The sequence below is a fragment of the Cryptomeria japonica genome, chromosome 5 (genome assembly GCF_030272615.1).
Source record: "Cryptomeria japonica chromosome 5, Sugi_1.0, whole genome shotgun sequence".
Taxonomy (NCBI): domain Eukaryota; kingdom Viridiplantae; phylum Streptophyta; class Pinopsida; order Cupressales; family Cupressaceae; genus Cryptomeria; species Cryptomeria japonica.
Window position 1 is genome coordinate 608,063,702 of NC_081409.1, and position 72,089 is coordinate 608,135,790.

Consider the following 72,089-nt stretch of genomic DNA (forward strand, 5'->3'; position numbering starts at 1 on the left):
AGATACTTAGGAAAGTGTGCCCATAGGGATGATGCATGTAGGATAAATTCCACCTCTTGTGGACTACTTTATTATTTATCCTACCTACCCTTGTTTCTCATTGATCCACATGCCATGATTGTGTGCTCACATATCCATATGGCCTCGCCTTTATAAGTAGGCTCATCCTATATTGTATGTAATGATCTAGTTGATCTCATTTTGTATCTTGATTAGAATATAGTTTATTCTTATCAAATCTTTCATCTCTCTTTGTGTTATTCATTGTGCTCTATATCTTGGCTATATTTGATGAATTCTTACAATTTTAACTATAGATGTGGGGGGGAAAGATACAGAGGGTTGGTGATGATCAGCCTATGGATGCTAAGAAGGAGGTTCTTCAAGGTTCTATAGTTGGTGCTCTCTGGACTGAGAGTGAAAAAAAGGTTATCGCTGACTGTTTGGCCAAAAATATGGAAGCTACTTAAAAAATTAAGGAGATATATGACAAGAAATTCACTGATTTTGAGGAGAGGCTTATCAAGTGTGAGTCCTCTCTCCATAATATCATGGAGATAAGACATAGCATTATCAAAGCTACTATGGAGAATATGTCTACTATGGTAGCTAAATTGTAAAAGATGCATATGGAGAAGAATATTGTTGATTTGGACAAGGATAACGTTTTTGGTCTTGATGATTTGGGTCATCTTGCAAAACGCACAAAAGAATGTATGAAGAATTGCCTCAGGACATCATGGACCTTAAGGATGCTACTAAAAAGATGCATCAACTTGAGGTTGAAGCTATTAAAACCCTGAAGAGTCTAGTTAAGTTATTTAATGCGTGGTATAATATTTTGCATTAAATAAATTATGTTTCCCTCTATCACTCTTATACTCTATCTTTTGGACACTCTCTCCCTCTATCTACATATCTACCTCTCTTGCTATCCCTCCCACATAACACTTGTCAAGTACATAGATCTCTCTCTCTCTCTCTCTCTCTCTCTCTCTCTCTCTCTCTCTCTCTCTCTATTGAAATGATATTTCTATCCCCCCTCTCCATCTTCCCACTAATTATCCCTAATTATTTTTTATTCCCTCTTCTATCCTAATTACCTCTCTCTCTAACATCTCTTCCTCTTGATCCCTTTGTTGATACTTCCCAAGCTCTCCCTACTCTCCTCCTGCCCCTAATTGTTCTCTCTCTCTCTCTCATGTCTCTCTCACTATATATTATAATATATAATATACATTATATACTATGTATGAAGAAATATATTAGGATTTAACTAATATCCATTCATAATGGATATCCATTATGATCAGATATCTAATATGTTTGTTGCCTAAAAGGTGGAGGGAAAGGGAAATATTTCTATTAGTGGTCTTTTTATGAAAAGGTAACAAATATCTATTTATATATAATAGATATTAGTTACTAGGCCATAAAAAAGGATAGTGGGTCATTTTGAACATTCCAGTGGTCCCGCATTCCTTTTGTAGTTCAAAATCATGGGTTTTCTATTCAATACAAATGAAATTTTGCTTTAGTTGCACTCTTTCACACAAGTTTCACTTTATTAATCATTTGTGTGCATCCTTTTGTAGGTATAATGGGGTGCAGTAGTTCTCATAAATAAAAAGGCAAGAGAAAACACATAGTAGAGAAAATTGAATCATATAGATGATATGGTATGTTGAATATTGGTCAATGTGAGGCCTCTTCTAGACCCATAAATGTTATTTCAACTGAATACATAATTGAAATTTTGAAAATGTTGAACATGAAAATGAAATTGTAAATGAAAATGTTGAAATTGATATTGAAAATGTTGAACATCAAGTTGAATATAAAAATGTTGACATTGAAAATGAAAATGTTGATAACATTGAAAATTATGAATCAACTAGACGTTATTTATTGCTAAATTACATGAGAAATGAAGACCTTTGTGTGGAAGAAAGACAAATTCCAAATTCAAGAACTTCAAGAACCCCAAAATGGTTACTTGAATTTGATGAAAACATTATGGAAAATTTGGAAGGAAAGAGATCAACAAGAACGATTTGGTTGTGGGCTACTCAACCTTTCCATAAATATTTTAGCAATAAGGCATTAACTGATAAATGCCAACTTTTTGTTCAATTGCTAAAGATACACAAAATGAGACCTTTTCTATCAAAATTGAAGATTTGTGTGAACAAAAAGTTGGAGAACAATTCTATTATTGTCAAATATTTTTAATGCTTTCAATTTTATTAGAAAGACTAGCAAGGAAAAATATAAGAGATTTGCTCGTAGAGTGATCACAATCTCATTGGGAAGCCATAATTTGAAAAAGGCTCATTTTATGAGACAAACTTAAACTTTTATTGATTTCAACATAAGGGGTAGAACATTGGATATAACACTTGCAAGAAGAGAAACACTTGATGATCCATTTCAAAATGATACATTGGCTTTTTGTGCGAGGCTTCCACATGTTGATTTGAAGCTAATTGATACCATAAAGGAGGAAGTTGAGAAAAATTGGCACACTAAATATAGAGTATCTCCAAATGTAAAGGATGTTTTACAGTTACGAATTGGCAATTGAGATTGCAAACCGTATCCTAAACATTTCATAGAATTAAGTGAAATATTATTGTACAAAAAAGTTTGTGAAATATATCCAACTTGGTAAATCTCATAAAGGACATTTGAATCTTGTAAGCCATTTTATTGTGTACCTCTTAAAATTCGTAATACTTGTTGTAAATAGCATGTTGAATTTCCAATGTATCATGAACTAGTATGCTATATTTGTTCTACTTTATATACTAATAAAATGTTGTAGGAGTGTGGTGCAAAGCAATTTTCAAAGTCATCAAAGGACTTGTTAGATATATTTTTATGTGTTAGAGATTATGGATGCTCATTCTATAGAAATGATTGTTTCAATGAGAATTTTTCACAACGGCCTCGCAAAGTTTGTTTCATGTTCTCATGAGGAAAAAATTGTTTCATGTTTTCATGAGGACGTTGAAAATGAATTTAGAAAGAAAACTATTGAGAAAAAGAGATATATCACAATAAAATATAGTTTCAAGAGTGGAGATGAAGATTCTAGAAGCAAGTTGGTCTCTAGAGAAGTCAATGTTGTTAATTTTATTTTAGATTTTAAGGAAAATATTTTCTACAAGTATGCAAGGTATAGACTCAAGTCTCATTAGTTGGATCAGTGATTCAAAATGTGTAAGGACTCTTTCCCAATCGGTACTATTATATCAATGGTTGATTTTTCAAAAAACTACACATTGCAACCACAAAACAAGGTACAATGTCAACATTATTATTCCATTCAAATTGTTATTTTTGTCCACATCACATATAAACATGCCCCTCATATTACAGAAGATGAGAGGAACATAATCAAGGAGTGCCATTTTTATATGAGTGATTATAGATCTCACTCGTCAGAGTATGTGCAACATTGTTTTGAGATTTTTTTTGAGTTCTTGCAAGAAAAAGATATTATAATGGGTCAAAATTTCATTTGGTTAGATAACTAAATGTGTTAATTCAAGAATTCTCATATGTTTTATTGGTTGAGTAGAATACATGTAGAGAGGGGTGTACATTTGGAGATTTTTTGAAGATGGCTATGGGAAAGAGGAGCATGATGGAGCGGGCTCTTGTGTGAAGAGATCTTTGGTTTAAGAGAAATTGAGGATTTCAAGTGTTGCATTCAATGATGCATGTTTTATTGTTGATTAGTGTAGTTCAACATTGTCACAAGGATACTTGATTTAGAAGTGTGTAGGCTCTTTTGGTTGGTTGATGAGGACTTAATAAGAGATAGGTTTGATTGTCAAACAATCAAAGAATCTTTAAATGTGCATTAATTTTGAAGCTAATATGCAAGTACATGGATAGTTTGGACACAAGATTTGGCTTCTTTTAGTCAAAATTGCATTCAATGTGATTGGGATAAAAGTGAGTCAAGTGAGTGGATAGTTACCTATATTCCATAATATCTAACTCCTTTATCTCAAGAAATCTATTATTTACATGATGACAAGAAAATTTCACATGACTATGACTATCTTTTAGATCTTCTACAACCAACACATGTTTTTGTAGTTGTTACACACAAGGAAATGAAGAGAGATCAGACTACTAGTTGGAACGATGTGTACAGGGAAAGAATAATCTGGCATAATTGATGGAAGATGATGATGGGTTCATGTTTCCTATAGGTTCAATTGTTGTTGTCATAACTCGGTTGCAAACATATGTGATTAGAAAAATGGCATACCTATATTTGAAGACTACAAGAAACACAAAACTATTCTTATATTTTTGCACCTTGTTATAGAAAAAAATGTTAAGTTATTGAAGAATCATGCCAAACCAAGGAAAAAATAACTATGGATAGTTAGTAGTGTCAACTGTGAAGTAATTTTGGATACTCTTAAGCTAAGAGATGACCCTTCAGTCACACTTGACTAGCATATCTAGTTCATACCAAATGGGACAAGTATATGATCCTACCTTTTGATTTTTTATCATGGATTGCATTTCAAAGAATGATCATAAAAAAAAATTGTTCATGTTGTTTATGTTTCTTAACAATTCTTAAAAAATGTAGGTCTTTTTCATTGACAATACTATTGCTTCAACATTATGGATATATTCAATGTAATCCATAAGGAGGTATCTTCATGGTATACAATTCTACCTCTTGATTTAAAAAAATGCATTTCATATTCAAGGAATGATCATAAAACTTTTTTGTTTATGTTGTTTATGTTTCTTAACAAATATTAAAAAATGTAGGTCTTTTTTAAGGAAAATACTATTGTGTTAGCTTTTTGCTTCAACGTCATGGGTACAAGCTTGGAGTAGGACATGAGGTTATGATGGTTGTCCTATTTTGATTATAGTTATCCTAGGCTCATTAGGTTCATTAGGTTCATTATTCTTATGTAGATATTTACATTTGTTTGGTAATGAAACTTAGTTTTTGTCATGGCTTGGGAATGCAAGAGTTAGGAAAATCATGGGAAAATATGATTCCACTACCAAATCAAAGACTTGTGAAGTTGTTCTTTTGGTTGGATATTTTAATTAATGGAAGGTACAATGAATTATTAATAATAACATCCTTATGGTTAGTTAGGGTTGTCCTATTTTCATTAGGCCTATCCTAGGTTCATTAGGACTGCCCTATTTTTATTTCAAATAATGATAATAATACTATGTTGTTCATGTTGATTATGTTATTCATCATTTATATGTTGGCATTTCTCCATACAATCTTGGAGTAGGACATGAGGATATTAGAGGCACATGGAGTAGGATGTTGTATTTGTACATGAGTACATTGATGTAGTCATATTGATGATATGCAATGTATTTGTACATGAATACAATAATGTAGTTGTATTGACAATATGGAATGTATTTGTACTTGAGTACATTGATGTAGTTGTATTGACGATGTGCAATGTATTTGTACATGAGTACATTGCTGTAATTGTATTGATGGTATGTAATGTATTTGTACATGAGTACATTGATGTAGTGGTATTGACAATATACAATGTATTTGCACATGAGAACATTGATGTAGCTATATTGGTGATATATAATATATTTGTACATGAGTACATTGATGTAGTTGTATTGATGATATATAATTTTTTTGTACATGATTACATGGGCAAATCAAAAGGACATGTAGTTGTAATGGTGATTATGTGTCTAGAATGTATACAAATTATGATTATTATTATGAAAAAGATGCATAGACTAACAAATCTTATGTGTATGGCCCACTTATGTATTCTCAAGAATGTCACATGTATGTGTAATGGTAATTATGTGTCTAGAATATATGCAAATACTAATGATTATAATGAAAAATATGTTGGCAATTTGGAGGAATTGATTATGTGTTGCATTGATGTTTTGTCATTGATGGCAATGCTGGCTGTTTTGGTTGTTTACCAGTTTCCGGTAGAGTGGTTGGATTATGATATTGATCTAGTATGCTCCAATATGCTTTGGTTTGTGGAATTTATTTGGATCTATCATTCATGTTATTCAAATGTGTATCACGATCAGTTGGTTTGGGATTTGATGACTCAGATACTATCATTTGTTCTAGTAAGCATTTTATCGGCAGAGCTTTGTTGAAGATCTTTTTGATGCATGTGATACGTGGTGTTGGTGCAACTTCTAGATGGCTTTTAGGATGTTGTTGGTTATCTTGTTTGTGTTCCGATTGATCGGTGGTGTTGGATTTGGTTTATGGTGACCTATTTTGGGTCTGGTGTTATCTAGGTTATGGACCCGTTTATGTAATGTGTTGGTGAATGATCTTGATGCATTACCGATGGGATTTAATGATTGGTTTACATTGTTTTGGCCTAAGTCAACTTGGTTGATCATTGCATTGTGGGTTTATGTTGTGAATTTATTGTATTATCTTTTAGGTGACCAACCTAATTGTTTAGGTCCCGAGTTGGTATAAATATGATGTAAGATCTCTTTGTAGATCATGGGCATATGGGATTATTTATAGGATATAGGATAATATATGTGCGAATAATGTTGTAATCATATGTAGGAGTTTTGGTCGATCATAGGTGATCGAATTGGGTTTGTGGAAGAGGTTTAAGGTCTCCAGTATTGAGCTTAACCAGAAATGTACTCAGGCATAGGAGATGTTATTCTTGTAGTTCAATCTTTATTTCGGATTGTAATCCAATATTTTCTGTAGTCAGTGAGGTTCCTTTTGTGATGAGCAGTGCGCTCTAGGCTATTGGCCTTCCTGCATGTGCAGGCACCTCATTTTGTAATCACATACTTACTACAGAACTATTATCTGACTGTGGGTAGGCTTCCCACCGTGGTTTTTCCCTTTACTAGGTTTTCCACATACAAATCTTGGTGTCATGTGTTGTGGATGGATGGTAATTGTTCTGTGATTTATGTTTATGCTTAATTACTATATCAGTTATTCTGGTATTTGGTTTATTCATTATGGTATTGGGTTTATGTGTTCTGGTAATAAGGATTTGGATGCTTAAAGTTTTTTAATCTATTGACAACTGATTTACCCCCCCCCCCCTCTCTCAGTTGTCCTCTGGTCGTCTGAGTTGTCTAACAAAATGTGCATAGACTAACAAATGGAAAAAGATGATTATGATCAATAGGGTTGTCCTAGGTTCATCCTTTTTATCCATTTGACTAACAAGCCTATTGATCATAAGCATTTGACATTTTTTGCATCAACAAAAAATTGTTGTCCTAGGAAAATGGTTTTGAATCCTAAAAATATGAGACAGTTTATTGAAGAGGGTCCTCACATGACCACCTAGGTTTAGATAGATCATTTGTATGTATCCCAAATTCTGAGAAATGACCCATCAAAGTTAGATAATTTTTTGAACTTGGGGCACTTAAGAGAGAGCATAGTTACGATATGGCCTTGAGTGTTTGAGTGATTTGGGAAGTAAAATAAGAGTATTCCTAGAATAAACCTCCCTACCTAGATGCATTCACACAAACAATTTATGCCCATGATGAATAGAACAAAAATTAGGCTACCTTGCAACTTTGTATTATATGCATTTGACATTTTTTACATCAACGTAAAAATTATTGCCTTAGGAAAATGTTTGGAGTCTTGAAAAGTTGAGATAGGTTACCATAGAGGGTCCTCACATGGTGTTGTAGGTTCAAATGATCATTAGTATCGGCCCTAAATTCTAAGAAACAACCCATCAAAGTTAGACAAATTTTTGAACTTAGAGCACTTAAGAGACAACACCACTACAGTATGGCCCTAATCGTTCAACCAAGTTGGGAAGAAAAATAGGAGCATGTCAAGAATAAATATGCCTACTTGGATACATTTACGTTGACGACTCATTCACATATAATGAATAGAACAAAAAATAGGCTACCTTGCAACTTTACATTGCATGCATTTGACGTGTTTTGCATCAATAGAAAACTGGTTTTGATTTTTGAAAATCTAAGATATTTTATATTGTATAGGGTTCTCATGTGACCTAAATAGACCATTTGTATGTGCCCTAGATTTTGAGAAACAACCTATCAAAGTTAGACATTTTTTTTGAATTAGGGAACTTAAGAGACGTCGCTAAGGTATGGCCCTAAGCATTTGAGTCAGTTGGGAAGTAAAATAATATTATTTCTAGCATAAACTTGCCTACTTAGATGTGTTTGTACTGACAATTTATGTCCATAAAAAATATAACGAAAATTAGGCTACCTTACAACTTTGCATTGCATGTATCTAACATTTTTTGCATCAACAAAAAAATTGTTTCCCTAGAAAAATGGTTTTGAGTCTTAAAAATATGAGATAGGTTGTAGTCGAGGTTTTGTTCCCCAGATTTTGAGAAATAGCCCATCAAAGATAGAAAGTTTTTTGAACTTAGTGCACTTAAAATACAACATCACTACGATATGGTCCTAATCATTCAAGAAAGTTGGGAAGAATAATAGGAGCATTCCTAGCTTAAACCCACCTACCAAATCTATTTATATTGATGGTTTGTGCCCATGACAAATACAACAAAAATTAGGCTACCTTGAAACTTTGCATTTTATGCATCTAACATTTTTCGCATCAACAAAAAAATTTCTTCCCTAGGAAAATGGTTTCAATACTTTAAAATAAAATGTAGGTTATTGTAGAAGGACCTCACTAAACCTTGTAGGCTCAAACAGAATTTTTGTATGTGCCCTGAATTTTGAAAAATTGGTCGTCAAAGTTTGACAATTTTTTGAATTTAGGGCACCTAAGAAAAAACATTTTTATGGTATCGCCATGAACATTTGAGCGAGTTGGTCAATCAAATAGGAGCATGCCTATCATAAACTGGCCTACTAAGATGTGTTCACACTGACGATTTGTTCCCAAGACACTTTTGCAACTCTTTTCAACTTTTGCAACTTTTTGTAATTTTTTGCAAACGTTTTGCAACTTTTTGCAGCTTATGTAACTTTTTACATTTTTTTGCAACTTTTTATGCACTCTCTATGCATTACTATTTTGTAATTTTTTGTGCAGTCTCCATGCATATTCTTGACATGTTCTTTGGGTTTGAATTTTCTATGCATGACACAATGTCACGATGCTACAGGTTCACAATCTCCAAGTAATACAATCTAATTTGTATCTTATCATGCACATACATTATCCAAGGACTATGAGGGCATCATTTTGACCCAGCATGAGAGCATTCTTTCTACATGAAAATGTGTCAATGAGATGTAGGTTTCTTTGTAGGGTATACCTTGAAGAACTACCTCACTATCAGGCTTGAGTCAAATATAACCATGTAAATCACTTGCATCTAAGTTGTTATGCCCTATGAAATGCATCATCATCAAATGAGAAGGCAAGATCCAACTAAGCATAAATATGTAACATGCCTTTTCTTGACCTCTCGAATAAAGAATTGGATGGGATGCTTCTGGCTCCACTTGACATCTGTATCAATTTTGGGCTAAGGTTCTAAAGCTCATTTGGGAATGATTGAACCAACAAACATCGGATATTGATATAGACATCTTAAAAGAGTGCATACTCACCTTCCAATAATAGAAAGATAAGGGTCTCGCGATGAAAATGAGGGTTTACCTGAGGGCATGCCTATTATTCTATATTGGGCTTTCAAATATCAAAACCCCCTTCCTATCTACTCGAGATAGCCTCCTTAAAATAATATGTGTAGGGCCCACCATAATTTTCTCAAGGATCTACAAGGTTATGGTTTCATGGTCATAGACAAAGTAAGTAAGCTATTTAATCATAGTTATACTAATTTTTTTGATAACGTCATGAAAATTTAGAAAGAGTAAAGGAAGTAGAACATGAAATTGAATCCAATTTTCATTACTTGTTATTTAGCATTACTAATCATCCATGTTGTTATTGATAACGTTAGAAACATATTCATAAAATTTAGTGATGTTTCCCAAGACAACCAAATTTAAAACTTAGAATATATAGATGTATTACCAACCAAATTTAAAACTTAGAAAATATAGATGTATTACCAATAGTAATTCATAAGTTGTATTGAAGCGCAATATAATTAAGATTCTATAACATGTTGTTGCTCATAATTAAATCATTCTGAACTAATTATATACATTCAAAATATAAGTTTCAAAGTAGGAAGACTTGTGCACAAGGAACACATTAGATTGAATATCAACTTTTGTATATCAAAATGTATAATAATTATGTATGTACATATTCAAAAATGTCTTATAGGAAAAGTCAATAAAAGTTATACAAAATATGGCATATATCATATAGATCCAAAGTGATGCTATACATCTCTAAAAAATCCTAAATTGTTGGTGGATCATCAAAATGGAGCCTCTTTGAAGTACTTTGTGCCTTTGTAGGTGACTACACAATAAAAATAAAAACCACAATTAGGTTCATTATGTACTTGATAATTTATAATTGGACCAAATTCACATCAAAATCAATATGTATGTTGAATTATAATTTCTCTAAAATTGAATTTTGACTATCTCATTTGTCGCTCTTTTCCCCAAAAGACAATCCACATATGGTTCTCCCCTATAATGATTAGGAGTCCTCGAGTATACTATTGGCAGATGCTACAAGACAATGTCAACTTAGGTAAAAGACTATAACATGAACAAAAAAAATTGATACAAATTAGAATATAATTTGACTGACAATGAAACCTAAGCTAAACATATATCTAGATCTACTTCTATCTAAACACATCAAGAATATAAAAATAAATACATACCTCTTGCATTGTAAAGTCAACTATGTCGAGAGCATTCAACATTGATGTAAATTCAATTGGTTGTTGTATAAAAATGACAACAATGTGAGACAATCAAGCTATGCACATGTATAATCATTTAATACAATTGAAAAGTTAACATCTAAATTGCATGCTACAATAAGTTATGTAAATTATATGTAAGCTCTTGAAACTAATAATTCAACAAAAGGTGTGTTTAATTACCTTTCCTCAACTAGTAGTTGTGGTGCCACAGGCTAGGAAACATGGCACCTCACCCACACTAGGAGTTTCCTAGACAAGAGTAAAATGAGATCAACATATATTAATTAATATATAGATTATTTAATGAAAATTTAAATGAAATATGCATATACAATATGAAATTTGTAAACATGCACATGCAAAAAATATACCATGTGCAAAAACTATACCATTTATAATATAATATGTTATATATTGTATATTATCCTTAGACATCAACTATTAAATCACACATAAATATACATGTTAGAACTAATATCTTTGATAAATATTAATTTTAATATAATTTAATGTACTATGAAAATATAATATATTATATGTTACATTACAAATATTATAATATATAATATATTATAATATTATAATATATTATAATATTATAATATATTATAATATTATAATATATTATAATATTATAATATATTATGTATTATATTTTTCAATTTTTTTAAATGCTCAACAAAATGGATATCCATTTAGGCTTGGGTTCTACCATGGCAACATGTTTTCTTCCAACCCAAGTAAAAAGTCAAGGCAGATTTCCATGTTTTTGGGCAAAGGAAAAATGCATTTTTTTACATTGTCACATTTTGGCCTATCATGGTCCTACATATACCCACTATTTGTGTATGATGTGCATTCCCTTTTATTTTTTATCAAAGCCATGGTTTTGGTGATAGAAGATATTTCCTTCCTTGTAATATTCATCCTTCTTCAAGTGGAATTCTTGTAACTGATCATGTTTTCAAACAATATTTAAGGTAAGAACTTGTAGATAGAGAAGGTTTAGTATTTCCCTTTAGTCTCATGGGGTTTATATTACTTATTATGATTTTGTTGGGTCAAAATTTTGTAAACAAATGAAGGTTCACAAAATGCATGTTTCACAATAACACATGGGATGATATCTCTCAGAAGGAAAGATATAATCCCTCCTAATTATAAGGGAAGGATCCCCCTTTCTACTGCAATTACTTTCTATTTTATCTACCTACTAAATTTACACTAATCCATGGTACAATAACAACTTAGTCCTCTTCCTTCATAATCTGTTATATCTAATTTTTTTTTAAGAACAAATTTCCCTTAACTTAAACAACTTGAAAACTTGCAGTAATATCAAACTAATCTACCTAGGAAGTAAAGTGTCTGTGAAGGAACAAAGCCTTATGTTACTTCCCCTTTTCTAAAAATGACTTAGGGATAGGAATTACATACAATCAAGAACTCATTGATTCTTTTTGTGTATTACAAACTCCTATCAACCACTATAATCCAAATATATTATCAACTCAAAGACACACAAATATATTAAAAGATCTTCTACTCTAATCAGATAATCCATATAGCACAAAGACTCTACTTTTTGTCTTCTGTTTACAACTTTTAGAGATAATTTCTAAAAGCTCAAAGACTTAAATCAAATTTCTCTCAACTAATTTCCAATTCCTCAATTTCCAGAGTAACTCAAAGATTACTTGTAAAAATTAAAAAAACTCTTCAATATTCAACACCAATAACTAAAATCAGCTTTAATCATTTAATAATATATAATACCAATGAAATGAACATTTATACCACATAAAATATTATACTCAAAACAAAGTTTGAATGCCAATCTTCTCTCTTTCTTGATAAAATTGCAAATTTACAAGAAGAACACCAAGTCTCAGTTTGTTCTTCACTTTGGCAAATTTTTGTTGCATAAACAATGATGGAAAAAAGATCCTTATTACAATAATAACCCTCATATATATAGGATAGGGGTGCAACACACAAATAGGAAATTACAACTAATTCTAAGACTAAGTCAAAAGAAGAGTTTTGATTTGAATTAGGACTTGTGCACTCAACAACTACAAAATGACACTTAAAGTGTTGATGGACATAATAAAATGCCATTGGGAAAAACATGAAAATGACTAAGTGTCATTTTCCCTTAAGTTGAATCTCGCTTCTGGAATTAATCAAAATTCCATTTCAACTCCATTGGGTCCTTGAGAATTTCCAGTGATGACCTTGACCCTGGTGATGGAATCTTCTAAGTCAGTGCAACACTTCTTATGTTTCTTCAGAAGTGAATCCAGAAAATCCAAGATGAACTAAAGTTCAAGTAATTTGTCAATTGAGGACAAAGAGAAGTCATCCCTATCAATTTTGGTAGTCATGAGCAAGCTAAACTCTTTGATGATTTCATCTACATCAAGCACCTTTTCATCCTCATTGAGCAAAGAACATGGAATCTCAAAGAATTTTGCAACAATCTCTTTCTTCTTATCTACACATTCTTTTTGGGTCTTCCTCATATCCTTGACTAGGCACTCTAGGATATTCATCAAGTGTTCTAAATCCTCTCATTTCTCAATGTACATGTGTCATGAAGGGAAAACACCATTTGTATGAGATCACTTGGATCATAGTCTTTAAATTTCAACCAAAGCTTCAAAATCCTTTTCTTGTATTTCAAGTTCCTAGGAGAAGACCTCTATGGTGTTATCTACCTAGATTTCCATACAACATCAAGATTGTTGACAGTGGTGCAGGCTAAACTTATGAGTCATGTGCCTTGTCTTAGCATCCAATCCATCCACTCTCCTATAGCTCTTCTCCGAGATGTTTCTTTCTTATCTCTTTTGACAACCTGTTTGTCCAAAGATGAGGCTACTAGTTCAATAGCTTCTAAGGACTTAGTCACTTTGATAAGAATTGAGGTGAGTTTTTCAGTTCATGCCTTGAGTTCATCCTTTTTCACCTTGCCTTCATCATACCTATAAACTAAGGCTTCCAAGGAAAACTAAGAATCCTATGCCACGAAACCATGAGTTTTCTTCCCCAAATCAATCCTCTAGATAAAATAGTCTAAATCTTGGATTTGGTCAATAACTGCATCTAGAGTAGGAACAACAAGCTCGACATACTCTTTCCTATTCTTGTTAACCTTTACCCTTGAAAAAGTTTTAGATTTCTTGACAGTCTTGGGTTTGACAAGAACAAGTTGACTGAAATCAAAATCTTCAGGAGAGACAGCTTGCTTCTTTCTCTTCAGCACATTGGATAACAACCAAGGTCACAAAGTTGAATCATTATCCTCACTTGCTACCACCTCCTGCGAGGGATTGATAGATTCTTTAATAATTGTGGTGACAATAGGGGAAGTCATTGTAACAACATTGGTGAGATTTTTAAGAGATGATTTGTTAGACCTAGGTGTCGACTCATTCATGAATTTGTCAAAATCATCTAACATAGTTGCAAATACTCCAAATTGTTGGTGCCCAAAAATTGGTTTACACTGACTCAAAGCAGAGGCCAAGTTGTTTTCTTCTAAAATATCTATGGAAATCCACTTCCAACTGTTAATATTCTTCATACTTTGACCAACAATAGCAAGGAGGTGAGATCCTTCTGCACTTTAGGCTGTGTAGAACTAGGGAGGGTGATCCCCATACCAACCATACTCACATGTTATGTATGAAACAAAGTAGATAATCTCATATAAAGACTCAACAATAAAGGAGAATGCTCAGGAATGGAAAATTCCTCAATGAGCCTCAACCAGTTTGGAGCATGAGATGATTAAAACACATGACAACAATCATGTAAATGAAAATATTATGATATTCAATAGGTTATAGCAAACCAATGGTGATTTCGAGCAGTAAATCAATACCAAGGCATTCACTTAACTATGATCAGTGCCTTATTTCATTGGGTAGATGAATTCATACTGCATTAAACTATATTTCTAACAGAATTTATCTAACAACATGTAACCTAAGATAATATTTCCTTGTAATACATCATATTTGTAATCCCTACCCAGAACTACTTATCGAAATCCCTACAAATATCCCTATCACTCTACAATTTTATTCAAGCATTTAATTAGCCCCATAGACCAAAGCATGAATAAAAATGCATACACCACAATAGTGCAACAAATGATAAAATCCTTGATAATATGCATTCAAAACATGATAGAACAATACATTGGAGAGAAGTGGGTTTGAATTATATATTTATTAAAGAATTCAGTTGTCTCTGTAAGAATACAATTCATACATAACTCCTTCAAGAACCTGCAAAATTACAAACATGAGACTCTTTCTATTTTTCTCTATAAAATAACCTTTTACAACTTTTTGTTTCACCTAGACTTTGCTATTTGGAAACAGAAATTCAAAATGCTCAAGGGCCCAAAAATCCAAACCTTGTCTCATAGCCCTGAATTCCCTTTTATAAAAAACAAGGGAGCAAACAAGCTTTAGGCCAAAGGAGACACCTGTCATCTCAGAATGAATACACATAACTACATTCTATTATACAAACATGCTACTACTTATCAAATTGCCATTAGTTTCATATCCAAAGTCATACTATATTCTAGTCGGTTAGTATTACCGAATAATGCAGTCAGTACACACAGAGAAGTCGGTATGAACAGTCTAGTCGGTTACTGAAGAAAGCAGTCACAGAACACAGTATTCACCGAGTTGTTTACTAAGTAAAGGTTCATGGCTACTGAGTGGTAAAGTTAACTCACCGAGTTGATATTCACTGAGTGAAACATTTTACTAGATACATTGAACCTAGACATGCACATGAAAATGTGTTACAAGATCGACGCACATCTAACCATTTTTGCATTGGAAATTACAATATGAGATTATGTATGATTACAAGGCCAATCTAACCTATGAGATATTTTGTTTAGTTATTCATTCAAAGAATCTTTTTGTAAGATTGAAGCAATGAATTAGATCACCGCTGTAAGAGATCTATATATACAGCATGATTCTAGGGTTAGATACATGATATGATATGACATGATATGATGTGATAAGAGATGCAATGAGATAGAAGTGTGTATGCATGAAGGAAGACTGTTACAAAGACACAGAGAGGTCACCGAGAAGGTTATCAGTGAACAGTCGAAGAATAGAGTAAACAAAAGGGTTTACCGAGTTTCATTATGGGTTACCGAGGTATGCTACAAGCTAGGTAATCTTATTCAGAGCACATAGAATCTGCTTTAACATTTTAGATGTAAAGTTGTAGATATTTGTAATGAATATATTGTAATATTTTGAACTTGCAAGAGAAACCTTTAATAGGGTAAAAGACTCTAACCATGTCTATAAATTGTAAATCCTTTAACTAGGTGCTACACTTATATAGTGTTGTAAAAATCCTTTAGTCAGGTAGATCTAACTAATCTTAATACTCCTAACAGGGTAAGCTATCAAAAATAGATAAATGTAGCTCTAACTGAGCATTCTTTATTATTGCAGTAGTGAAGTTGTGGGTGCCATCCCCAATGCAGTTTTTCTCTCTAACCAAGAGTTTCTGCGTGACCAAAATATATGTGTTATGGAGTGAATCATGTATGATTGTTATCTGTTGATTATAGTTTTATTTTATGTTACTGCACTATTCTGCTTATGCATAATAGTAAGGTTATTACAAAGGAAAAGTTTTGGAGTACTGATTTACCCCTCCCCTCTCAGTACATTAGCTTTCTATATTGGGCCTAACAATTGGTATCAGAGCTTGAATCTTGGAAAAGGGTTTAACCACCTAAAGAGAAAGATCTTAGCAATGGAAGGCTACAAACAATCTCGGAGGATTGTGCATCTTCAAGAAGAGATCGATAATGCAAATCAAGTGATTGTAGACATGCATAGGCAAATGCAAAAATCTCTGAAAGTAAGGAGAAGATTATCTAATGACTTGCAGGATTCTCAAGAGCTAGTGGAACAAATCGAGACATCATTTGAGAATAGTATATCTGAAGAAACTGAAGAAATGATTAGAATGTTGAAAGAAAAGAACAAAGCATTGGCTGATCAACTAAAAGCAATGAAAAGAGAACATGAACATTTCAGTACACAAATGACTAAAAATCTAGATGCATTAAGGAGAGCTGAGGATAAAGCAAGAGATCTACAAAGAGAGAAACAAAAACTTGAAGCTCTAGTATCTGATAAGGATGATGAAATCATAAGGTTAATTGGTATTCAAAAAAATATGATAGATCAACTAGGTTATGCTCATCATGAAGCAATTCTGAAGAATGATGAAAATCAATCATTGAAACTTGAAGTATCAAGGTTGACTGGTGAACTTGAAATAGAAAAGAAATCCAAAGAATCATTGGAGAAAAGTTATGAAGCAACTGAATATAAGAAGACTCTACAAAGATGGAGGACTCGGTTACAAAGGAAAAGACTCTACCAAGAAAGGAATTAATACTACCAAGAGAGGAGAATCATCAAAACAAGCTAAAAAAAGAAATAACATCAAGAGGAAGAAGCCTATTTGCTACTACTATGGAAATCAAGGTCATACTGCCAACATATGCCAGATCAGAAAAGGTAAGCAACCGAATATCTATAAGACCAATGGATATTGTTATAATTGCAAAAAATATAGTCACATACCTAATCAATGTAGGACAAAGTCTGTCAACAACCATCAGAAGGCAAAATTCAAAGGGTTTTGTAAAAACTGCAATAAATATGGACATAGTACTGAGAGATGCTGGTTTAAGAAAAAGAACTACATGAAGTATCCACACCAAGCAAACACTAGAGGTTACCAAACTCACACAGATTCTTACCGACAATATGCAGCAGTACCATGGGATTACAATACAAGGATATGGTGTGAATGTTGTGGAATATATGGACATATAAGTGCCAACTATTTTATAAGGTTTGGAATGAACAACCGGAGATCATGGAGAAATCCCGGTATGGCATGTTTTCATTCTCACAAAACTGGACATTTAGCTGGAGATTGCAAAGATCAACCAAGAAGAGACACTGAGGAGATAAAAGAAAAATTCAAGATGATTTGGAAAAAGAAAGAAATTATGTCTGATGAAGAAAGCACCTTACCTACCGAGTTAGGTGCACCTATTTCAAATTAATCAAGAAAAGGTATGAAGGGATTGCATTCTTTAAAAGTTAAATCATAACAGTTCCTATTTTATTATGAACAGAATTCAAAATCTGCATAGTTAAGATGCAATTAGAAAAGTTTGCATACTATATAGGAAACCTATCAAGTTGGTGTATACAGGAAACTTGTCAAGTCAGTTAACAAAGCAAAGTTGGATACTCGGTGAAAACAGAAAATGAAGTAAATCGATAAAAGGTGAACCAAGTGCATTTAATATCATGACCTAACTTGCATGGAGCTTGATAAGGTATTTTTGAGTACTTAAAAGGGTTTTTGAAGTCATTTTCATTTACCCAAGTTTTCAAGAAGCAGAGCAAAGTGAATCAAAGCGACCAAACTTCATTCAGAGAAAATTTTCAAGGTATTTACATCAATCTATTCACACTGTTTAGCTGGTTTCTGATCTAGTCAAATTGCTAGTATCTACCGAGTGTGAAGAGTTAGCTACTTGTAAACCCTAAGGATAACCTATCAAATTTTACTCAAGATCTACCATGGTGCCCAAAATCCAAGACCCTATAGTTGTCCAAAATGTGGAGAAGCCATCTCTGAAGTATTCCCTAACTCCTAAAGTCGCCTCAGAACCAGATGATAAAACTGCATTTTCACTCATCCCGGATCGAGTCTTATTGGTAGAAGATGTTAGATTCTTTACCAAGTTCCATGTTGAGGAACTCGGTCATGTAGAGATTAGTGACACATATGATGAACTGTGCACTGACGACAAACTAGATAGTAAATTTGAACATATCAGAATCAAGGGATTAATTGAAGCCCTAGTCTATCGTCATGTGTTCAAACCCCAATGGGTTAAGTTTGTATTGAGTAGAGTACATGATGATTTCATGTGGCTACAAGAGCAACCGTTCAAGATCATGAAGGAAGTCATTCACCTGATCACCAGATATCTCATCTACAATCATGCTCATGCACAGAAAATGATATCACAAAAGGAGCTAATCAGTCTAACTGGAGTAGAATCTAATTACCGAGGACTGAAATTGAATAATGTCATTGATACTGAACTAAAATTTGCAATCAGAGTCATTGGTTACTATTTCTTCCAATTTGCAAGGGAAACCAGTGTACCATGTGCTGCAGTGGACCTGGCCTACAAAATAGTAAAGAAAGGAATGAAAGTAGACTTATGTGAAGTGCTACTAAAGAACTTATTTGAGAACCTGAACACAATAAGGAAGCCAAAGAAGAACAACTTGGAAAACACACTCAAGTTCGGTTCACTACTTGTCTGTATGTTTTTCTATTTTGAAAAGTTCTTTCCCTCAGTCGGTAAAGTAGTATGGGAGCTACACCAACCTATCACCCATCAAATCAATGATTACATCAAGAAGTTAAGAGATAACTTTAATGATGTCATGGATGATTACTTTAGCAAATTCTAAGAGAAAATGCACAACAGGTACAGGATCCCACCATAGCTAGTTGAAAAATACAAGGATGATATATGTTTTGAAGTCAACACTGATTATTGCTATGTAAATGCTATTGAACCAGGGATTTAGTCGTTGCAACAAATGGGTTGTGAAATTGATTATGACATCACACAGCAATAAATTGATGCCTACCTATCATTGCCAAGGCATGCAACTGAACTAAGGTATGGAACCTATGAAGAGGTAAAGGAGAAAGTAAAAATGAGCATTGTAGCTCCTAAGGCTACAAGGAAAGCTACAAAGATGATAAAAGATTTATCTGAAAAATTCAGAGAAGAATCCTCATCTACACCTATCAAAAGCAATCTTGCCATTATCGAGGAAGAATCAAAAGCACACGAGGCTACAATAACATTGAGCATAGAGTTTCTAAAGGGAAAAGTTCTAAAAAGAAAGAAATAGGACATCACAAAGGCCATGCCGACTCCACCAACAAAGAGACCCAACACCAAAGCATCAGCTGCATCACCAAGCAAGAAACAAAAGACTGTTATCATTCCTAAGGTAACAAAGACTTACAAGAAATCTACTCAGAGACTCATTTTGGAAAAAGAGTCGAGAGATATAGAGTCTGATGATGCTAACAAATTCCAGATTGTGAAGAGTAAAAAGATAAACATTCACAATGTTGAAAACTTTTGTGCCAATCTTAAGGAATATGGTGGATTTGCAGGATTCAGATATGTCAGGTATGAGTCTAGGAACAATGATGAGAAATGACAGATTGAAGAAGCTGTCATATGTACACTTCTGAAGTTTTGATTAGCACCATTGGAACTAGCAAAGTCACTTCTGAGTTAACTCTACTCACATATTGATAATAGATGGAAATATGCAATGGATTCAGAAAGACAAATAAGAGAAAGAAGTCTTGTCCACTTATTTCCTAACATGTCCATAGCTAAAATCAAGGAGCATTTGTCCACATATAATTCAAAATTTCTTGTGAAACAGAGAGCCTTAAAATTGATGAATGGGCTATATATTGATGTGGAGAATGAGACTAAGGCCAAGTGGTAGGAGATCTTCAAAAAAAAGGATGTCGGTGAACAATCTCAAATTGAAATTGTTGATGTCACTGAGCAAGATCTAGATGCCATCGAGCAAGGTCTAGACCTGGTTGACACAATACAAATTGATGAAGATGTAATGGATGAAGCCACACCGGAGAAAGAAATGATTGAAGGCACCACTTATGCAAAACTTGTGTCTAGTGAATCGGTCTTAGAACAAGTTTAGCCTTATCTGCCGGTGAAACTAACAGTACCAACCAAAGCCCCGAAGGACACTGAACAAGTTACCAAAGGTAAAAAATCTGAAGCTATAGAAGATACAAGTAATAAGTCTGAAGCTGCAGCAGACACAACAAAAGATCAATCATCTCAGGGATAGACAAGTACAGCAAATATTACAATAGAGACCCCTAGCACCGAGCCATCCAAAGACACTGCAACTGCTACAGGAATAGTGCAAAGTGTTGCATCTACCGAGCAACCTACCGAGGGATAGCAAGCCTCACAAGCACTTGTCTTAGTGCCCCAGACAAAAGGAAAAGAGAAGAAGGTGAGAAAGCATGGTTTTAAATTTGACTTATCTAAACCAATCATGTTTCCCAATGTCAACATCTACAAATTAAAAGGGCAAGCACTCACTGAATTCGGTGAACTATGCAAAGGAAAGGCTGAATAGGAGAAACAACTGGCAATACAGAAAAAGAACAAGGTACTTCAAAAGGTTAGGACACTGCTAATAGAAATGCTACCATCAGCAATAGTGTCAACCGATGCAGCCATCCATATTCAATTGGATGAACTCCTTAATTAGATTGAAATAGCTAGAGTTGATGCATCCAAATACCTAAGCAAGCTCAAGGATAAAGAGCTCACAGAAAAAATGATAGAGGAAGTCCAAAAATCAATTGTTGTTGGCAAGGTAAAACTTGTCAAATTCATTCCTGAGTTGACCCCTCAACTCAAGCGCATTCTTTATTTATTCCAGAAATTGTGTACATTTTCTTTATTTGTTAAAGACATCAAAAATAAAATTGATGCAATTGAGAAAGAGATCACCGATCTCTCATCCAAGTTGACCACTGAGCCTAATTCAATTTAGAATTTTTACAAAAATCTACAATAGCTCATGGCTCAACAGTTAGAACTGAGGAATGAAGAGTATAAAATTAGGTTGGATATAATGACCCTTCAAACATTAGTCCTTCCTCATCTCTCATCAGTCCAAGAGTAGCTTAACCGAGCTACAAGCTTATCAACTACCCAAGAGGGAAGCACTCTTGATGGCTTGATATCACTCTTATCTAATATTCAAGCACATAACTCATTAATGGAAAGTCTCAAGGACTCACTCTCAGTTGCCCTCACTGATGCCCGGACCAAGTATAAGACTATTTTTGATCAGTTATCACCTCTGGATGCAAATTAAGTTTTTAATGTTTGTCAAAAAGGGGGAGTAATATTATGTTACTACACAAAGGAAAGCCCGGCAAAGGGGGAGTAATTCTACACTTCGAGAGTAGTACAGTTTTGATAACATAATTTTGAGTATTGTATACAAGGGGAGTATACCGAGCAGAATATATAGAGAATTCATAGCACACAAGTACAGTATAGAACCGAACTGAACATGCAAAATTTAGAGTTATGTATAGGATAATGATAAGGGGAGTATATCTGCATATACTATTGACTATTGTACATATTGTCAAGTATAGTCATTTTGTCAAGTATATAGTTTTTTGAGTTATGACTTTGTAAGTAGTTTTTGTCAAACATCTCAACTAATGTCAAAAGGGGAGATTGTTACTACTTATCAAATTGCCATTAGTTTCATATCCAAAGTCATACTATATTCTAGTCGGTTATTATTACCAAATCATGCAGTCGGTACACACAGAGAAGTCGATATGAACAGTCTAGTCGATTATTGAAGAAAGCAATCATAGAACACAGTTTTCACCGAGTTGTTTACTAAGTAAAGGTTCATGGCTACCGAGTGGTAAAGTTAACTCACTGAGTTGATAACATTTTACTAGATACATTGAACCTGGACATGCACATGAGAACGTGTTACAAGATCGAGGCACATCTAACCATTTTTGCATTGGAAATTGCACTATGAGATATTTTGTTTAGTTATTCGTTCAAAGAATATTTTTGTAAGATCGAAGCAATGAATCAGATCATCATTGTAAGTGATCTATATATATAGCATGATTCTAGGGTTAGATACATGATATGATATGACATGATATGATATGACATGATATGATATGACATGATATGATGTGATAAGACATGCAATGAGATAGCAATGTGTATGCATGAAGGAAGACTGTTACAGAGACATAGAGAGGTCACCGAGAAGGTTATCAGTGAACAGTCAAAGAACAGAGTAAACAGAAGGGTTTACCGAGTTTCATTATGGGTTACCGAGGTATGTTACAAACTAGGTAATCTTATTTAGAGAAAATAGAATCTGCTTTAACATTTCAGATGTAAAGTTGCAGATATTTGTAATGAATATATTGTAATATTTTGAAGTTGTAAGAGAAACCTTTAATAGGGTAAAAGACTCTAACCATGTCTATAAATTGTAAATCCTTTAACCAAGTGCTACACTTATATAGTGTTGTAAAAATCCTTTAGTAAGGTAGATCTAACTGATCTTAATACTCCTAACAAGGTAAGCTATCAGAAATAGCTAAATGTAGCTCTAACTGAGCATTCTTTATTATTGCAGTAGTGAAGTTGTGGGTGCCATCCCCACCGCAATTTTTCTCTCTAACCAAGAGTTTCTAGGTGACCAAAATATATGTGTTATGGAGTGAATCATGTATGATTGTTATCTGTTGATTATAGTTTTATTTTATGTTACTGCACTATACTGCTTATGCATAACATTAAGGTTATTACAAAGGAAAAGTTTTGGAGTACTAATTCACCCCTCCCCTCTTAGTACATTAGCTTTCTATATTGGGCCTAACAAAACATCCATCCTCAAACTTGCTTACCAAGGATCAAAGTATGCAGCCGCCTTCTTTAAAACTCATGATGAAAATTACCATCATTTTTGTTATACAGGTTCAAAAATATCTACCACTAGAAGACAAAAACATTTATACAAACTATTTATATCCTTTATTCATCATTCAGATACATGCTACTCCACACACTATAGTCTTCATTGGATGGCCAATTGAAAGTCATGACTTCATCATCTTTTGCTCTGTACGGAATATACTTAACGGCTACTTAGTTTGCCTCTCTTTCAAAAGTTTCAAAAAATAATCCTATAACAATTATTTTATCCATGCTATCCTCCAACATATCCATATTTAGCCCTTTGCATATCATTTCTACATGGTTATTGATGACTCTCTCTGCCTCTTCCCTCCAAAATTGTAAAGGCTTGACTTCCCCTTCTCTATCTTCAATATCTGGCAAAAGAGTACTCTAATTCACTAAAACTCTTCATCAATTCCCTTACCTTTCCTTCTATATTCTCTAGAAAAATTTGGGCTTCCTACATTGATTTTACCAACAAATATGTTGGTTGGAGTGCATGTGGTCTCTCGGCATGAAATTTAGAGGCTATGGACATCATTCTAAGCTCATTTCCTCTTTGCAACCATTTTGTAAACAATGGAATTGCCACTTCTTTATGATCATTAATTTTTTGAATAACATTGAAAAGAAAAGAATATAAGGCATGGACATTCTTTAACCTGCGATCAACTTTCTCATTCAAATGAGTTAGCATTGAGCTAACTATATACTTTTGCTACCCAGTTGATTGATTTTCCAATTCTTTCAGCTTATTTTCTAATTCAACAATCTTTTCTAAAAGGCAAGACTTGTTTGGTTCAGTTGATCTTGTAGTATAAGGATCATCATCATCATCATAGGGGACTAATGCCATACCAGGGACATCAGTACTTGTATCTAGTTGAACTACTTCTCCTCCCTGCACCATAGGTTGTGACCTGGATGTCGATGGCTCGGATGGCTCTATAAGTGCAGGATAGGAAACCTTTATTTGTCCCTTCTAAAGGAGTTTCACTCTCATTTTCAACTCCACACACATTTTATGAGATTCATTATAATCATTAAAAAGTTTGTCAAACATTCTTATCAGCTCAGCCTTCTCTGAAGCTTCTCTTTTTGTGCTCTCATTTGCTAGTTTAGCAACATCAACATTTAAATTGGAGCATCTACACTTGATGTGTCATATGCTCTTTTTATAATTAAGCTTCCCCTCAAGTTGGGGTTTAAATCACTTATGTTAAGCTTCCTAGGTCCTTCCTCTAGTGCCCATATTTCCAAGGTTACATAATCATCTGCAAAATCTGATCCTCTTAATACTAACCTTGCTTCTTATTCTGGATTGGAAGGTTGACCCTTTGATTTCCTAATTGTATCAAATGCCACTACATTTGCTATGTCTCATTCTAGCAAGATCAAGACTCCATCTCAACTTATAATTTTCCTACCCTCATTAGCAATGATTTCCTTAAATTCTTCCCTCATCTCATTCTTTGCTTCTTCTTGGTTTTCTTGATCTGATCTATCTGGCCTTTGGTCCTTCTTCTCAGTAATTCTTCTTTTGTACTCTACAACCTTCATCTTTCATACTAACTACAAAAAGGTTGGGCTCCTCACAAAAGCATCATCCTCAAGACACTTATCACATGCCTCCTTTCTTGCATCTTTGAAGGCTTTACCCTGGATATCCAAGGGAGTAAGATCCAACTCCAAATTAGGAGGCAATGCAGGAATACCAAATTACATTTCTGCACTTGTTGCAATGAACATATCTTCCTCCATTTGTTCTTCACCATGCCTTACTAGCGAAAAAGATACAGTTGATGGCGAAGGACTCTTGTTCAAAATTTCAAGATCAATGATCTTGATTCCTTGAAGAGGCTTAGTTTGTATCTTAAGGAAAAGCTATGTGCTCATCATCTCCTTACCCTTTCTCCTTATTAATATTTCACTGTCATTTCTACTATCCTCTTCATCACTCATTTCTTCTCTTTCTCTTTTGTGAGAAGATTCCTAAATAGGCCTCCTTGCTACCATGCCACCTGCTCTCTGAGATAAAGGAGGTTGTGATCTTTATTGTTTTCTACCATGAACTTATTCAAGTTTATCTATCTTCTCCTTTAAAATCTTCTTCAACTCATCAAAACATTTCATAACAAAATCGAACTTGGCATAGAATAGGGAAAAGTCCTTTAATGGATCATATTTTGGATCCATCTTTTTGATAGCAACCCATAATTTTCTGAAGATTATCCACTTCTCTTTTCTCCATTCTTGAGTCATGGAATCAAATTCATTCCTGATTAAGTCCTTGGGAAAATTATGCTCATGGGGAAACAAAGCTCCTTTTATTCTTGTTCTAAAAGTTCTATAAAACCCCTCAAGATCACTATGTCTAGCTATACTCACTCCCAAATGATATGGAGCAAATAATTTATCAAAATGCTCATATCCTACCTTCAAAATTACAAAGTAAGGGATAATAGTGTAATCCAAGAAAATTGTTCCTTTTCCCTTTCCTTTTAAATCCTTATCCTGAATGCATCATATTTTCCACATCACCTCAGCAAACCCCATTCTTAGAGGAACGTTGAAGGGTAGTACATGTGGTTGTCTAGAGAAACCATAGATCTTGATAATAGTACTTAAAGAGTAAGGGATAAAATCCCCCCAATTATGTTCAATCCTAGCAAGAGGTAACCTCTCCTTGGGTCTCACAAAATCATGTAGTTCCTTAGGAATCCTTGGCGTATTTACTGTCAACTTTTGCCTCAACCTAGAAGCAAAACTATTATCAAATATTACAAAGCTAGCCTCTTGTCTATCCCAAAACATATCTGTACTCCAGAGCTATACTAGAATCTCCTGGTTATCAATTTCCCTTTTGAGGTTCATGGTACCCTCAAAGTAATCTGCATTCCTAAAAAGGAATATATACATGAGTAAAGAATACCAGGAGAATTTAGCACCAACTACTTGATTTGTAATGTCCAATAACCCCTCATGAATCTTTTCCTTAAGGTAAGGGGAAAATTTGAAGACCACTGCACAGTCTTGATGTTGTATTTTCATAGCCATGCACATAAAATAAAGGTGGCATCACTATAATTAGATGAAAACCCAATATTTTAAACAAAGAGAAGAAAGTAGCCTGAAAATAGGGAGAAAAAGCACCAATTGGGAATGGCTCCTCTAAGCCAGGGCCAATATGGTATGTTTTATTCCCTCCTCTAGCCAAATGCATTGGAAGGAAATTCTTTCTAATGAACTCCCTCATCTTGTAATAATATCCCTTTTGCTCATTCAAATCTATTTACATCAGGCTCAAAGATGGTTCATATAGATCAAAAATCTCTTGGAACTCTTCCCTTCTGATGGTTAATAGAATTTCTCCATCATTCCCCCTAATAACCCTTTAAACAAGGTCATATCTATTTGCAACATCATTGAGTAGGTTGACATCCACGAAAACACCTGACACTACCAACTTACCCAAATCATACTGCCAAGGACTAGATAATGGGGAATGCAAATTCATTTGTCCATACCATGACTTGAACATTTCTAACTCAGTCACTGGTATATTAGAATCCACCAAGCGAAATTCTTTCTCAATTAACCCTTCCCCTAGGGTTTTTCCATTCACAAATCTTTGCCCCTATTGTTTATCATTTGTCGAGGGTTTCAATTGGTCCAAGAAATCATCATATAGATTTCTTTTCATATAATCCATTTGTTCTAAATGTTTTCGTGAGGGAGCCATCTTTTGCAACTAGGGCTTTATACTATAACTCCAAATTTAAGAACAAAAGACTAGGGCTAGTATGAGATTTTAAATTACCAGAGTAATTCAAACAAATTTCACTACTCTCTGTCTGGCACCTAACCCTAGAACAAATTGAATTCTCTTCTTACAACTTCACGCACAATTTATAACATCAATTTGTTTCAAGAATAGTTGAAGGGCTTAGATAAACTTACTGCTTTGATTTTCACCAGAGAGATGATAATTCTGTGTTGCAGAGAGTTGTTTCAACCTTCTTCAGCAACAAGAAAACCTTCTTGATTTCTATGAAATATTTTGCGAATGAAGAACAACCTTTTAAGAGTCTTTAATTACTACCTATAAAAGAACACAAATATCTCATTTGCCATTCTACTTGCATGAGAAAAACAATGGCTCCTAACTTGCATTTAAAAAAGTTTAAAACCTCATTGTCGATCATCTTCCAAGTTGGTAAATCCAATGATCATCTCTTGTCAACTTAGCACTTGACTTTCTATCTGTATCAACAGACCCACAGAATCACGACAAATCAGCACCACATCATCTTTTGACCAGACTTCATCATCGGCCCCACTGTAGGTCTTCCTAGCCAACATGGGACACATGGCATCCTCTCATGATGCCGTGGTCCATAACTTCCTTACAACCTCCATTGCAAAAATACGAGGGCCGTTAGATCTGTTCAAACTTTACTGCTTTGCAGAATGCTCGTTAATTCCTCCAGAATTAAAAAATGAGCACCTTTTACCTAAGGACAAAACATCTTCATTCATTTTCAATATGTGCCAATTGATAGGACTATTAGTAAACTGACTTTTACTGCCTAAGAATCGGTAACACAATGCTTCGACCGGTTATACTACCAACCTTGTTGGTTTTCGTTCAAAACACATGGAACAATCTCGTGATGCTGCAATCTTTATAATCCTCGCATCTTTGATCACGAGGAAGCGCAAACCATTGGATTTTTTATTTTTTTAACAACCTACCAAAATACTTAGGACTTTTGGACTTAGCAAAATATAAGCGCAGGCACAAATATTTAAAGGGAGACCGATCATAGGGAAATTTTTGCAACTTAGGGAAATCGTTTCATAGACCGGTCTAACAGATTTAATATTTAGGGAACAAAATGGCCCTACCAATGAAGTGGAACCCTCGGCCTTAAGTGAGAAAAAAGGCAACGACAAAATATAGAAAGGACCAAATATTTTCCTTCATACCAAGAATTAATTAAAAAAAAAGACACAACCCCTAAAGCCCTAAACCCTGAAAAACTTGACAAAGGGCAAAATAAAACCAAAATGACCAAATTTTGCAAGACATAATTTTAAGTCCTATCATAGACATTGTGGGAAAAGATGAGAAGACATTCTCAATGTTATCATGAGGAGTATCTAGAGAGGACTCACTATCACTAGTGGAAGATACATGGATATCATTTGAAGGAGAAACACAGGTAACCACTGGAGGCTCTGACTCAAAGGTAGAAATAGGAACTTTTAATGTACATGACAAAGGAGAAACCTCGGGTAAGGAATTATCTATTTTTAGCAACTCTTCTTCATCAAAATCACCTTGTTATTGTTAATCTTCTTGTCCTTATTCCAATTGGTCCATATCAATTTGTTTTTCATTAGGATGTTCACCCTCCACTTATTCATCTATTACTTCAGACTCTTGTGTCTCGTGAACATTTGAGGCTGATAACTCTACTTGGTCTTTCCCTTAGTTCAAATTATAAACTTTAGTTTGGGAGCCTTGCCTGGAGTGTTGGGATCCTATTTATTCTTGGTTCTAATCTCATACCTTCTTCCAATTGGGCTATCAATGTCATCATCGGAACCAAAGGAGAAGGGTTTCAATGGAATACCATTTCTTGAAAGCCACACATTTGTATTCGTATGAATATTTTGAAACTAATCTCTGATGGAAGTGCATTCCTTTTGTGACCATTGAATGAGAGGCAAAGGATTAGAGGAAACTTTGTTGTCAACATAGAAAAAAACTGGGATATTTCCATCATCCTCCAAGTCATTTGGAATATCAGTGAGGTTGAACACCCTGATTTGATCAACTATTAGTCAACAAGAGTCAAGTTTTCTTATATCATGCTCATACTTGCAATCAACCCAAACATCTTCAATTCAATGCAAATGAACATATGCATTCTTCAACTTATTTCTCATCGCTCTATAGTTAAAGTCCTTATTTACTTTGAAGAACCTCATGGTAACTCTTCTCATCTCCTCTTCCATTTCTCTAGATTTGTAGATAGAGTTGATGAAATATCTACCAATGGCAAGAGATAATTTCAAACATGTTTTATGGGACCTCGATTGGGCCCCATGCACTGCATTCAATTTATGAGATAGCTCCATTAACACAATTTTTTTAGAAGGAAACCTAGGTAGAATGAAAGGATTTGTTAGCAATAGCCAAGAAGGAAGACTGAGAGAGGGTGAATAAGTCTTCACCAAAATAACAATCTTAATCACAAAATATAGATCTGATAAATTGTAGTAATAAGATAGATAAGAAAATTAACAATGCAACACACAACACCAATATTTTGATGTGGAAAACCCGGTTAAGGGAAAAATCATGGTGGGAACCTACCCATAGTAAGATGATACTCTACAGTAGTATGTGAAAATATTACAATGGGGAATGCACATGCACTGAGGCACACTGCCTAGAGCTCACTCCTCATATATCGTGGCTCGAAAGGCTACAACCCTTAGGGAAGTCTCACTGACTTACAATAAGATTTGAAATATAATCCAAAAGAAGTGAACTGAAAGAATAGCATCTCCAAATGCATGATTACAGTTCCGGTTAAGCACAGATGTCAGCCCTACAACACCAATCTCATCTCAAACTCAACGCTAAAGGATAAATCACTTGTTTGCACACAAATATCTCTCTGATATTGTAGACACAACAATGACACCTATAATACATGAATATATCACCTATACATAAAATTCATCAACCTTGATAGCAAGGTCAGCTAAACCCTCAACCCTTAATTACAAAATTATATCATATGATACAAATATCAACCACTGGACCAATATAATGGTTTACATAGCATAATATGGTCCTAAAACAAATTCCCATACTCAAAACTCCACCAAAAATCATGCCAAGATCAACCGTAACACGCCACACCACCAGGAAAACTGCATAACAAAAAATCATCACCGAAACAACTGCACCAACACCAATTTTCAAATCTTCATTGGTCAATGTCTGAAAGATCAAGAACACAACCAATAAACAACTCTCATGAAGAAAGATAGCTTGTAGAGAACCAAATCATGATCCATCTAAAATGAAGACACACAAGACCATCTGAAACAATATCCCAAAAACTCAACATAAGATTTTATCACACTGGAATATACAGGAGGATATACCGAATTCTACAAAATAGTGATCAGCAAACCAATACTAAAAACCAGATTAAAAACTCTTCCCAATCTGCAATCACCAGAGAAAATCATAGGAATATGTTGACATCAATGACAACAAAATATCCTACCAACAGCAATGACCAACAATATCCAAAAATCTCCCACTTTGGCATTGATGGCAACATATGAATGTGAAAAATAGTCAATGCAAAGAAAGAAGATATCTCCAGCAAACTCCCCCTAAGATCAAGATAGATAAAGCATTTTTTCACAGGATCTCTATCCCCTTTGACAGAAATGCCAAAGCTCTAAAACAAAAAACCAAACTCTCTCTCCAAAATAGAAACATGAATCTCTCCCCCAGAAATACATAAGAAAATCAATAAACTACTCCACCAGAGGAGCAACACCAACTCACCAATCCAGATAAAATGATAAGGCTTTGAAATCCAACAAATTGTTGTAAATCAATGCATCTAGTTCTCATAAGGAGGGGTAGATACCCCTAACTTGTCTCTCAAGTATAAAAACGTATCTGTAGGGAGAGGTTTAGAGAAAATATTACTATTTGTTCCTTTGTATATACATACTCCAACTTCACCTTCTCTTCACTGACTTGCTCTCTCAAGTAATGATATTTGATTGACACATGTTTAGTCTTTGAATGTTGCACCAAATTATTTGACATGTTTATAGCACTGGAATTATCACAGTATATAACAGTAGGCTCATAAAAAAAAAATTGATATCCTTCAACATTTGCTTCATCCAAACTATCTGAGTGTAATTACTAGTAGCAACAATGTACTCAGCTTTAGCAGTAGATTAGGATGGTGAATCTTATTTCTTGCTAGCCCATGAAACCAACTTCTTACCTAACAAGAATGCTCCACCAGTAGAGCTCTTCTGGTCATCAACATCACTAGCCCAATCAACATCAATATAGGTACATAGCATGAAATCCTCATTCCTCAGATACCATAATCCATAGTCCACAGTCCACTTCAAGTATCTAAATATCCTCTTCATAGCAATGACATGACTCTATTTTGAATCATCTTGCTATCTGGCAGCCATGCACACAACATGCATAATGCCCGACCTAGTTTGAGTAAGATACAACAATCCACTAACCATAGATATACACAAACTCTGATTAGCTTTAGGAGATTCATCATTCTTAGATAATTTACAACCAGTCACCATAGGAGTTCCAACTAGTTTGGAATTATCCAATCCAAACTTCTTTAGCCATTCCTTCACATACTTAGTTTGAGATATGAATATACCTTTTCTAGTTTGTGCAATCTGCAAACCTAAGAAAAATTTCATCTCACTAATCATAGACATCTCAAATTCCTTCTACATATCACCAGAAAACTTCATGCTCAAGTCATTACACCACCAAAGGTTATATCATCAACAAAGACTTGAGCCATCAGGATGTTATCATTTAGTAGCACCTTTACTAAATCCCAATTTCAATAGATATTTATCTAGTCTAGCATACCAGGCTCTAGGTGCTTGTTTCAATCCATAAAGAGATTTCTTCAACTTACATAGCATGTCTCCATCATCTGATAATGAAAATCCATCAGGTTTCTCAATTTAAACTTCTTCCTCAAGATCATCATTCAAAAAGGAAAATTTGACATCTATCTGATCTACCTTGAAATCTTTATAAGCAACATAAGAAAGCAATAGTCTAACAACTTCAAGTCTAGCAATCGGAGTAAAATTCTCCTCATAATCAATCCCTTCTTGCTATGAGTATCCTTTGCAAACCAGTCTATCTATATTTCTAACAACTTCATCGGCTTCATTTAATTTATTTCTAAATACCCATTTAGTACCAATAACATTCTTATCCTCGGGTCTATGCACAAGTTCCCAAGTGTTATTCTTTTCAATCTGATCTAGTTCTTCCTCCATAGATCTCATCCAACTTTCATCTATATAGGCTTTAGCAACATATTTAGGTTGAACTTTGAAAATCAAACATACTTCCTTAGCAGCTAACCTTCTTCTATTCATCATACCTTTATTCTTATCACCAATAATTTTATTTTCAGAATGATTCAGTCTTACATACCTTGGAGTCTTCTGATTGTTCTGATTTGCAGGCTCCTACACTCCTTCACCAACAACATCTAGATTCACAATATCTAACAGATCATTCTTCCTAGGCTCTTCTCAATGAATAGGGGCTAAAACAATATGTTGTCCATCATCATAACCACATGCCCCGATCTCTTTCCCAAGATTCTCATCCACCTTCACATTTGCACTTTCTACTATCTTTCTCAATCTCTTATTGTAGCACTGGTAGACTTTTCTCTTTGTTGAATATCCCAAGAAGACTCCTTCATCACTTCTAGCATCAAACTCTCCTATATCCTCATCTCTTTTGATATAACATTTTCTATTAAATACTCTAAAATATCTCATAGTAGGAACATGACCAAACCAAAGCTCATAAGGGTTCTTACCGATATCTCCTTTGATGTGAACTTTGTTGAATGTGTGAATAGAAGTACTAATAGCTTCTCTCTAGTAGATCTTTGAAATATTCCCTTCAATCAGCATAGTCCTTGCAGCATCCAAAATGGTTATGTTCTTCCTCTCAACAACTCCATTCTACTAAGGGATTCTAGGAGCAGATAATTGTCTTCTAATCTCATGCTTCTCACAAAATGAATTGAACTCACTGAAACAAAATTATCCACCTCTATCAAATCTTAGACACTTCTCCTTGAATCCAGACTCAGTTTCAACCTTAGCTTTGAATATCTTGAATTTATCAAATTCTTTTGATTTCTCTTTCAAAAAGATAACCCACATCATCCTAGAATAATCATCAATTAGCAACATAAAATATCTATCACCCTATACACTTCTAAAATTTGTAGGTCCACATAGGTGAGTATGCACAATATCTAGCAATCCATTAGATGTATATTGTTTATTCTTGAAAGAAATTATTGTTTTCTTACCCAACTGACAGTCCTTACATACCGAATTAGCAGGTTTAATAATCTTAGGCAAATCTCTAACAACATGTCTAGAGCTGATCTTAATCATTGAATCAAAATTTTACATGACACATTCTCCTATACCATAACCAACCCTCATCAATCTGAGTAATCAAATAGTTCTTCTCATGAGAATTCAAATGAAAATTTTTACCTTTAGTCTTAATTCTAGATGCAATCTCTATATCGAAGGTATTTAAGATTTTGCATTTACCATCCTTGAATTGTAGATCATAACCTTTATCAACCACCTATCCAACACTCAAAATATTATGTTTCAAACCTTCAACATACAAGACATCATCAGTATTATGCTTACCCTCAAAAGAAATAGAACCTCTCCCACGGATCACACAAGCTTTGCCATCTCCAAATATAACTATTCCACCATCATATCTTTTCATACTCACAAATTTTATTTTATCACCCGTCATATGATGTGAACAACCACTGTCAATCACCCATTCATCTTTCTCTTCAACTTTAGCAACTAAAGCTTTCTCATCAATAGTACAACTAGTGGAATCAACGGGTATAGTTCCATCTTCCTTAATGGAAAGGAATACAACTTCATCTCCTTTAGATTCTTCATCTATAATAACTTCATCAGTAGCATAGTAATAGTTCTTTTGATTCCTATACTTCTAGTTAGGCTTGTAAGGCTTGTCATATCTATCATTCTTATCATGCTTCTAAAACTTATCATGTCTATCATTCTTAGCCATTCTCTTTGGGCATCTAGAAGAAAAATATCCTATCTTGTTACAAGAGAAACATTTCAAAGGAAAATTTCCATCATACTTACTAACACCTTTAGACAATCTTTAGGTAATCAGTGCTTCAAGTTCATCCAACTCCCTTTCTTTCTCTTCCATCTCTCTCCTCTCTCTTTCATATCTAGATATTCTGCACTTATTAGGATCATATTTTTTCTTACCAGATACATATGCAAATGCTCTAAATGTTGACTTGTACTTTCCACATGACTCTCCAAATTCACTCAGCTCAAATGCAGCAAGCTTTTCAACCAAGATTTCTTGTCACAATAGTCACACTTTAGATCTCATTAATAGCAACAAACATTATGTTTATAGGGAGGAGGAAAATATCTCAACACCTTAGCAATAATTATTGGCATTGATTTGTCATTGATGTCAACAGGCATTTCAAGCTACCGGTAGGGTATGTCAACCCGGTATGAAAAAATTAAAATGGCATAAGGAAGATTAACATGAAGGTTTGTCAACCAGTATGGCGGAAGACAAGTAGGTATTGAGACTATCAGTGACATCACCGGTAAGAGGTGATATGAAGTTGTGTGTTGGCATAACCAGTTGTAATAGGTATAAAGGTTGGTTGTTTACTTGTGATAATGTTTGTGACAAACAGGCAGAGTGACAAAGAGATTACAAACCATCGGAGGTGAAGCTGTGCTACCGGTGTAGTGTACATTAACAGTTAGCAGAAGGACAAGGTCTCATTGGTAAGGGCTTGTGCCGATATGAGTTTGATGAATGATCAAGTTTAAACCAGCCTTGTGTCGGTAAGTTGAGTGTATGGTGATGTGATGCCACATGGAGCTGACGTGGTGAGTATGCAGAATTCGGTGAAGTTTCTATCGACATGGTTGTTGGGGTAGTTAGTCAACATTAAATAAAACAACCACAAATCATAGGTCGATAACAAATCAATGCGGCTCGAGGATGAAAGAACAATAGAGAAAGATCAGGGAGTTGTTGGCACCTAGATCAAAGCAAGGAAATCATATTGCAAGAGGACCTCGAGAAGGAAATATCTAGGTCATAAATGAGTCGACAGATTTCAAGGCCAAAAATCATGGTTGGGTTTTCTATTTTTGGTAAACATATTATGGACAGATGGAAAATGCATGATGGCTTATTCCTCCAATGAAGGTGTGCAATCCAATGTGGATTGGATTAGATTGGATGCATATTTGGTTGAAAGAAGGAAACCCTAGCTACCCTCTGTTTGAATCAGTTTTTGGTAGGAAGGCTTCAAATTAAATATGGTGACCTAAGATAGATAGAGTTGTTGTTGCTAAATGGTAAAGAAGAGAGTGAAATTGTAGTCTGAGAGCTAAAGAGGAAAACACTTGAAGTGTTTGTGAGTGAATATTTTATTGGTAAGGAGAAGCAAGGTAAACTAGTGTAAGGAACAAACCAATAGAGTGAGCATAGAATGCAGAGGTGACAAACTGAAGGAAGCAGTACCTGATATATAGTGACCAAGTGTGATTTTATTTTAGTGGAACAGAGGAAGAGAAGATTAAGGAGAGTTAGATCCAATAGGAAGGCTAAGTTGCAGTGTGTGTTGAGTTGATATAAACTGGTAAGATAGAAACCGGTAGTGCAAAGCTTTGAAAGGTTGCAAAACTTCATTTGTAGCAGAGATTCTGATTGTTTATCTGAGTTTCTCATATTGTTTACACTGAGTAGGTTCTTAGTGCAGAGCTTGTATCTCATTTAGGTTGTAGCCTATAAATTGTGCAGGGATTGGTGCTCCTTTGATTTGGTGGTCATAAATCAGGGGTTGGTGCTCCTTGGGTTGGTGCCCTAAAATTTGCAATTAGGTCTTTTCATTATGAGGTTGGATTGGAGGAGAATATCTCCAATAGATATTCTCACTGAGGACTTTCCCACATTGGGTTTTCCTCATACATCCGGTGTTATGTGTTGCATCTTCATGTATGTGAAGTATTAATCCTTTAATTATTTCTCCTACATACATTAAATGCATTGCTTTCATAACCGGTCTGCATCTTGTGTATTTCATATTAAACTGGTTTAGCTCTAATTAAAGAAAAAGTGTTTAAATCATTGATTCACCCCCCTCTCAGTGATCCATTGTGTCCAACAATGGGTATCAAAGCCTAGGTACCCTATTTTGTCAAAGCATTCTCTAGCTTGGGTAGATCCTATCAAGTGTTCACAATGGCAAGAAATGAATCTGCCTCCTCAAAAGCCCCTATGTTTGATGGTGTCAACTATTCCTTTTGGAGTAGAAGAATGGAAACCTATTTGTGCTCTCTAGGTTGTGATTTATGGATGTCGATTGTGAATGGGTATACTATCCCTAATAATCCTCTTACTGATCCAAATGCTAAGAAGGAATATGAGAACAATACTAAGGTAAGGAATGATATTCTTAGTAGGCTATCTGATAATGAGTGTGTTAAGGTCATGCACTGCTCATCTGCCAAAGAAACTTGGGATAATTTGTAGAAAAAATTGAAGGCAATGCTAAAGTCATGGAAGCCAAGTTACAGACATTGAAAGCACAACTTGAGGGTTTGAAGATGAGAGATAAAGAGAATATTGCTGATTATCTCTAAAGTATTGCTGAAAAAAGAAACACTATTAGAGAGCATGGAGAAGAAATAAAAGATGAGGTAGTAGTGAAGAAAGTACTTAGATCTTTTACACCTAAGTATGACACAAAGGTTTATGCAATCAAAGAAGCAAAAGATCTGAAAGTCTTTACAATGGATGAGTTGTATGGTTCCCTAACTTCTTATGAAATGAGGACTATCGATACTGAGGCTATGAAGAAGGAAGTTGCATTCAAAACATCAAGAAAAGGAAAAGAAGACTCTACTCATGATGGAATCGGTCAAGAATCTAATGATAACATGGAAAACTTTATCAGAAGACTCAAGACAGGTTCCGGCAAATACAAAGGAAAGCTACCCCTGAAATGTTTCAACTTTAGAAAAATTGGACATTTTTCTACCAAATGTCCCTATGGTGATAGGAATCAAGATGATCAATCAAGTGGTAGAAGATCATATAGTAAAGATGGGATTTCTATCGATATGGTAGAAGAGGCAACCGGAAGCAGAACAATCTCTACACACATGAGAATGATACCACCACTGAGGAAAGTGTCTCAAAAGACTGTTGCAGTGAAGATGATGTCAGTACAACCCTTTTCATGGCCCAAGAGGTTCTGGTAGCTGAAGAAGGAGAAGTAGATCTTGAAGTAGAGCTCATCAGTGCTTTGGAGGAGCTGACAAAAACAAGAAGACATCTGAAGAAGGAGAAAAATATTGCAGCTAAAGAACAAGAGATGTTAGAGAAATCTCTTGAAGAGTCCAAGAAAACAATTGTAGATCTAAAAATTCAATTGGAAGAAGCCAAGAGGATCTATGAAGTTATGAGCACTGGTTTGAGTAAAAAGGAGGAGTATCAAAACCTAGAAGAACAAATTGTCAAGCTCTAGAAGGAATTAGAGAAAAGCAAGGAAGAACTGAGAGATGAGAGTGAGAAGCAAATATGAAGGCAGCACTGAAGATTTAAACAAGATGTTAAGAAAACAAAAGCAATCTAAGGATACCGTTGGCTTAGGATTTGAAGAGGGTCAAAGTTCAAATAGAAAAGATACACCCAGTAAGGAGATATTGCTTACTTCTTCAAATGAAAGTGAAGAGAAGAATACATTCACGGTAAGCAAAGATACCAGTAAGAAGACATATAGAGATGATGTCAAGAATCGTCATGCAAACCAATATACACAATCAATGAACCAGAGCATACTCAATGCACCAATATGCCGATTCAAGAAGAAATGCAAGAGCTAATCATGAAAGATTCACCAGAGTTAGCAACATGAAAGGAAGACCCCCCGTGAGGCAGTCATTTGCAGGACTGAGACAATCTAACCGGTATGTTCCAAACTTTCATGGTTATTGTCACTAGTGTAATAACTTTGGTCATAGAATGGTGGACTGTAGGAAAATGAATGTAAATCCCAATTTTGAGAGTAGAAACTCATTTGCTATATTACAAGGTACAAATGTCACTTGCTACAATTGCAATGAGTTTGTTCGTAAGAGTTATGAGTGTAGGAGAAGTGTGCAGATGTCCTACAAGAATGCTTTGGATACATCTTTCAATGCTAATGTAAAATGTTATAAGTGTCAAAAATTTGGTCACATAGCGAGGCATTGTAAGCTGAGAACTAGTGAGCAAAACAAAATTTTATCAGATTAGAAGATAGAGACTAAACTGGAACACAAGATGACAGAAGAGGGGAAGAAAGAAGAGAAACGAGTTTTCTATAGAGAAGGAGAAAAACAAGATAGTGTCAAGCTTGATTGTGCAGACTTCTCTACATGTTGTAAGGAATAATTTATGGGTAATTGAAAGTGGTTGCTCAAATCACATGATTGGAGACAAGAGAAAGTTTATCAAACTTGATGATTGGAATGGTGGCTTTGTCCATTTTAGTGACAAATCCTCCATCAAGATTAAAGGTCATGGTACATTGAATATTGATGGAAATCTTAAGGCTCATGATGTGTACTACGTGGAAGGCCTGAAGCATAATCTACTAAGTGTAAGTCAAATGTGTGATAAAGGGTACAAGTTCACATTTGATGCCACTAGTTGTCAGATAAGAAAGAAGAGTATCGATCAGGTTGTGGCAGAAGGAAAGAGAAAATATGGTAATGTCTACAATCTAAAGGAATGTTATGCGTCCCAATGCATGTTGGGACAAGTTGATGAAAGTTGGTTGTGGCACCGGATATTAGGTCATGTGAACTTTGATAATCTGGTGAAGATAAGCAAGAACTGGTATGTAAGAAACATTCCACAAATAACTAAACCAGCAAGTACCTTCTATGATGAATGTATCAGAGGAAAGAAAATTAGAGCAAGTTGCAAAACAAAAGAGTATAATACCTCAGGACATCTAGAGTTAGTACATACAGATTTGTGTGGACCATCAAGGACAAGGGCTCTAACCAGTGAGAGATACTTCATGTTATTCATTGATGACTACTCAAGGATGACTTGGGTGACATTTCTGCATGGAAAATCATAGGCATTTGAAAGATTCAATATTTTTAGAAGGATGGTTGAAAATGACAATGGACATCGGTTAAAGTGTTTAAGATCAGACTGGGGTGGAGAATATTCTTCAAGTGAGTTTATTGATTATTGTGAGAAACATGGAATCTAGAGATAGTATTCAACAACAAGAACACCACAACAGAATGGTGTAGCAAAAAGGAAGAATAGGACAATAAAGGAAATGGCTAGAACAATGTTAAATGAGGCTAGCATACTGGATACATACTGGAAGGATGCAATTCATACTATTGTCTATAACTAAACTAGGTACAACTAAGAGTGAATAGTAGAATGACTCCCTATGAGTTATGGTACAACTAAAAACCATCACTCAAGTATTTTAAAGTGTTTGGAAGTAAGTGCTTCATCAAGAGAAATACAGATGGATTAGGAAGTTTTTATTCTAGAAGTGATGAAGGAATCTTATTGGCTACTCAACCAAGAGAAAATCTTACAAATGCTAAAACAAGAATTTGAGAAAAATGGTTGATAGTATAAATATGAGAATAGATGAAGATCTACATAAGAAAGATCTACACTAACACCCTATATTGATGTTTCAGATGATGAGTATGAAGATCAATCTAAAAGTGGACCAGTAGAGGAAGCACAAAGAAAGAACTCCAATCGGTATGTGCAGAAGAATCATCCAGAAGAACGGATCATAGGAGATAAAAATGAAGGGGTGCAAACTAGAAGAAAACTAGCCTAAAATGATGAGTAGGTAGTCTTGAACCCAAAACTTTTGATGAAGCTAGCAAAAGTGAGAAATGCGTAGATGCCATGGATGGAGAGTTGACATAAATTGAGAAGAATCAAACATGGGAACTTGTTCCTAGACTGGCAAATAGGAATGTCATAGGTACCAAGTGGGTCTATTAGAATAAGATGAATGAAGAAGGCAAGATAATCCGGCATAAAGAAAGGTTAGTTTGCAAAGGATATGATCAAGTGGAAGTTATTGACATCGAATAAACCTTTGCACCAGTTGCTAGGTTAGAGGCAACAAGAATGTTTTTAGCTTTCTTTGCCTATAAAGGTTACAAGTCTACCAAAAGGACTTCAAATCTACCTTTTTGAATGGTAACCTTGAAAAAGAGGTATATATGGAGCAACTAGAAGGTTATCTTTTACATGATGATGATAGTTTTGTGTGTTGGTTGAAGAAAGCCTTGTATTGTTTCAATCAGGCTCCCAGAGCATGGTATTCCTGGTTGGATAAATACTTGAAGGAGAAAGGTTTCCACAAAGGGAATGCAAACAGTAACTTGTATGTCAAGGTAAATGAAGATCACATTATTATAGTGATTTTATATGTGGATGATATTATCTTTGGTGGAGACAAGGACATCATGTGCAAAGAATTTGCTGATCAGATGAAGACATAATTTGAGATGTCTATGCTAGGTGAGTTGTCCTATTTTCTTGGTTTGCAGATCTCACAGCAGGAGAAAGGAATTTTCATCTCCTAAACCAAGTATGTGAAAGACATGCTGAAGAAATTTCAAATGGAGGAATGGAAACTAGTAAGTACTCCCATGGCCACTGGTTGTAAGTTGAGCAAACTAGATGAGTCACTGGAAGTTGAGAAAATGTTGTATAGGTCTATGTTTGGTAGTCTATTATATTTAACAAAATATAGAATGGATATTGTACAAGTGGTTTGCATGCTAGAAAGATTCCAAGTTTCTCCTAAACAGTCTCACTTAAATGTAGTCAGAAGAATCTTCAGGTATCTACAAGGAACTATCAGCTATGGCCTGTGGTATCCAAAGAAAGGAGATTTCTCTTTACAGGCTTATACTGATGTAGATTGGGCAAGAAGTATTGATGACCAGAAAAGTACAAGTGGAGGTGTTTTCTACTTAGAAGACCGGTTAGTATCATGGCATGACAAGAAGAAAGACTCGGTGTCATTATCCACTATTGAGGTTGAATATATAGTTGTTGCTACATGTTGCTCACAAGTGCTATGGATGAACCTATGTAAGGGGAAAAAGCGAGACTAGGTCAATGTATCCTAATCCTACCTTTTGACACACATTGCGGAATACGAAAGAGCCTAGAGATATCGCACAATTGGCTACTTCTTTTGGTGAAAGAGAGAGCCATGGGATATCTATTAGGATTTCTATTCCCTTGTTGAAATTGTAAGATTAAGTAATGCAAGTTTAAACCCTAATCCCAAAATGCAAGTATGAACTAATAACAAGATTGCAAAACTGAGATCAAGCAATAAATAGCTGTAAGTACAAGGATGAAATGAGAATACAGATATGTACCCGGAGTCAAAATCGGACTGAAAATGTTCGGGATGGGGGCGCGGGCACCACTGTCCTGAAAACTGCACCAGAAACCACTGTTCTGCACCCTGAAACACTGTCTGGAAACTGTCGGAAAGCTGTCTGTCCGGAGGACCAGGGCGCCCAGCGCCTCTGTCCCAGGGACCAGGGCACCCAGCGCCCCTGTCCTAGCAGGACCAGGGCACCCAGCACCCCTGTCCCAGTCTTCTGATCTGCAATTTCACACAGGGTTCTGTCTCAGCCTTCTCTCTCCGGATCTGTATCCCGTGGCGTCGTCCGAATCTCAAAACCTGCAATAATATCTGAAAAAGGGGGAAGGGTGGCTATATAGGGTTTTGCCTTAGTCAAACCCCCGCTTCGGTGATTTCCACCTCCACGAATAGCCAAGTTGTTTTGTAAAATGTATTGTATGTGCAGACCTAGTGTGTGTGCAAGGTCCTAAAATGCAAGAAAGCAAACTAGAGCAACCTAGAAAGTAAACCCTAATTGCTTGTAAATGATAATGCAAATGCTCTAAATCAAGATGCAGTGTGCTCTAAAGCATGAATAAATGACATATCAAGGCTTATGCAAAGACATGAAAACGATATGAAATCATACCCAACCCTCAAGGGAGGAGTACAAGCCAATCTTCAGTCGGTAATCTCCTATTGTTCTTCAATGTCTTCCAAGCCCTAAGTGGATGAATGAATTTGATAGATGCTTGATAGAATGATGTTGAATGTTGTTGAAGTCCTCAAAGATCTGCTCTTTCACTGCATATGAAGTTCCTGGAAACAAAAATCGGATCCCTTCAAATGAGGAAAGAGAGCTTTTATGTATGAAACCCTAGGTCGTAAATTCGTATTTTGGCCGACCTAGAGATTGAATATCCCGCCAATTTCTTGGGGTTAAGCTTTATTTTATGATTGGATCGTGCTCCCAAAATTTCAGGAAAAATGTCCAGGACCATGTGCACGGGCGCCATGGTCCCGACAACTTTTCACCAAATTTTCAGGGCCGTCGGATATGATGATTTTAGAGAGAATCCCGAAGTTACAGGTGATTTCGAGATGTTTAGACCCCAAAACCAAGCCCCCAAGTTTGAAATAGGACTTAATTAGGGTTTTTGATTAAGTGGTGTATTGGAGAAATAAAATGCGAAGGGCGCGCTTTAGTGAAAGGGCCCAACTTTATGATGTAGAGAATGATGAAATAAGACCTTAGACCTAATTAATTTGATTAATTAAGTGCTTAGGGAGAAATGTAATGCAAAATGCAAAATGCACTAAGGCGGGTGCTAAACTAGGTGTGAAATTGTACCACCCTAGCGAGTGCGTACAATTTACGACGCTACATTTAGCCCCCACTTTAGCGGTCATATGAGTACTACGTGCATATGCAAGCTAAAGTACAGAAAAGTAAACATTATTTGAAAAAGGATATATCCATAGGTCGTCGGACGAAGCCCCCAGCGGTATCTGCAGTACACAGTTAGGAACCGCACCCTACAAAACAAACGTTAGATCACAAAATCGCCTAATTCTTACTAGGGAAAGTGATGAAATCTGTGAGTAGCTATATGCCCCCCCTGTTTCGACTTGCTTATTTAGGGAGGTGAAACAGGGTAGCATGTTTACTTGCGACAAATTATGTAAGAGAGTGTTGATGAGGAGTGTTCACTAAATAGGCTTCATCAGAGCACTTTTTGGAACATCCCGAGAGTAGGAGAAGGAAAATAAAATTCCAATGCAACAAACGGCTCAAAAATCGCATCTCCCAAACTCAAGTTATGATAAAATGAATGATAGAAGAGAAATTAGGGTTTCAAGAAGTAAAAATAAACAAACGAGAGTATATACCTCAAAAGTGACACTTGTATTCGTCACTTTGTCTATTTCAGGATACTATTCAGTGCAGCAGAGCCCACCTAGCCATCACCATGCCTTCACGATGACCAGAGCGTCCCACGAGGATCGAGATCCTGCGCCAGGCCGTGATCGACGACGAGCCACTGGACGAGGTGAGTTGACTGAATGTTTGAATTTTAATTTTTTGCATGTTTGACTTTTTTGTGATCGAATGCGGACCTTGAATGCCGACCGGGGCCCACCTAGGGCGCCATGGTCCCCCAGGGGCGCCCTGGTCCCCCCAGGGCGCCATGGTCCCTGACAGGGGCGCCATGCTCCCTGCAGGGTGCCATGGTCCCCTCAGGGCGCCATGGTCCCTGATAGGGCGCCATGGTCCCCAATCAGGGCCTGGCAAGGGGTTACAAGGCGATCATACAATGTGCGACAGTTTGCATTTGCGATTTTGATGATTGAGTACTGATTATGGTCATGTTTTCGTGTTGCAGGGTCTCCCGTACATGAGAGAGCATACAGCGGGACATATTCTTCACACTTTGCGAGATCAAATTCCACGGCTGACTCAGTCAGAGAGAGACACCTTATCGATTATAGGATTGTGGTATGTGATTCTGATGCCGGCCATTCGATTTCATCCTGTGATGCTGATGGCACTAATGGAGCGATGGGATCCTGACACATGTACCTTTCACCTTCCGGTAGGAGAGCTGACGGTCACACTCGAGGATGTGTACCGTATACTACGTCTTCCTATCAGAGGAGTGACAGTTACATACGCGACCGATCGGTCAGCGGAGGATCATCAGAGAGAGCAGATGTACTACATAGGGAGAGTCATGTCGAGCGAGACTAGAGGTCGCATCATGGTCAGCTAGCTCTTACATCCTACAGGGGAGATACCACTTCTGAGACACCTTATGATAGCCATCATAGCACTAGTCATCTGCCCTAATGGGCGAGGGACACACATGCATGGGGGCCTCACATGGTGTATCAGAGCGATGGAGAGACACAGGAGAGTGTATGCGTGGGGTCAGAGTATGCTTGCACATCTCTATCACGACCCTGAGGAGTATGTATTCGGACAGGGTTGTAGTTTGATGACATGCACACTTCTGCAGGTGTGGATTTTAGAGCACTTCACATGCACCAGGCCCGTCAGCTTTCCACTGAGTATAGCGAGTGAGCGACCTAGGGTGTTCGCTTATCCACTTACCAGTGAGTGGAGATTTGGAGATTTGTTGTATTAAAGAGTGATTGTTGACAGACTGACATCCAAGGTAATAGTGTGGAGACCCTACCTACTGATGCACAGATGGGATGGTATGGAGAGACAGTTAGCATGTCTACAGAGGAACCGCCTACTGCGAGGACAATATGCACACATCATAGTCCCTTTCTACTTTGACCGAGTACGGAGGCAGTTCGGACTAGAGCAGTGTGTTCCAGCCGATGTGCCCGTCTATACTTGACACTCACGGGTCCTTCCCAGACCTAGAGCAGTAGCGAGACTGACGGTGGATGATATCGAGATGACAGACTTAGAGGGATCTGATCAGGATGTGGTCACTAACTATTTTGCAGAGCCTGGAGCACAGCGTAGATATGTTTCATGGTTCATGAGATCATATCCAGGTCCTATCTTTCCACCAGATCATCCGACAGGCTATCCAGGCCCATGGAGACATGGAGACCGAGATGAGGACAAGGGATCTAGGTCAGAGGAGCTAGAGGAGGGAGAGGGTCATGAGGAGGTGGGAGATTTTGATCTACCTACAGGCGATCAGCCCAGTGACGAGGAGGAGGAGGAGGAGGAGGATGCAGATAGAGAGGAGGACGAGGAGGATGCAGGTGATGATGCGGATGAGGATGAGGATGATGAGGAGGACGATGAGGAGGATGATAGAGATGATGAGGAGGAGTCGGATGCAGCTCCCCACCATTCAGGAGACGATACCATAGCCCTGGATCCACCTCTTATTCCCCAACAGGGGGAACAGGAGGTGATGCGGAGACCTATCACCAGTACCATCCAGCCTACACCCATCGTGGATAGAGTATGTGAGTGAGGGGAGCCTAGCAGTTCCCAGTCACAGATGCTACCATATCATGATCCCTACTGGCGCGAGGGAGATCCAGGTATAGTAGGTTTATATTGATTGATTAAGGCTTTGATGATATAGAATGGTACTAACAAAAATCTGTTCTACTGCCATAGCTAATGTGCAGGAATGGCATTCCTTGATTCAGCAGGCAATGACAGACATCTCCATGATAGCACAGATCCCTAGTTCCTCACAGATTGCCTACAGGCCTCAAGGGAACGCGAGTCGGCATGAGGATTTGTTTCTTCCATTCCGAGTACAGGTAGATATATGGAGGGAGAGAGAGAGAGTCCTATCAGAGGACCTCCAGCAAGCGCGGTAGCGAGAGAGAGTCCTATCAAAGGACCTCTAGCAGGCATGGCAGAGAGAGAGAGTCCTATCAGAGGACCTCCAATAGGTGCGGCAAGATCTAGTAGTGGCCCAGACCGAGGCTACCACCTATTGTGCAATCCTTATGGATAGGGATCGTAGGAGTTCCTCTCGGAGTCACTCATGATTTGTATCGCGCTACACACCCATGGGTCCACCTTCACGGCTAGACCAGGAGGGAGCATCCAATTGACACTCTCCAGCCACTAGCCCCAGGGATAGGAGATGATTGTATGATGTAGGAGAGAGATCACATTTTGGATATACAGTGACCTATGTTTGTATACGATCCACATATATATGTATATATACATGCTTCTCTTTTGTCTCAAAATGTGTTATCTTCAATGCCTAAAACAATGTATATTTTGTTTTGATTAAATCTAATACATTTGGTAAATGTACATGTATGTTCAGAATTTAATTTCCATGTGATTGATTTCTCAATGCTCCATGATTAAATTGATACATGCGTGACTTGATTAAAATATTTAATCAAGTGCTACATTGATGATAAGGAAGAAATATGCATTAAGTCTAAGAATCATATAACTAATGTGATTTAATCTTGAACTTAAACACAACATGATACGATTCTACTTAACACATAAAGACACTGTATAATATGCTAGCATAATGAAAATGTAAATCTTTTACAATTTACATAAATGAATTCAAGACAAACTATAAAGTAAGAAGAAATGTTTGTCAGGAATGAAGTAATATAGATTAAACGTCATAACATTTAATTCTATTTTGCTTTAATTAAGAAACACTAACATATTATCCAATGTTGAAGAATTGAAAAGAAGATAGATAAGAAATGAAGAATTAAGCATAATATCTACGCAAGTGCATAGCATTGATAGGTTCTTTAAGAGGCGTACCATCTATATCCGCTATTTTGTAAGCACCTGATCCATAATCCTCAATGACGATATATGGTCCAAGCCAATTAGGACTAAATTTTCCCTTTTCGGCTGGCAAGGCATTCACCTTGCACTAATTCTCATAAAGGACTAAATCACCTACTAAGAAGGAACGTTGAATAACCTTATCATTATCGCTTCGCTATAGAGTTTTGTGATACGCTTGAATATGCTCAAGAGCATTTATACGCTGTTCATCAAGCATCTCAAGCTGTTGAAGTCGTTGTTCTCTATAAGAGTCATCATCTACTATACCTTTAAGAGAAACCCTAAGTGATGGAATTTCTAACTCTAAGGGCATAATAGCGTCAGCACCATAAACAAGATTATAAGGAGTAGTTCCCGTAGAAATTCGTACACTCGTTCGGTAGGCCCAAAGAGCATAAATTAGCTGGTTACTCCAATCCTTACCATGCTTATTTACGGTTTTACGAAGAATTTGCCCAATTATCTTATTGGATGATTCGGCTTGACCATTTGACTGAGGATAATATGGTGTAGAAAATCGATGTTTGATATGATACTTCTCGAGGAGTTTCTTCACGTCCTTGTTCTTAAATGATGTTCCATTATCTGAGATAATAGTGGAAGGTATCCCAAATCGATAAATAATGTTTTCTAGAAGAAATTGACAAATCACTTCAGCAGTAGTAGAGCGAAGGGGAATAGCCTCTACCCACTTCGTAAAGTAATCTGTTGCGGTTATAATGAAGGTGTGTCCTTGAGATGAAGGAGGAGAGATTTTTCCAATAAGATCCAAACCCCATGTGGAAAAGGGCCAAGAAGCTACTTGAGAGCGGAGTTCTTGGGCAGGAGCATGAATCAGGTTATTGTGTTGTTGACATTGATGACATTTCTTAACAAATGAAAAGGAATCCTTCTGCATAGTTTGCCAATAGTATCCCATACGAAGAAATCTATGAACCAGGGATTTGCCCCCAAAGTGCCCCCCAAAGGCACTCGAATGTGCCTCTTCAAGGGCAATAGGGATTTCCGACTTGTTAAGACAACGAAGGAGAAGACCATCATAACCTCTTTGATAAAGGACATTAGAAAGGATTATATATCTAGCAGACAGCTTGTGGATTCTAGCCCTAGTGTTCCTATTAGCAGAATCAGGGAAGGTACCATCGGTCAAATATCTTACAATATGCGAGAACCATTCATCTAAGTCTATAAAGTCACAACATGTTATCAGGCTAGAATCATCTTCAATAGCTGGAGAAATAAGATTGTGAATAACGAAGTTAAGATCGACCATAGGGTCCTCTAAAGATACTAAAGAAGCCACACATGCCATTGCATCCGCATGTCGATTATCTTTTCGAGGAACAGGTTCCATGGTATAAGAATCGAAATTTTGTAATAAAGAGATAGCAAGGTCTTTATATTGTGATAATTTGTCTTGTTTTGCTTGATATATTCCTGTTACTTGTCTTATAATCAATTGCGAATCTCCATAGATATGTATGTGTTTTATATTAAGAGCTAAGGCTGCTTTTATTCCCGCTATAAGAGCCTCATACTCGGCAATGTTATTGGTACACAGGAAATTTAGACGATATGATAAGGGAATAGGTTTCTTTGTAGGAGAAACTAGAACAACACCTACCCCCGATCTCGTACGACACTTAGAGCCATCAAAGTATAACTCCCAAGTTTCATCTTTCTCTATAGAAAGAATGAAGTCATCAGGAAAGGATTCAGGGTTAGGGAATGACACAGGTGAAGGGGCCTCAACTAAGTGATCGGTCAACGCTTGTCCTTTAATTGCTCTTTGTGAAACAAATTTAAGGTCAAATTTAGTTAACATCATAACCCACTTAGCGAGATGTCCTGATAAATCAGTTTTAGAGAAAAGATGCTTCAAAGGATCAAACTTAACCATGACGTGGACTTCTGAATTTAAAAGATAATGTCTCAATTTCTGAGTTGCAAACACCACGGCCAAGCATTGTCTTTCTATCGTGGAATATCGGGTCTCATAATCGAGTAAGGTATGACTTATGTAATAAACCGGACATTCCTTACCATCTTTATCATGTTGTGCTAACAATGCTGCGAGAGCATGAGAGGAAGCAGCTGTATACAGGAGAAAGGGTTTAGACGGTTCGGCAGGTTGAAGAATAGGAGGACTAGCCAAATACACTTTTAAATCTTCAAATGCTTGTTGACAATCCTCATTCCATTGAAAAGTGATATCCTTTTTAAGAAGTTGAGTAAAAGGAAAGGTACGATCTGCAAGCTAAGACACGAACCTATAGATAGCTTGAATCTTTCCTTGTAAGCTTTTAAGTTGAGAGACATTTCGAGGAGGTGGCATGTTAACAATAGCATCTATTTTCTTAGTGTCCACCTCAATCCCATGATGCGAAACTATGAACCCTAATAGTTTTCACTATCCACACCAAAAACACATTTTCGGGGATTCAAGCGCATGTGATATTTACGAATTCTTTCAAAGATTTGACGAAGGATTGTAACATGATCCATGCGAAGAAAGGATTTAGCTAAAATATCATCAACATAATCCTCTAAAATCTTATGCATATAATCATGAAAGATAAGGGTCATCACTCGTTGATAAGTTGCACCAGCATTTTTAAGTCCAAAAGGCATCATTATCCAACAAAAGGTACCCCAAGGAGTGGTGAAAGCGGTTTTGAATTGATCTTGAGGGTTAATGAAAATTTGATTGTAGCCTGAAAAACCATCCATGAAGGATAAGAGGGCATGTCCTGCCGTAGAATCAACTATCATGTCAATGTTTGGAAGAGGGAAATCATCTTTTAAAGAAGCCTTATTTAAATCCCGAAAATCAGTACACATTCTTATTTTGTTGTCTGATTTAGCCACAGCAACAATATTTGAAATCCAAGGGGAATAATCAATAGGGCGGATAAATCCAGCCTCCAATAATTTTTCAATCTCAGCTTTAACAAGCAGAGCTACCTTAGGATTCATTTTTCGAATCTTTTGTTTCACGGGCTTAGCATCAGGAACTAAGACAATATTATGAGTAACAATCTTAGGATCTATACCAGGCATGTCAGAATATGTCCAAGCGAAGATCTCAGGGAATTCATGCAATAGTTCTTCATATTGTTTCTGTTCCTCTTCATCCAAACATTTTCCAATTTTAATGACTTTTTCTTTGTTGCAAGGATCCATCTTAACATCAGTGGTGTCACTTATGAGAAGATTACTTTGTTGAGGAGTATCCTTTAACTGAGGGAATTGTTTCACAATCTTATCATTATCAATCTCTTTTCCGAAATAGGCTTCAGCATTCAAACAATAAGGGAGTCCCCTATTGTGATGATAACGAGGAAGAGTGTCATAGGCTCCCAAGAACTCAGCTAAAGCATCATCGGTAGGGAAGATATCTAGAGAACAATCACCCAAAGAATCCTTATCAATATACTCAGGGTGTTGTATTGATAAAGATGTAGAGATAGAATTAACACTAATGCATGGTCTTTTAGAAGCTTTAGTACGTCTGCAGGGATTATAGCCAAGTCCAAAGGCATAATGTTGAAAATTAGTCTCTAGAGGAACTCTAATCCATTGTTCATTAGCACCACAACCTTTTCCATGATACCCATGCTTAGCAAAAATGCAAAAACCACGACCATAACGATCAGCCATTTCAGGAAGGGAAGGTGGTTTTTCATAAGACAAAGAATCAAACTCTTCATAATTATAGATGTGAGGAGAAGAAGTTTGAGAAGTGGCCACAAAATTATTACTCATAGATTCAGGTAAGGTTGATTGATTTTTAGTTTCTTCCTTCTTTTCAACTTTGTGATTTTCAGCTTCTTCCTTCTTTTCAACTTTAAGTTCTCTAGAAGGAATCTTATATTCACCCACAAAGGTAGGGTTAAAATCAAGAGATCCCCAATCATCTTCTGCGAGAACCTTCTCAGGATCAAAATCCTTTTTATGTGTAGTTTCAAGTCGAGAAGGATCTTCTTCAGGAGTTCTAGATTCATCCAAAGGATTTTGATCATCGAAAAGCGAAGACCCATCGATAGGTTTCTTGTTTAAAGAGTCATCACTAGATGAGGATGGCTTAGAAGAATCTCCTTTGGAATTAGATGTTTGTAGACACACTTGAAAATTAGTATCTCCTATCAAAGTATATGTCTTATTATTGTAAACGAATTTAACTTGTCTATGCAATTTAGAGGGGACAGCTTGCATGCTGTGAATCCATGGCCTCCCTAATAACAAGTTGTACGTTAAATTTCCCAGCATAACATGGATAGGAGTAGGCAAAGTAATAGGTCCCACTGTGAGAGGTAAGGTGATGATACCCAATGAAGTCTTAGCCACATTGTCAAAGCCACGAATGGAACAAGAGTCAGGCTCCATAAGAGATGTATCCACATTCATCTTATGCAATAGATTGATGCTACACACATTAAGGCCAGAGCCATTATCTACTAGTGTTCGTCTTATAGCAGTGTCTTTCATGACAACCACAATCATCAAGGGATCATATTGTTGTTGAATTTCATTAGTAGGCAACTCATCTTGGGTAAACACAATTTGAGCTTTAGGATTCATCACAGAGTTAACAAAAGATGCTATATTACTAGATGTATTCGATGGAGGAACATTCAAATCTTTCAAGGCATCTTGTAACATTCCATGATGAGCGGAAGAAGTTTGAATCAAATCCCAAAGGGATATTTTGGTAGGGGTAGTTTTAAGTTGTTCTATGAGATCATATTCCTTACCCATAACTTGCGAAATACGGGGAGCTTGAGGAAGAATTGGTTGAGGATTAGGAAGGGACACTGGAATAACAGGAGGAGGATTAGGTTGCTTATTATTTGTAGTATAATAAGTATGGGCAACCGCATGATAACTCTCTCTAGTTATTTGCTTAGCATAATTGTAAGGACTCATAGATTTTCTTCCTTGTACAGTGATGATTGGTTTATTCGGGGTACGAAAGGAATCATGATCATACCTCCCTTGGATAGTAAGGAGAGGAGTTTTAGGAATTTGAAAGGTGGGAGAAGGATAAGCACCTTGGACTTCAAAGAGAGGCTTGTTATATTCATTCAAATTTATCATGTTAACCAATTTAGAGGTCTTGTTTTTGTTTATAGGTTTCGACAAAGCCACAAAGTCATCAAGAGCATCATCCAACAAAGCATGATCATATCGGTTACAAGGTTTGTCTTTTGATTCAAAAGGAGACATCTCCTCATAGAGGGGATTATTGAAAACAACCATGTTACTAGATTCAAGGGAAGAGTGGATAGGAATGTATCCTTGAGAGGAATCATTCGACTTATCTTTCTCATCACACCTAAATGGCATAGTAACAAGGTTTATGAGTTTTTGGTAAAATGAAGGTTTAGCATCCTTAGGGTTTAAAAACTCATCTAAAGCTTCATCTAATTCATCTTGGCTATACTCATAATAATCATCAAAAGCATGAACATTTTGCAAATAAAAATCTGACATTTTGAAAAGATTGCATAAAATTTAAACACACAATGCAAAGAAACACACTTTCTTTTTTCTTTTTCTCTTTTAATGGAATGAAATGAAAACACACTAAATCTAGATCTAGATCTAACACATGCAATGCAAGAGGAAGCAATGATAGATTCACGTCGGGTTCACCAAAATGTGTAATGGGAAAAAGCGAGACTAGGTCAATGTATCCTAATCCTACCTTTTCACACACATTGCGGAATACAAAAGAGCCTAGAGATATCGCACAATTGGCTACTTCTTTTGGTGAAAGAGAGAGCCACAAGATATCTATTAGGATTTCTATTCCCTTGTTGAAATTGTAAGATTAAGTAATGCAAGTTTAAACCCTAATCCCAAAATGCAAGTATGAACTAATAACAAGATTGTAGAACTGAGATCAAGCAAGAAATAGCTGTAAGTACAAGGATGAAATGAGAATGCAGATATGTACCCAGAGTCAAAATCGGACTGAAAATGTTTGAGACGGGGGCGCGGGCGCCACTGTCCTGAAAACTGCACCGGAAACCACTGTTCTGCACCCTGAAACACTGTCTGGAAAATGTCGGAAAGCTGTCTGTCTAGAGGACCAGGGCGCCCAGCGCCTCTGTCCCAAGGACCAAGGCGCCCACCGCCCCTATCCTGGCAGGACCAAGGCACCTAGCGCCCCTGTCCCAGTCTTCTGATCTGCAATTTCACACAGGGTTCTGTCTCAGCCTTCTCTCTCTGGATCTGTATCCCGCGATGTCGTCCGAATCCTGAAACCTGCAATAATATCTGAAAAAGGGGCAAGGGCGGCTATATAGGGTTTTGCCTTAGTCAAACCCCCACTTCGGTGATTTCTACCTCCATGAATAGCCAAGTTGTTTTGTAAAATGTATTGTGTGTGCAGACCTAGTGTGTGTGCAAGGTCCTAAAATGCAAGAAAGCAAACTAGAGCAACCTAGAAAGTAAACCCTAATTGCTTGTAAATGATAATGCAAATGCTCTAAATCAAGATGTAATGTGATCTAAAGCATGAATAAATGACATATCAAGGCTTATGCAAAGACATGAAAATGATATGAAATCATACCCAACCCTCAAGGGAGGAGTACAAGCCAATCTTCAGTCGGTAATCTCCTATTGTTCTTCAATGTCTTCCAAGCCCTAAGTGGATGAATGAATTTGATAGATGCTTGATAGAATGATGTTGAATGTTGTTGAAGTCCTCAAAGATCTGCTCTTTCACTGCATATGAAGTTCCTGGAAACAAAAATTGGATCCCTTCAAATGAGGAAAGAGAGCTTTTATGTATGAAACCCTAGGTTGTAAATTCGTATTTTGGCCGACCTAGAGATTGAATATCCTACCAATTTCTTGGGGTTAAGCTTTATTTTATGATTGGATCGTGCTCCCAAAATTTCGGGAAAAATATCCGGGACCATGTGCACGGGCGCCATGGTCCCGACAACTTTTCACCAAATTTTCAGGGCCGTCGGATATGATGATTTTAGAGAGAATCCCGAAGTTACAGGTGATTTCGAGATGTTTAGACCCCGAAACCAAGCCCCCAAGTTTGAAATAGGACTTAATTAGGGTTTTTGATTAAGTGGTGTATTGGAGAAATAAAATGCGAAGGGCGCGCTTTAGTGAAAGGGCCCAACTTTATGATGTAGAGAATGATGAAATAAGACCTTAGACCTAATTAATTTGATTAATTAAGTGCTTAGGGAGAAATGCAATGCAGAATGCAAAATGCACTAAGGCGGGTGCTAAACTAGGTGTGAAATTGTACCACCCTAGCGAGTGCGTACAATTTACGACACTACAGAACCAAACATTGAAGGACATACAGATGGAGATACCGAATCTTATTCCAATCTGGTGTGATAACTCAAGTGCAATCAACATCTCTAAGAATCCAGTAATGCATTCAAGAACAAAACAAATTGCAATCAAGTATCATTTCTTGAGGGAGAAGGTAGTATACAAGGAGATCATTGTTGAATATGTTCCAACTGGTGAGAAGATTGCTGATATATTTACCAAGCCACTTCCTTTAGGTCCATTTCAGTACTTAAGACAAAAGATGGGAGTTGTCCTGCCATTTGGCAACACTTAAATGCATATGAGAATGTATGATTCAGGGGGAGTCAATCTTTGTTACTCTCTTATGACTCTTGAATCATAAAGAGTGGACATAGGGGGAGATTTTTTCCTAATGGGGTGTAGCCAAGGAAGAGATTATTGGTGTTAGACTAAGGTTTCCTTTTCCATTATTGTCAAAGGGGGAGAGAAACTGAGAAATCAGAAATGATAATGTTGACATCAATGCCAAAGGGGGAGATATTTGGCATTGAGTTGTCATTCATGTCAACCGGTATTGCAGGCTACTGATAGGGTATGTCAACCTAGTATGAAGAATTTTGAACCGACGTAAGGAATATTAACATGAAGGACTGTCAACCAGTATGGTGGAAGACAAGTAGGTATTGAGACTATCAGTGACATCACTAGTAAGAGGTGATATGAAGTTGTGTGTTGGCATGACCAATTGTAATTGGTATAAAGGTTGGTTGTTTGCTTGTGATCATGTTTGTGACAAAGAGGTTGACTGACAAAGAGATCACAAACCACCGGATGTGAAGTTGTGCTACAAGTGTAGTGTACACTACTGGTTAGTAGAAAGAGAAGGTCTCACCAATAAGGGCTTGTGCTGGTATGAGTTTGATGAATGATAAAATTTAAACCAACCTTATGTCCGTGAGCTGAGTGTATGCCAATGTGATGCCACATGGAGATGAGGTGGCAAGCATGCATAAGTCAGTAAAGTTTCTATTGACATGGTTGTTGGAGTAGTTAGTTAACATTAAATAAAATAGCCGCAAATCATGGGTCGATAACAAATCAATGCAGCTCAAGGAACAATGAACAACAGAGAAAGATTAGGGAGTTGTTGGTGCCTGGATCAAAGCGAGGAAAGAATATTACAAGAGGACATTGAGAAGGAAATAGCTGGGTCATAAATGAGTCAACAGATTTCAAGGTCAAAAATCATGGTCAAGTTTGCTATTTTTGGTAAACATATTATGGACAGATGGAAAGCACGTGATGGCTTATTCCTCTAATGCATATGTGCTATCCAAGGTGGATCGGAAGAAATTGGATGCAAATTTGGTCAGAAGAAGGAAACCCTAGCCACCCTCTCTTTGAATTAGTTTTTGGCGGGAAAGCTTCAAATTAAATATGGCGACCTAAGACAGATAGAGTTGATACTGCTAAATGGTAAAGAAGAGAGTGAAATTGTAGTCTAAGAGCCAAAGAGAAAAACACTTGAAGTGTTTGTGAGTGAAGATTGTATCGGTAAGGAGAAGTGGGGTAAACTGGTGTAAGGAACAAACCGGCATAGTGAGCATAAAATGTAGAGGTGACAAACTGAAGGAAGTGGTACCTGATAGATAGTGACCAAGAGTGATTTGATTTCAGTAGAATAGAAGGAGAGAAGATTAAGGAGACTTAGAACCAACAGGAAGGCTAAGTTGCAGTGTGTGTTGAGTTGATATAAACCGGTAACATAGAAACTAGTAGTGCAAATATTTTAAAGGTTACAAAACTTCATTTGCAACAAGGATTCCAATTGTTTATCTGAGTTTCTCATATTGTTTACACTGAGTAGGTGCTTAGTGCAAGGGTTGTAGCTCCTTTAGGTTGTAGCCTATAAATTGTGTAGGGGTTGGTGCTCCTTGGGTTGGTGCCCTAAAATTTGTAATTAGATCTTTTCATTGTGAGGTTGGATTGGAGTAGAAGAGCTCCCACAGCTATTCTCATCAAGGTTTTTTCCACATTGGGTTTTCCTCATACATCTTGTATTATGTGTTGCATCTTCATGTGTGTGAAGTATTAATCCTTTAGTTATTTCTCCTACACACATTGTATGCATTGCTTTGGTAATTGGTTTGCATCTTGTGTATTCATATTGAACCGGCATAGCTCTGATTAAAGAAAAAGTGTTTAAATCACTGATTCACCCCCCCCCTCAGTGATCCATTGTGTCCAACAACAGTTCCATCTTTCTCAATGGTTCCACCGACACATCTGATACCTTGGACAAGGTCATTCACCTTATCCATAAAAGAGTGTATGTTCTCATAATCTCCCATCTTCAATGTCTCACACCTTCCTTTCAAACTCTATAGCTTAACAACCTTCACATGTTTATCACCTTCATACAACACCTCAAGCTTCACCCAAATCTCATGTGCGGTCTGAAGTCCCATTACATTTTTCATTTTAGATTTAGTCAAGACACTAAGCAATGCTTCCTTCGCTCTAATATTGTGTCCAACTTTCTTAACCTCGTTAGGATTAGATGGTCCATTTTGAGGAACAACATAGACATTCTTTGTAATCTTCCAATAATCTTCACCAAGACATTTCAAGTGCACTTCCATCTAGTCCTTCCATATAGCATATTTACTTCCCTCAAATCTTAGATTGTCCTTCCTAACAATAACACCTTGAGTTGCCATTGTGGATCTCCTCAAGTGGTTAAGCTTCTACCAAAGGATCTAGCTCTGATACCAATTGTTAGCAACAACTAAGAAAGAAGACTGTAAGGGGGGGTGAATCAGTCTTCACCGGAATAACAATCTTAATCATAAAACACAGATCTAATAAACTACAGTAAAAAGATAGATAAGAAAATTAATAGAGTAACACACAACAATAATATTTTGACATGGAAAACCCAGTTAAGATGATACTCTGTAGTAGTATGTGAAAATGTCACAATGGGGAATGCACATGTATTCAGGCACACTGCCTAGAGATCACTACTCAAATATAATGCCCTGGAAGGCTACAACCCTCAAGGAAGTCTCATTGACTTACAATAAGGTTCAAACTACAATCCAGAAGAAGTGAACTGAAAGAATAGCATCTCCAAATGCCTGATTAGAGTTCTGGTTAAGAACAAATGTCTACCCTGCAACACCAATCTCACCTCAAACTCAACACCGAAGGATAAATCACTTGTTTGCATACAAATCTCTCTTTTATAATGTAGACACAACAATGACACCTATACTATATGACTATATCACCTATATATACAATTCATCAAGCTTGACAACAAGGTTGGCTAAACCCTCAATTACAAAATTATATCACATGATACAATGATGAACCACTGAACCAATATAATGGTTTACATAGAATAACATGGTCCTAAAAAAAATTCCCAAACTCACAACTTCACCGAAAATCACACCAAGATCAACTGCAACACGCCACACCACCAGAAAAACCGCATAACATGAAAATCATCACCGGTTGATAGAAACCACCAAAAACTTGCACAAAGATCAATGTGTATCACCAAAAAAAATAGGACATGACTAGGAAACACCATCAAGCATATTAGAATCATCCAAAATAGTTTCACCAACACCACTTTTTAAATCTTCATCAGTCAATGTCTGAAAGCTCAAGAACACATCCAATCAGCAACTATCATGAATAAAGATAACTTGCAGATCACCAATTCATGATCCATCTGAAATGAAGATACACAAGACTATCCAAAATAATATCCCAAAAACTCAACACAAGCTCTGATCACACCGGAATATACCAGAGGATATACCGAACTCTACAAAACACTGATCAACAAACCAACAATACAAACCAGATCAAAAAATCTTTCCAATCTACAATCATCGCATAAAATATTAGGAATACATTGAAATTAATGATAACAACATATCCCAGCAACAACAATGACCAACAATATCCAGCAAGATCGCCATTGAAACAACCAACTCTAATATATGTGAAGGTTAGAAATTACAAGAACATACATCTGTTTTGGTTCACCACCTCCCAAGAATGATTAGATACTCTTTTATTATACAAATTATTGTTTAACATAACCATATAATAACCAAAGAAAGAATCATTTACTCTTCAAAAATGACTGACTATTCTGAAGAACCAACTAGGAATAGTATTTGTGTACCTCAATATGCCTCCTATCACAAATTGTAGACAATCCAGGAAAATATCTCATTGAAGCTGCAACATGCACCAAGTATGAAGTCATGTAGAACTTGAGTGTGATAGGTACCTTAGTGAGCTTCTCACAAATGGTGTCGCTAATCAATTTTCCCCAAAATATATTTTCCTTATTTTTATGATCACATGAATGTATTGATACACCCATTTATAGTAGGTGTTGGAAGTGGGAAGGTCTTTCACCCTTTTCAAAAGATTTATCAAATCATGGAATTCTTCAATGAAGTCACATCTTGGAAGATTCTCTAGTCATCTAGCAATGGTAGGACTTGGGGTCTTTAGCCAGTTATTATTCATATTTCGCCTACATATATTGGATTTTCTATCAAAGTAATCTATAGCTAATTGCATTCTAATATCAGAATAATTCTCAATACTAGAACACTTGAAGATAGAATCAAATAAGTCCTCATCAAGTCTAGACAATTTCTTTCCAGTTTCATTCTTTACACTTCTACTAACTAGATCGAAGTGATTTACAATTGCCATCGTGAACTTAGGGTCCTGAGAAAACATGGGAAAGCCACTACCAAGTGGATACTACTGTTGATGAGAGATTCCATTTGATGGTAGGAATAAGGTTTCTCAACCCTCTCTAGAAACTCAGATAGGTCAACATGACCTTTTCTGTATCTTTTATATGATCAATATTGGATGTGAGTAAAGAAGGTCAGAAGATCGAATGGGGGTATTGCTTCTTGAAGTTCATTGCCTTCTTGCTTGGAGAAGCTTTTGTCATTTATATGATTATAAAAATTAGAAAAGTAAAATCGTCAGTATTACAGTGATACAACTAATCAATCATTTTGTTCATTTGAATTGAACAATTTTGAAAAAATGATGCATTTTAGGTCATTAGGGTTTCCAAAACCCTCTTTGATAACTTGGTATCTCCAATGTAAATTATATGTAAAATCTAAATTTACGTGTGTGTGATGAATGAATTTCAAATTTCTAAGCTTAACAAATTCACTTACGAAAAAGTATGGATCAAAGGTGTAATTCAGGTTTCTAAACTCGAATAGCACTTGATATGAACAAACATAGGTGTAATTCAGGTTTAGAAACCTGAATTACACATAAAAAGGTTAAATTAGAAAAGAGGTGTAGGGTGAGGTTATAAACCCACCACACACCTTAGTGATTATTCTAAATGGTGTAGGAAAGGTTTACAACCCCACCTTACACCTTGGAGGAAGGAAACATTTTTGTGGAGGGCAGGATTGAAACCCTGCCTCACACCAAGAGATAGGCATGGAATGAAATTGATGTTTGGCGAGTTTATAAACCCACCATACACCATATATGGTGTATGGCAGGCCTATGGCCCTACTAGACACCATACATATAGAATAATATGTGATAGATATTAACAGTGAATACTTGTTTTGTGGGTTGGATTTTGGTGTGTGGTGAGCCTATGGCCCCACCCAACACCACAAAGGTGAAGAACACAAATGGACACTGAGAGGGAATGGTGAATTAGTGTATTTTAAAAAATTTAATTGTAAGTGCAAATACTAAAAGTGCCAATTAATTAAGAACACACACACACAAATCAAACCAAAACACAAGATTTATGAGGAAAACCCAATGTAGGAAAAACCTTAGTGAGAATAATTATTGGAGTCTACTGCTTTAATACAGCCTCACAAAAAATAAAAGTTTATAATATTCAGGGCACCGACCCAAGGAGAACCAACCCTTGAACTTTAGGGCACCAACCCAAGGAGCACCAACCCGTAATTTTATGTGCACCTACTCAAAGGAGGACCTACCTTTGCTCTAAGCACCCACTCAGAGATTTAAAATTATTATCAAAATTTTTAATGCAATGACAAAGCCTTTTTACAAATGAGTTTTGTAAAACTTACAAATTTCTCATAACTAAGAATGAATTTCTCTACCTATAGAAGTTCTTCCTTCATTTCTTCTTCTTCTTCCTCTATCTATTTTTCTTCTTCTCTCTGCTATAGCTTCACTTGCAATATATTCTCTTCTTACTCTATACTTACTCTCTCCACTTCTCTAGATTTCTCTCTTTTTTGTTGGCATCAACAAGACACTTTTTTATACTGCACACTTACAATCGACTAGATGAGATATCTTTATTTCCACACTATCTTTGTCTTGACAACGCTACTTCTATCAAATCACATTTATAGCCCTACATAAACAATTGTGCATAGAAAAATATTTTTTCCTCCAAATTTGCAGTTTAAAATTAATTCATTTGTCTCTCTGGGATTCGGTCTGTAGCAGATTGGATTTTCTTTCTTGGATTGGCCATCTACATTAAATGGCTCTTCTCTCATTTTTTTTAAAATCTCTACACTGGTTTGTTATATTTAGAAAACTCGATCTCTCAAACCGATTTGATTTTGCCTCTATTGATCACCTCGATCCCTTCAACCATCTGCAACTTAGTCACCATTAATGAATTTTCCATTCTTTATCGACCTACCCTGAAAAGATCAACAACTACTACACTTGAATCCATCATCGCCAACTTCTACATATCAGATATTCTCATCGACAAGCCAAGGAGCCACATGTCTCCATTTTATTCATCCAGATCATTCGATCAAGATCAGTCAGCCTCCATGTCAAACTCTTTGACTATCGGCATGCACCTATGGCATCAAAATCCTCTCAATCAACATCTAAACTACTTGGTCAAACATACTCAACCTTCATGTAGACTATCAGCTCCAATCAGGCTACCATATTCTTTCCCTTCATTTACGAGCCCTCTTTACCCATGCAGGTTGGTGGGATGCACTATATTTTCAATGAATCTTGCCCTACAAGAGTTCTATCCTATGGTCTTTGACATCATGGGATAGCAGGAGACATGCCTCCCTTCACCTTTGTTAGCACACATGAATCTTAGCATGACCTGTTAACCTATGTGGGATAAGAGACTTCATTGTTCTCTTTATTCTCATTTACCCTGCAGGGTCCTCTTTCCAACCCTCTACATGTTGCAAGATGGTGGGCTCCTTCTCTCACTTCTCTTTGTGTTACTCTGCATGACCATCACTTCTCACATTTTTGACAATGTGGGATAGAGAGAATCCTCTATCCTTCCATTACATTCTTATCCCGTAGGACAAACTTTCTTTGGTCATCAACGGTATGGGATGGTGGGGTATACATTTGCCTTGCCTTTTTCTTGTCCTACATGGTTATATCTCTTAGGTCTTCTACAATGTGGGATAGAAGGGAACCTATTTTGCCTTTGAGAATGTTATCCTGCATGATCACAAATCTCTTGTTCATCAAGTCACGGGATAGCAGGGGCTCTTCAACCTCCATGAAACTCTTATCCTGCACGACTAGTGCATCTTACTTTTCAACATTACAGGGTAGTTGTTGATGGATTTCACTTCTCTCAAGTGTTATCCCACACGGTCTCTTTCCTTCATTAAAACACTACAAGACCCATGAACACACTTGAACTAAATAACTACTACCACATGGAAACCATGGCTCACCACACCCAACTCATGACTCGATCAAACACTAAAGACTTCCCTACCAAGTGTCGAGTGCAACAACTGACATACCATAAAATGGCCCCACATGTACAACTCACCAACATAAAACTCTAGACTGTTGTCGACACGTGGAGACAATGAGCTCAGTCAAAGCCCCTGTAGCATAATTCAATGTGTTACATGCACTTACATGCATGACTACATAACCTGTGTGTTATGCACTTTACATGTATTTTCTTGTCTTTCATGATTGTTATCTTCATGTTATGCATGACTGCTACCTATTTCTTTGCAACCTCTTGACATCCCTTGACATCAATGACAATAATGCCAACAATCTCCCTCTTTGGCATTGATATCAACACACTTGTAGACCAATCATAGACCATTTCTCCCCCTTTGACAACAATGGCAAATGGTGAAACGACCAACTATTAACCGCTCATGTTATCCCTCTTTGATTTTCTACAAAAATGAATGGAACTTCCAATTTTAATCATGACACATTTGCAATACATTAGAAATTTCCTTTACAACTTCTTGAAATATGTCCTTTCTTCATGTAGGTCTACCTTTGTTGCCTGAGTATTAGATGAAATGTTATTACAATATAAAAAGTAGTGTCAATACTTCTTATAAAAATTCAAAACTCCCCCTGAGATTGTACATGAGGTTCAAGGCAGAAAGTGTAAAAGAATGTGCTCCCCCTCAACCACAGACTGCACAAAAATTATTAAGTGTTGAAGGTGGGTGGAACAACACCCAATTTCTATCTCAAATATCCAATGTTGTCCTTAGTTAGGGGCTTCTTGAAAAAATCAGCGACTTGTTCACCGGTGCACACTTATTCAACTTTTACCTCTTTCTTTGCAACATTTTCCCTAAGAAAATGATATTTCATTGCAATGTGCTTTGTCCTATAATGCATGATAGGTTTCTTTGATATATTTATTGCACTTGAATTATCACACATGATGGGAATAGGATTTGAAAACTCTACCTCAATGTCCTTCAATTCCTACTTCATCCATAACACTTGACAGCAACATGCAATAGTTGCAATGTACTTTGCTTCAATAGTTGATAATGAAATGGATTTTTTATTCTTTTTGTGCCATGACACTAACCTATCTCCAAGGAAGAAGGCTCCACCACTGGTGCTCTTCTTGTCATCTACACATCCTGCCCAATCTGCATTAGCATAGGCTTGCAAAGTGAAATCTCCTTTCTTTGGGTACCATAATCCATAAGTGAGTGTTCCCTGAAAATACTTGAATTTCCTCCTAATAGCATTGACATGTGATTTCTTAGGAGATTCTTGGAATTGTGCAACCATGCACACAAATTAGACTATATCAGGCCTTGATGTTTTAAGATACAATAGGCTTCTCATCATGGATCTATACAAGGTCTGATCTACACTAGGTGACTCATCATCTTTACTTATCTTGCATTCACTCACCATGGGGTACCAACCGTTTGTTGTCCTCCATCTGAAATTTCTTTAACATGTCTTTAGCATACTTGCTTTGATAAGTGAATATGCCTTTATTTTGTTGTGATATTTGCAAACCAAGAAAATATGATAACTCTCTAAGCATGTACATTTCAAATTTTGATTGCATCCAATCAACAAATTCTTTGCATAGAATATCATTATTACCTCCAAATATGATTTCATCTACATATACCACAACTATGATCATGTGGTCTCCATCCACCTTAATGTACAAGTTTCTATCAACATTTCCCTTTTTGAAACCTTGCTAATTTAAGTACTTATCCAACCTAGAATACCATGCTCTAGGTGCATGCTTTAGACCATATAATAATTTCTTCAATCTGCAAACAAAGTTCTCATCTTTATGTAATTGAAACCATTCAATTTGTTCTATGTAGACTTCTTCCTCAATGTTACCATTTAAGAAAGCATATTTGACATCCATTTGGTATACCTTGTATCCTTTGAACACAAAGAATGCCAAGAACATTCTTATTGCCTCAAGTCTTTCAACTGTTCAAATGTTTCTTCAAAATATATGCCCTCCACTTGAGTATATCTCTTGCATACAAACCTTTCCTTGTTCCTTATTACCTTTCCTTCTTGATTCATCTTGTTGTTGTAGACCCATTTAGTCCCAATGACATTTTTTTTTGTAGGTATAGGAACCAATTCCAATGTTTTGTTCTTTTCAATCTATTGCAACTCTTTTTCCATAGCCTTCATCCACTTATCAGTTTTGCTAGCTTCATCATATTATCTAGGTTCCATCTTAGTCATAAGGAAAAAATTTACTTGCTTGGTGTTTCTTGTTCTCTTTCTAGTTTGCACACCATTATTCTTGTTGCCAATAATCTGATCCTCGGGTTGATTCTTTTGCACATATCTATTTGGGTCTTTTCTTGGTGCTTCTTCTACATGTTCACTCTCAGATTGATCTTCATATTCAACATATGGTTCTTTAGTCTAAATCACTGAGTTTTGTTTTCCTTTGTACATATCCTCATCAATTATCACATATACACTCTCAACTACCTTCTTTAGTCTTTTGTTGAAATACTCATAGGCCTTACTGTGAGTAGAGTATCCTAAGGAGAAACCTTCATCACTACTTGATTCAAAGCTACCTAATCCATATTCATCTCTATTTATGAAGCATTTGTTGCCAAACACCTTGAAATACTTGACTGAGGGTCTCCTATCATACCATAGTTCATAAGGTGTCATATTATTATTTACCCTTAGTTGTACTCTATTTAAGGAGTATACAGTAGTGTGAACTGCCTCTTTCCAATAGACATCAAGTAGATTAGCTTCATTTAACATTGTCCTTGCTATTTCCTTGATTGTTCTATTTTTCCTTTTTACAATGCCATTTTGTTTTGATATCCTAGGGGCTGAAAATTGTCTTTTGATTTCATGTCTCTCACAATAATCTTCAAACTCATTTGATGTAAACTCACCCCATGGTTTGACTTCATGAATTTCAGCTTGTATCCAATTTTCATCTCAACCATTTTCTTCAAGACCTTAAATCTTTCAAATGATTGTGACTTTTCTTGCAAGAAGGTGACCATGTCATCCTTGAAAAATCTTCTATAAGCAGCATGCAGTATCTTTCTCCATTTAGGGCTCTTGTTCTTTTAGGCCCGCACAAATTAGTATGCACAATCTCAAGAGGTCTTGTAGTTGAATATTCTTTTGTCTTAAAGATGACCTTTGTTTGCTTACCTTTTTGACACTCATCATAGAAGGTGCTTGTTGGCTTAAAAAATTTAGGTATGTGTCCTACATACCCTTTCTTTCTTACCTTAACAAGATAATGAAAATTGATATGACCTAGTCTTATATGTCATAACCAACTCTCATCAACTTGTCCCATCATACATTGAGACTCAAAACATTCCTTCAAGTTATATACATTTCCATATTTTCTTTTACCTTCTGCAACTAGCTGACCATTACTCTATTTTCTGATTTCATAGCCCTTGGAATCAAACGTAAACTTAAATCCTTTGTCACACATTTGACTCACACTTAGGAAATTATGTTTTAGACCTTCCACATAATAAACATCATGAGATTTAATCTTGCCATCAATGTTTAGTGTACCCTTACCCTTGATTTTGATTGCTGAATTGTCTCCAAACCTCACTGAACCACCATTCCAATCTTCGAGCTTAATAAATTTCTTCTTATCACCAATCATGTGACTGGAATAGCCACTATCTACTACCCACAAGTTTTTCTTTCAGCATGCAATTTGTATAATCAAACTTGACTCAGCCTTGTCTTTTTCTTTTTCTAGCCAAACTTGCTCTCATTCTATCTTGCTCTTTGTATAATTCAAGGTTGATGATACCTTCTTTTGCTTAGCAGTTCTTAGCTTATAATGTTTTGTAATGTGGCCCAAGTTTTTACACTAATAGCATTTAAAATTTGCATTCAATGATGTATTTGACAAACTATTGTAAGACTAAGATACATTTCTCCTACATTCATAACTCTTATGACCATACCCATTACAATTAAAATAAATAACATTAATATCCTTAAGAGAGGCAACTTGATTTCTACTTTCAAAACTTGGAGGCCTATGCATAAGCTTACAATCAACAATTCTATGACAATAAGTGTTCTATTTATAATAGTAGCCATGGAATTGAGCTACATACCATTCATTGTTGAAGTTGTTTCTCATTTGTTTCCTTAGAGCAGCATAGTTCCGTCTTCTAAGCTCTTCCTTCTTGTATCCTTTACCTTTGTGAAGCCTCCATCATCAATATTAGCTTTTCTTTTGGGATCAGCATGTTGGTTAATTGATTGATTCTTTGTAGAAGCAACATATGTCTTCTTCTCATTGGGCTTGCTGATTGTGAATGTTTGTTTGACTTCACTTTCACTTGAAGAGGTGAAGTCTATCTCCTAGCCTGATGAATATTTACAGTTAGAAAAATGTCCCTTTTCAAATCCAACTCCATTGATGTCCTTGTTGTGCATCTGCTTACTCATCATTTTGTCTAATACTTCAGTGTTGCCATCATACTTAATCCTCATAATGAGTTCATCTTTATTCTTTTCTAATTCCTTTCTTAAATTTCCTAAATCTTCTTCAAATTTTTTACACTCCTTATCCTGATGCAGGACCATCCTCGATTCACAACAATCTTGCATCAACCAAAAACATTTTTCTTTTCTATTTTGTTTTTTATTTGCAGTTCCAGTTTTCCTTTCTATGTGTCCCATTTTTAGCTCATCGGATCTTGTAGAGTTATATTCTACTTGAAGACTTGATCATCTTTCTTTCTTTCAAACTGCATCTCGTTTGGATCACTTTCTAGTAAGATATCACTACCGATTTCCATGACAATTTCTTGTTACCAGTTGTTCCTTTGTTACAAGTTGCCTAAGATCTATTCTAGTGATCTACTAGAGCCCATTCCAATGTTAGTAAGATGAGAGGGGGCGTGAATCATATAAACTCACAATTCAATATATTCAACAGATTCAACCTCGGTAGCCTTTACTTTAATATGCAACCTAGACTATAAATCATTCAAACTCATAAACTAACAAACTTAAAACATCACAATATAGTTAACACCAGATTTAACATGGAAACCCAAATAGGGAAAAACCACTATGGGATTTCAAACCCACTAAGAAATATACCCTTCTAGACTATGCTCGGTTAAAAGCCAATCCTATTACAGATTACATAAACACATTGCTAGATGTGACCCGGTTAAGGGATTTCCCTCAGATTTGTTAGAATCTTCACTTTGTTAGAAGTGACCTTGTGAAAGGATTTCAAACACTCATTCAGAATGTTACCTTGCTAGAGGATTTACAAATAAGACTGTTAGGTCCAGTCGGTTAAGAGATTTCCTGTCACTTACAGAATAAATAACAGTAATAAAATATATCCGCAACATCACATCTGAAATGCTAAAGAAGACTCTATGTGCTCAATGTACTCAAGATAATCTTGTCATAAGACTTATCTTGCTTCTTGCTGGGCTTCTCAATCTGTCCTTCAATCAGATCTTCAATCTTCTGTGCTTGGTGATCACTACAGGAGCATCATTGTTCTTCTATTTGCCCGCATACATTGTTCATCAACAATTCCTTATTAATAAATAATTCCTAACTGCTTAATCTCCTTGATCACATTTCCCATGATCAATCTTAGCCATCAGATCATCATACTTGACTAGGTTTATTGAATCCTTTGATCAGAAAAAAAAAATTATCTCGCCTTGGAACTTGTATTCCTTCCTTGGTACTTGTGCTAGGTTATGACCGTTTAATCTGTGATGTAGATCTGACTCTTGTATTTTCATTGTCATAGATCCTCAACAAACTTCTTGCATGACATACCAATCATCTATACATCTCCAGCTCATTAAAATCCTTCATTTAATAATGCTCTTATTTCATCCAATGCATTCTGTTACTGCTTGGTTGTTACTCGATTAATACTGAACTTCACTTGGTAGACATTCTGCTTTCTTTAACTGATATTGATAACCTTAGTGTTTACCGACTAGCTCCTTGCTCGGTAACATAGAACAATATCAAACCTTTACTCATGAAATCTTTTCTCCTTCTTATTCAGTCAATGAATACACATATATAGGATATCAAAACAATCAAAACAACATAATCTCATCACTGTCTAACTCGGTAATAGTTGCCCATTTGAATAACATATTTTCCCCCTTCATTTTGACATTCATTCTATGTCACTTACCGACATCTTTATACTTATCAAAAATACTTCTTAAGATATGGCGACATCATACTGAATCAAAAAATAAATTTCTTTACATCAATGACAAAATAATATTATTAAGACAGTAATTATCCTTTATCAGTTATATCAATAATCTCCAACAACCTTCTCAATATCCTTATACCAAAAGACTTATTGAAATGCCAGCAATCTCCCCCTTTGGCATTGATGGCAATACCAACTTTAATGGCATTACCAACTTGATTTACTTCAATTGATTCAAATTCGGATTGTTGTAAAACTATCTGTTGTTAATCCTTGGGCTGTAAACATCTCCTATAAACTTTCTCCCCCCTTCATTAGTCATCTCCCCCTTTGACAACAATGCCAAAAAGTAAAACTAATGCATGATTACTTTCCTTGTGAAGTAATTTCCTTGCAGTTAAAACATATACAAATGTATCATCTCAGTCTCGGTCAGAGCATCTTGTCTTCAATCACTATTTCCTGCACAACTTTAGGCGACCTCCTAAAGTGTGTAAATCAGCATCAACTCATAAATAGTATTTTTTAGAGTCATAGAATTGATGCTTTCACCGAACTCTGTCAGTGAGTAGAAGATAGGGGTAGGACCCCTAACTTGCTTTTGAGATACTCAAAAGTGTCCCTTGGTAGTGGCTTTGTGAAGATGTCTGCTATTTGTTCCTTTGAACTAATACATTCCAGCACAACTTTCTTTTCTTGAACTTCTTCTCAAAGACAATGATACTTTACAGAGATATGCTTTGTCTTAGAGTGCATTACCAGATTCTTTGAAATGTTAATAGCACTAGTATTATCATAGAATATAGTTACTGGCTCGGTAACTTTCTCATTTATACCTTCCAATAGTTGTTTGATCCATGCTATATTGGTGCAATTCAATGCTACAGTGACATATTCAGCTTCAGTTGTTGACTGTGAAATGCATCATTGTTTCTTGCTAAGCCAACTCACTAGTCTTTCTCCCAAAAAGAAAGCTCCACCGCTTGTGCTTTTCCTATCATCAATGTTTCCTGCCCAATCAGAATCAGTATAGACTTTTAAGTAAAAATCATTCATTTTGATATACTAAACCATAATCTTCATTGCCTCTTAAGTATCTGAAAATTCTCTTGATTGCTATCATATGGGTTTCTTTGGGATCTGCAAAAAATCTTGCAACTATACCTATTGCATGTGCTATATCAGGCCTGTTGTGAACCACATATTGCAACTTTCCAATCATAGATTGGTAAAGTATCTCATCAACAGATGCAGATTCATCAATCTTTGATAGTTTACAATTAGTAGTCATAGGAGTACTTACAGGTTTAGAATCCTCCATTCCAAATTTCTTCAAGATTTCCTTTATATACTTGGATTGAGTAACGAAAATATCATCTTTCATTTGTAGTATTTGTAAACCTATAAAATACTTTATTTCACAGATTAATGACATCTCAAATTCTTTGCACATTTCATTTCCAAAGTTCTTGCATAAAGAATCATTTCCACAAAAAATAATATCATCAACAAATATGGCTGAAATTAGTATTCCATTGTCCTCATCATTCTTCATATACATGTTGTTTTCACTTGTTCTCATAAAACCAATCATGATTAAGTAAGAGTGCAATCTCTCATACCATGCTCTAGGTGCTTGCTTTAGGCCATATAAAGCTTTGTTCAACTTGCATACTTGATCTTTATTCTTCTCTTCAACAAACCCTTTAGGTTGTTCAATATAAACTTCTTCTTCTAGTATATCATTCAAAAATGCAGTTTTAACATCCATTTGATATACCTTAAAAATTTTGTAAGCAGCATATGCCAACAATGTTTTTACTCCCTCAATTCTTGCCACGGTTGCAAAAGTCTCACCATAGTCTATTCCTTCTTCTTGAGCATAAACTTTGCAAAATAGCCTTGCTTTATTCCGAATGACCTCACCTTTTTCATTTAGCTTATTTCTAAAAATCAACTTTGTACCAATTACATTTTTCTCTTTTGGTCTTGGGACCAGTGTCCATGTTTCATTTTTTTTGATTTGTTCAATCTCTTTTGTCATAGCATTTACCCAATCTTCATTGCTAAATGCCTCTTTTACTATCCTCGATTCAATTTCAGATATCAGATATGTGTTATGTCTTAGTTTGTTGCTTGTTATCATTGGATCATCCTTATCTCCTATAATCTGACTTGATGCATGATTCCTTCTAACATATTTGGCTAATATAGGCTCGGTAGGCTCTATATGATCTTATTCATCACTTGGTAACTAGGTATTTTAATCATTTGCTTCATCAACTTTCTTGGTAGAACTTCTCGGTTGAACATATACAAACTCTTCATAATCTTCTTGTTCTTTGGAATTTCCTTCATCATTTCTTTCTGTAAATTCATCAACTTTCACATTTTCACTTTCCACTATTTTGTTAGATGATTTGATCAGATATTTAAATGCTTTACTTCTAGAAGAATAACCAAGAAATGTTCCTTCTTCTCTTTTCTGATCAAACTTTCCATTTTTGTCATCTTTGTGAATATAACATCTACTCCCAAATAGTTTAAAATAACTCACATTAGGTTTCTTGCCATACCAGATTTCATACAGTGTTTTCAAAGTTCCTTTCTTCAGTTGTACTCGGTTCAAGGTGTAGATTGTAGTGCTTATTGCTTCTCTCCAAAATGTTTGAGGTACCCTCTTTTCTATCATTAGGGTTCTGGCACAATCTACAATAGATTTGTTTCTTCTTTCAACTATTCCATTTTTTGTGGTGTTCTCGATGTAGACACTTGTCTCTTTATACCATGATCATTGCAAAATAAATTAAACTCATCATAAATGAACTCTTCTCATCTATCAGATCTTAGAAATTTCAGTTGTCTTCCTGTTTCATTTTCACCTCTTGCCTTATACCATTTGAATATTTGAAAGGCTTCTGATTTTTCTTTTAAAAACATAACTGACATCATCCTTAAGTAATCATCCACAAATAATATGAAGTATTTATCACCATAATAACTTTGAACTTTCATAGGACCACAAAGATCAGTGTGCACAAGATCTATAATTCCTTTAGAAGTGTAGGACTTACTTGTAAAGCTTGATCTTGTCATCTTACCCATCTAGCATCCTCAGCACATAGCATTCTCAGGTTTTTCCAAGCTTAGTAGACCTCTTACACGATGCTTCTTACTTATTTTGATCAGATTATCAAAATTTACATGACAAAACCTTTTATGCCATAACTAAGTATCTTCTATGTTTGCATACAGACAATTGTTCTGAGTTGAGTCAAGATGAAATGTATTACCTCTTGTTTGAGTCCCGGTAGTAGATAACTTTCCATATTTGTCATGAACTTTGACAATTCCCTTCTGAAATTCTATTCGGTATCCTGTATTGTTTAGTTGTGCTACACTCAACAAATTGTATTTCAAACCTTCAACCCAATATACAACATCACATTTATCATTTTCAAGAAGAGTGATAGATCCTTTACCTTTCACCAGACATGGTGCATCATTACCAAATCTTACATAACCTCCATCATAATCTTCTAAATTAACA